Source organism: Eschrichtius robustus, chromosome 7, assembly GCF_028021215.1.
Source record: "Eschrichtius robustus isolate mEscRob2 chromosome 7, mEscRob2.pri, whole genome shotgun sequence".
NCBI classification, from domain to species: domain Eukaryota; kingdom Metazoa; phylum Chordata; class Mammalia; order Artiodactyla; family Eschrichtiidae; genus Eschrichtius; species Eschrichtius robustus.
The window spans coordinates 132,629,339-132,701,427 of NC_090830.1; positions in this window are offsets into that span (position 1 = coordinate 132,629,339).

The window sequence follows — 72,089 nt, forward strand, 5'->3', positions numbered from 1 at the left end:
AGTTAAAATAATAAAACAGGCTGATGAAAAGAAATGAAATAATGCCATTTGCAGCAAGATATATGGACCTAGAGATTATCATACTAAGTGAAGTAGGTCAGAAAGAGAAAGACAAATACTGTATGATATCACTTACATGTGGAATCTAAAATATGACACAAATGAACTTATCTACGAAACAGACTCACAGACATAGAGAACAAACTTGTGATTGCCAAGGGGGAGTGGAGTGGGAGTTTGGGGTTAGTAGATACAAACTACTATATATAGAATGGATAAACAACAAGGTCCTACTGTATAGCACAGGGAACTATATTCAATATCCTGTGATAAAACATAATGGAAAAGAATATGAAAAAGATGGATGTATATGTATAACTGAGTCACTTTGCTGTACAGCAGAAATTAACGTGACATTATAAATCAACTATACTTCAATAAAAAATAAAATAAAATAAAACAGGCTGAAATGGTATGAATGTACCACCAATGTGTGATTTTAGGTAGAGCTGATAAAAAAATAAAAACCACGCAAGTCACAAAGGGGATAATAAATTAGCACTACCAGTTAAGATAATAGAAGGTTTCAAGTAAAAGTAGATATAATGTCTAGAAAATCTCACCCAGTTTTGTCTTCCCAAGTTTTCCTCCAAGATTCCTTAGGCTACGACCCTCAGAACACAGATCAATATTCCCTGACTCTGTTTTATGCCTTAAGCTTTCTAAACTACAGCCATCAACGCACGCCCCTCCAAATTCTTTCTTCCAAAACAGCAAAAGTCATGTGGTTTCCCTCGCTTAGGGTCAGAAATTTTAAAATCTTCATTTCACAATAAAGGACATAGAAGCTGAGAGAAAGCAATTTTCCCAAGTTACCTCAAGTCACAAAACTGGTCAGTGCCAAAGCAGGTCATAACTCCAGGCCTATAGGGGGCTGCTGGACCCTACTTCCTCCCGTTCACTGAATGAATGAGGGATAACTGAATGAATTAGACCTTTCGGAAGGTACTAAATTGTATTAGTAAGGACCACACTAGCTGCTGTAACAAACAAACCACTAAATTTCCATTGGCTTGGCAGTGAAACAGAAGTTCACTTCTCGTTTATGTCAAGGGCAGTGTGGGTGGTCCCAGGTTGGTGGGGCTCTTTCTCCTCAGGGTTCTTAGGTGTTGTAATTCCACCATCCCCACAGGGCCTGGGACTCCTCTGCCTCCAGGCATGGGAAGGGGAGAGAGACTCCGGAAGAAGCCCAGCTGCTTCTAAAAAACTGTGGCCTGGAAGTGACCACAGTTCCACTCACATTTCACTGGCGTAAACCAACCCCGCGGCCATGCCTGAAGCAAGGAGGCTGAGAAATGTGGTTTCCAGCTGGGCTGTTGTCCAGCCACCTCTCTACCTCTGGAAGCAGCGGGGGTGAGGGTGGGGATGAACTTTTTGTCGGATCACTTCTGAATCTGTCACACCGAGTGCTGTAAAATTCAAGCGGGTAATGCATAAAGAAGCTTGAAAAACACTTGTGTGTTCAGGTGGTTAAGGCATCGGGGGAGCAGACCCATAATTGGGATGCAGATCTGCCTCTGATGGTTAATCTCACTTTACAGCTCCCCCAATGTCATGGGTTATCTGGAAGGTTATTTCATATACCCGCCTCAGTGTGGAAGCACATTTCCATAGACAGTAGATAAAGATCTCTTAACCTTGTATTTTCCCTCATATCGTCATAAATAGCTTATGCAATGCCATTTCAGTGAGCCTGACAGTTTCTACAATGAGATCTGGATGCAGCAGCATACCTTCTTGTTATATATAAGAAAGAGTGACAGCATTCATCGTTTACAGTGACATCAATGAAGTCTGCTTGCAGAGGTTCCCAATCCATCCATTCATAATACCTTTTATGACTTTAGGCTTTTAAACACGACACTCCGGTCTATTTTTCAAATGCACTACCATTATCAGCTCAGGGAGCCATTCTTCAATATTTCATTTTCCTAAGAATATCTGGAATATCTTAATTTTTATGAGGCTCCTCCATGGGGCAAGCTGTCAGGTATGACTTTATTGTGAAAAAGGGGTTGGGGGGACTGCTGCCGGATTATCCTCTCACCTGTGATGCCTGGGGGCGTGTTTCCCGTTTTCTTCCTTCCTGGCATGCTCCCCACATAAAGGCCCCATAAGAGATGTGGTTCCCGAGCGCAGCTGCCCACTCTGAATGGGGAAATTAGAATGGTGAGAAGAGAGCAGTTAGAACAGAGACTGGGGGGGACGTCCCTGGTGGTCCAGTGTTTAGGACTCCATGCTTCCACTGCAGCGGGCACAGGCTCCCTCCCTGGTCGGGGAACTAAGATCCCAAATGCAGCCAAGAAAAAAAAAGGAACACAGATCGGGTCTTACTGCCAGTTAGCCTCAACCTTGAGACGTAGTAGCTCTTCCAAGTCCATGAGTTTGACACCTGGAGAACGGGGCCTCCACCCAAGGCGAAGCAGAGTTCTCGTGTCAACAAGGGTTCAAGGCAATGAAAGTCCTCTCTGCTACCCAAGAGACCCAACTGTGATTAGAAGAGCCCTCTGGGTTCCCAAGGAGGAGACCATTTGGACACATCTGGCCTGGCTTCTTAATGTTGCATCGCTATCCTGGTGCCACCAAATCTCCCTTGGTCACCGGATCCTGACTTCTTTCTTGCAGGTAGATCTTCTACTAGGGTTGGCAAGATCCATTTTAGATTTCATCCTAGTGGATTGGGAACAATCTCTCTCCACCCGTGAATCCCTCAGACAGGCTGTGGGCGGTGGAGACCCTTCCTGATGTGACACAGGAAAACTAATGTCGGATATTGATTTAGGGAAGGAGGGGGATGAGCAGCCTGAGACCGCCCACAGCCAGCAATCCAGGGCATGTTACAAACATGCCAGTCACTCCAAGGAGGAGAACATTTGACCTAATTTAGCAACAAAAAATCCTCTCTCTCACACGCACTTCTCTAATTACAAATGAGATCCTGATAGGCTCAGCAAGGGTAAATAAAATTGATTCTCTCCACATAGTACTGGAGATGATAAATGTGTTCAAGAAAGGGCTTCAAAAGCCTGCTTGCTGATTAGGAAAGGCAAAATCATTGTGAGATAGTGACTAATAGATGGAAGGAATCACGGCAGAATGGGTCTCCTTGCAGAAATGTCACAGGTCTGATCTTTCTGAGATAATTACCATCAGATGTCTGTGAGTTTCACGTCTGCCCTTCAGTTGATGGGGGCATGGCAGGGCTCACACATCGACTCTGCTCGGGGTGGTTCTGGCTTTCTCTCTGTTTGAAGCCTGTCGTAGAGCTCCTCTGGTTTCTTAATAGCAGTGACTGTGCCCCATTCATTTATTCCCTGGTGCCCAGCAAGATTCTTTGCACAGAGGAGGCGTGCTGTGTGGGATGTTACATGTAATGAACAGGATAAAGTACCTAGTTTGACCCATTGTAAATTGCTGATATTTAGCTATTTTTAAAATTAGAAAATAGCAATTTCATATGGTTCCACCATCTATGTATTTGTTATTTATTACTGCATAATAAATTACCCCCAAATTTAGCAACTAACATTTATTACCTCATAGTTTCTGTGAGTCAGGGATCCAGGTGCCTCTCTCTTAAGGTCTCTGACAAGACTGCAGTTAAACTGTTGCCAGGGCTTCGGTTTCATCTGAAGACTTGACTGAGAGGGGATCCACGGCTCAGCTGCAACGTCAGCTCTCATGTAGCTCTTGGTAGGAGCTGATGGAGTGAAGGCCCAAATTCCTTGCTGGCTGTTGGCTGGAGGCCGCTGCCAGTTCCCCACCATGCTGACCTCTCCACAGGGCTGCCTCATGACATGGGACCTGGCTTCCCCCATAGTGAGCAGTGGCAGGGAGAGAGCCCAAGGTGGAAGCCACAGTCTCTTTGTAACCTAACCTTGGTTAAGTGACATTTCATCACCCTTGCCAAGTTCTGTTTGTTCGAAGCAAGCTTTCCAGCCCAGCCCACACTCAAGGGGAGGGTATTACACAAGGGTGTGAAAAGCAGGAGGTGGGGGGCTTAGGGGCTCCTCCATCTGAGGAGTTTCCTACTACAGTGTGTGACACCCCGCACAGAGTCTGGCACACAGATCTTGAGATGGTAGTTAAAGAAGATTAATAAAGGGAAAGAGGAAGAGCACTAAAATTGTTTCCATCTGCATGTTAATTCAATTGGAATACAATTTGTTTCTCTTTAGAAATGGTGTGGATAGAATAATCCGTAATAAATGCCCAGCAGCAACAGTCCCAGAGAATCCCTTTCCTATAGAATGCCTTTGGCCTGCTCTACCTCGTACTCTGGGATCTGTTGTTGTCAGCAGGTTCTGAGCATCTGGCCTCTGGGAACACAAACTTGTTGCTTGAGGAGTCTTTCAATGCCTGAGGCCAAAGCCTGAGACATGGGGGCTGCAAAGTGCAAATGAGGACAAGGATGGGGACTTCTAAAGAGATAAACGAGGGCTGAGTTGCCTGATCTTGTAACGGGGGAAGGCGGGTAGGCAGTACTACCTTTAATCAGAAGTTGCAGTTCAGGGACAGGCCTTTCTGCGAGAAGATGCTGGAGGGTGGAGGGAAGAAAGGGAAGGAGCTTGGCACCTCTGAAAGCACCTGCTTTGCCCTTGACCCTGGTTCATATCAAGGAAGAACCGTCTGGGGTGGAGCTGGTTGGAGTAAATGAGTTAGAAAAACCATTGTGGTTGATGGTTTGGCACCTTTTAAGCCACGATTTATTGAGTACTTACTATGTGCCAGGCTCTGTGCCAAGTTCTTTAGAGCAAGAACTCTCTTTTATGCTCTCAACAGTGATAGGAAGTGAGAGCTGCTGTTTCCCTTTTCCAGGTGAGGCTCAGAGTAACGAAGTACATGGCCCAAGGTCACCCAGAGTGAGACTGCAAACCCAAGTTCATCTGAGATGTTCCGGGAGGGCAGAACTTCCCACAGACTTTCTTTTTTTTCTTTTTCTTTTTCTTTTTTCTTGTTGGCTGCATTGGGTGTTTGTTGCTACGCGCGGACTTCCTCTAGTTGCAGCGAGCAGGGGCTACTCTTCGTTGTGGTGCGCGGGCTTCTCGTTGTGGTGGCTTCTCTTGTTGCAGAGCACGGGCTCTAGGTGTGCAGGCTTCAGTAGCTGTGGCAGACGGGCTTCAGTAGTTGTGGCACACGGGCTCAGTAGTTGCGGCTCATGGGCTCTAGAGCACAGGCTCAGTAGTTGTGCATGGGCTTAGTTGCTCCGCGGCATGTAGGATCTTCCCACACCAGGGATCGAACCCGTGTCCCCTGGATTGGCAGGCGGATTCTTAACTACTGCGCCACCAGGGAAGTCCCTTCCTGCAGACTTTCAGCAGTGGTGTCCCTGAAGAGATCATGGGGGTGTCCTGTGGGTGCCTGGACTGTCCCTCCTGGAAGCATTATCTTCTCTGGCCTCTTAAATTTGAGTTACCTTCTTGCTGATACCTTCAATCACAACTGACTGGATTCCTACTCAAGAGCATGCACCAGGTGGAGCCATGTAAACAGTGGGGGCGTGAGGTGCTCTGGGAAGCCATGGAAGATCAGCAAAGGAGAACTGGGCTGGAAACGACTTCTCTTACCAATTGGGTGACCCAGGTGGGCCCCTAACCTTCCTGAGATGATAGTTTCTCATTTTTCTAATGGCAACAATCATACCCATCCTAAGGTTGATACCAACAGGTTTCCTTGCCTGTGGTATCAGCCTCAGGATGATACCACAGGCAATGAACAGAACCCTTGTGGATGGAGGCAGCCTCCTGGAGTCTTGGGTTGGAAAGGACTTGGAGTCTGATTCCAGGCTCCACTGGAAGGAGTTCTGGCATTGATTAGTCATGTCTGTCACAGGTGAGGGAAGGTAGTAAGGTTATGTACACTTTGGCTTTTTTCAACACTGTTTGAAGGTTTCCTGTGAGGTTTAAATGTGATGATGCAGGTGAAAGTTCCTCATACATAGCTGGTACTCAATAAACATCTAATATTTTTCTTTTGATTCATTCTGATACAATTGATGATCAAGCTGGCATCTCAATTGGAAAGTGCTGACTGGCTTATAGTAGATGCTCAATAAGTACCCCTGGAGTGTTGACAGGATTAGAGGCCCACCCAGCTCTTCCTGAGTCCACAATGACCCCCATCATGGATCCCCGTACCCACACAGCTGGCAAAGGTAACAAATCCAGGAGCCCAGGGCTGCCCAAGCAAAGAGATGGAAATGGCATCAAAACGGCAGAAGTATTAAACTTGGTGTATTTACACCCATAAGTGCTTCGCTGTCATCAGGAGCAGCCTCTTCATGAGATATAAGTAATTTGTGCAGGCTGATCCCGGTTTTCTCATTAATATGCAAATGAGGCATGCCAGTTGTTAGGTTAGAAGAAAGCTGTCATGTTTATTGTGACAGATTTAATGGATGTGTTTGGATTGTGCATTCAATGTGTTTTCAAGAGCATGTCTTATCTTTGTTTAGGCAGTAAATCAAAAATGTAAACAACAATTCATTAGCATCCGTCAGAAGCTCAAAGCCACATTGTTTCATTTGACAATCTTCCCAGAGGTGGGAAAAAAATCCTATATCTGACTTATTCAAGATTAGTTAGAAATCGCACTGGCTTTGCCCCTTTTTGCTCAGCAATGTGGAAACAGTAATTGAAGAACGTCAGCTCAGCTCGGAGAGCTTTGAGGGTCGTGGGGACACAAGCGGGCACAGACAGCTCCATCCCAAACACCTAGGCACCTTGCGGTGACCTGGAAAAACTCGGGGCCTCAGTGCACTACGGAGACCAGGGTTCGGTTGGAAACAAAATCACTTAGAGGCACACTGCCTCATTCCACAGGACATCTGAAGCACCCTGCTAGAAGAAAACAATGGGACATAGACAGATATTTAAAAATGAAAAACAGAATTTGGGAATCACAGAAAATGCAGACAGAGGAATGGGAAAAGACTAAGGGGAGAAAATCATTCAGATCTGCAAGTTCCATTCTTCCATATAGTTTTAAAATTTGGCCTGCAGACTTAGCTCTGAGCTTCCTGGGGGCCAAAGCAAAAAGAGGGACATTTTATGGAACTTCCCTGGTGGTCCAGTGGGTAAGACTCTGCACTCCCAATGCAGGGGACCTGGGTTCGATCCCTGGTCAGGGAACTAGATCCCACATGCATGTTGCAACTAAGAGTCTGCATGCCGCAACTAAGAAGTCCACATGCTGCAACTAAAGAGCCCGTGCGCCGCGATGAAGATCCCATGTGCCACAACTAAGACCTAGTGCAGCCAAAATAAAAATAAATAAATATATATTAAAAAAAGAGGGACATTAAAAAAATTTTTTTAATGTATTTAACTTTGTTCTAATGTATTATTTATTTTGAAGAAGTAATATATACACATAGTACCAAGTTTTAGAAGTACAAAATGGAATATATTCAAAAGCAATTCTCCCTCTCGCCTCTGTTTTCAGCATACTAATCCCCCTTCAGACTACACCTTATGCCAGTTTCTTGTATTCTTTCAGAAAGAGCCTATGAGTTTATAAACATAAATGCATGCGTGTTCTTTTTTCTCTATCACACAACTTGTAGCATACTCTAATATTCTTTTATATGATTGTTAAATTTATTAATACATTTCAGACATCTATTCATGTCAATACATATAGAGTTGCTATATTTTTTAAATTGCAAAACATACTTTTGAAGGAATGTGCCAAAACTGAGCTAGTTCCTTATTGATTGGTTAGTCTCATTAGTATCAAATAACATTATTGACAATGTTGTATTGATATATTGTGCAGTCTTCACTAGTTGTACCCTGTATCTGGGTACAACTAGTGAAGCAACTGTATCTGGAAGCTAATATCTAGCAATGGTACTTGAGAGAAGTGGCTTTTTACATTTTTAATTAAACAATTTTTTAAAAACATCTTTACTGGAGTATAATTGCTTTACAATGGTGTGTTAGTTTCTGCTGTATAACAAAGTGAATCAGCTATACATATACATATATCCCCATATCTCCTCCCTCTTGTGTCTCCCTCCCACCCTCCCTATCCCACCCCTCTAGGTGGTCACAAAGCACCGAGCTGATCTCCCTGTGCTATGCGGCTGCTTCCCACTAGCTATCTATTTTACATTTGGTTGTGTATATATGTCCATGCTACTCTCTCACTTCGTCCCAGCTTCCCCTTCCCTTTCCCCGTGTCCTCAAGTCCATTCCTTATGTCTGCGTCTTTATTCCCGTCCTGCCCCTAGGTTCTTCAGAACCATTTTTTTTTTTTTATTTTAGATTCCATATATATGTGTTAGCATACGGTATTTGTTTTAAGAGGGACATTTTAAATTTTAAAATTCACTCTGTTTCAAAAAAGGGGGGAAAAAAAGGGAGGGCATACTACTTAGGAGAAATGCATCTTTCCATGAGACTCGTCTCTCTAGCTTCACAGCAGTGCTACCAAGCCGAGCAGCGCAGGGCCGGGCACAGTGGTGCGTTGCTTTAACATCCTCTGGCCTAAGCTGAGGATCTAACACCCAAGTACAACTCACCCTTCACCTAATTTCTTCTTTCTCTCCTGGCTTTACACCTGCCCTTCAACTTTATTTTCTTTCACAGGCAAGCTTCTGGGAAGAGCCGTGTGTCCTGCCTGTCCTGATTCTGTCCCTCACCTTCCTCTGAAGACCTCACTGACACCTCTGCCCCCAGCCTCCTGGGTGCTGGCACAGTGGACACCTTGTCTGTATTTGCGGGGCCTGGGTTTCCCCCTCCTCCCTCTGGCAAAGTTCTCTTTCTCTGACATCACGTTTCTGGTTTTCCTTCATTCTCTGAGGGCTGCTCTTGGTTGCCGGCCCCTCTTCTTGGCCCTCTTGCCTCTTTCCCCACCTGCAACTTGGCTGGGTCTCTCTCGCTTGTTCTCTCTTCTGGGTTTCTGCCCTGCATGCCCAGGTGTGCACTGGGACCCCTAAGCTGGCATCGCCCCCGCTCCAGCACCTCGGCTGGAGCCTGGAGGCATCTGGTCTCCTCACTCCCCGAGGTGCCCACACCTGTCTCGCACAAAGCTCCTCTGCAGTCCCACGGCCCTTGCTCACCTGGACTGGGGCACAGCCTTTCCTGCACCCCGACCAGAGCCCCCTCAGTTTCTTCTCTGCTCTAGAGGGAGACCTTTCCAAGATGCCCATCTGAGCGGGCCCCTTTACAATAGGGCAGTGGTCCCTTCAGCCTTCAGGAGGCTCTGGGGCCCCATCTTGCTCTGTGAGCTCTGCAGAGCCAGTCACCTTCTCATGAATCCCCGGCACTCCAGTTGCGACCCCCGGCTTACTCTGCACCTGGATGCAAACTGTCCCATCTCCCTGGTCACCTCCTGGACCTTGTACTGTCCTCACTGACCTTGAGCCTCTGTCTTGAGTCTCTCCTCCTCTGAGAAGCCTTCCTGGGCACCTCCCTGGGGCCCACTCCATCTGTCCCAGGATCGTAGCTTCATTGCCTCTTCTCCCCCAGAGAGGCCAGGACTTTCTCACATCTTTAACTGCCCATGCTCTAAACCAGCGGCCCGCTGCCCGTTTTTGTGCGAGCGGAGAAGTGTTTTTACGGATGAACATTAGCAATCAATACGACGATAAGGAACAATAACTTTGAACCTCAGTTAAGCAAAATGCTATCCTCCCAAAAAAGAATTCCTTTCTTCTCAGTAGTAGACTTGTGTTACAAAAATATGCCAAAAATTCATCAATAAAAAATGTGGAACTTTGTTTTTTCTCTTGTTATATATGTCCCTATATAATATCCTTGATTTTACCTCTTGGCCCATAAAGCCTAAAATATTGACTAGCTGGTCCTTCACAGAAAAACTGTGCTGCCCCCTGGTCTAAGAGACACTTGAAGAATGTGACACTGATGGTGTCTGTCACTTTGCATCTTAAAACCCTTAGCTGGTTCCGCATCTTCTAAGGACAAAATCCAGCACTTTGCTCCCTGCCCCAGCCTCATGGCTCCTGCTATCTTTCTCCCACCTTCTGCCTTCAGGAACATCTCCCAGGACATCAAAATACTGCACATTTCTCACACCCGAGCCTTCCCGAAAGCCGTCCCCTCCCCCTCCAACACAACCCCTCCTGGCTAACTTGCACTCATCTCAGCTCACACACCTGGTCTTCTGGGAGCTTCCTCTGAGTCCCTCGGGTTGGAGCTGGGTGCCTGCCCGTTAATCCATTGCCTCTGTCTCCATCACAGCACCCGGCTCTCTCTACGGTCCTGTTTACTTGACTTTCATCCCCACCTGCACCCCCATAGCCTGTGGGTTCTGTGCAGGAAGCAACTGAGCCTGTCCCATTCCTTGCTGCCCTGCACATAGACAAAAATGACCTGTTGAGTGAATGAATGAGTGAAGGCAGAGTTCCGAGGCTGAGGCTGACCCAGGCCAGTCAGAGGACTGGAGTGGCAGCCCATCTTTCAGGCAAACTGTAGGTCAAGTTGCCTGCGGTTCGCTGATCGGTGATCAGGCAGGAGGTCTGAAGGTCAGTTCTCCAGTAATGCTGGCAGGATGACTACCTTTGGAAACAACTTGAATTGTTTCTGGACTTGAAGTACCACCAGCACCTAAAGGGAGAGGACCCAAGTTCCAGCGAAAGCCCTTTGTACCTTCTGCAATTTGCCCAGGACATTTCTATCCATTGGGATGTCTCATTCTGGTCAAGGCTCTCTGGCAGGAGTCAGGGTGGACATGTTAAGCCCATCTTGCAGAAGGGGAAGCCGAGGCTTGGAGGGGTGCAGCAGCCTAGCTGGGCTGACTGGCTTGTTACAACTGAGGCCAGAAACCAGCTTCCTGGACTCCTGGTCTAGCACCCCTTCCATCCTCATGCCCTGCTAAATGCTGCTGGAGAAAAATCTCCCCACAGTTCCTAGAATTAGAAACAGCACTCAAGGTGGTTTCTGGCTCATACAGTTTGCTTTCCTCTTTGCTGCAGGTTCTCCCAAACTGAGCTCACGTGGCTCCCCTGACAGTGTGACAGAGGCCTCACCACTCACCCCAGCGGAAGCGGGGTCCACAGGTAGGGACCCCTTTAACGCTTGACCACCTTTCTCTCTAGTGCCTTAACTGGTCCTTGAAGAGCATTTTCCAAATCTGCCGTCTACTGAACACTAGACCCCAGCAACAGGCTACCAAGCGAAAACATCCTTAGTGCAACCAGTTTGGAAAATGTTGCACACCCCCCGCCCCTCCTAGACATAAACGCACGCATTAGCCTGTGAGAGGGACCCACACCTCAGCGGGACCGCCTGTAAACCACTGTCCTAGCCCCCCACCCCTCCCTGCCACCGTCTAAGGAAAAGTCTACTGATCTGCCCAACTCCCCTGCTCTGCTGTCAAGCAACCGTGAGGTGAGAACTGGAAAGAGCTGGAAAAAAGCTAGGCGGGCGAGGTTAGGAGGGGCTCAGAGACACTCATGAAGAGGAAAAGAGATCAGAGAGCCCACTGGGGACAGAATGTGGGGAAGCGAGTGTAGGGTGACAGAGAAAGAGGAGCAAGGAGAGCGAAAGAGACTTTGAGGGAGAGGCTGCAGCGGGAGAGGGCAAGAGGGAGGCTCTGCGGAGTATTTGCCACATGTGTCCCGTAGGTACCCCGCCCCTTCGACTTCCAGTAGAGAGTTAAACTCCTCCCTCCCTCTCTCCCTTCCTTCCTTCTGTCTTTCCCTCCTCCCTATGTCAGACCACTGTTGCCCTTTGAGTGTGACTGGTCCCAAAGTGGCCTGACCTTGGTCCTGAGCAGTTCTGCTACAGAGAAGCCTGGCTGGCTTTTGTATCCCGGCATTGTTTCCACTTGGTTGATAACTGAACACCCGCTGACACCTCACAGGACCAAGGGCCATGGTCGGGGAAGTGGTCCTCTGGAATCACCCTCCCGTCGTTCCAGCCACAGCTGCTGCTGCCCCGATCCTCGCTCAGCCAGCCCTTCCTTCCCCCTGGGGTCCCTCCACCTCTGTATCTTCCCTCCTCTCTCCTGGCTGCTTCTTATCAATCACGATGCCCACTTCCGTCCTGCTCACAGCACTGTCTACACTTACCACCTGCATATCCTCCTTCTCCATTTCCCCTCCAACTCCCTGCAGTCTGGCTTTTGCTGTCTTGCTTCATTCAAACAACCCCAGCACAGGCTGTGATTGCCCCTTAATTGCCGAGCCCAAGGCTCTCCCCAGCTCTTCTCTCCCGTGACTAACTGCCATCTCAAACCTGCCTTCCTTTTTTTTTTTAGTTTTATAAGGAACCTCCGTACTGTTCTCCATAGTGGCTGTATCAATTTACATTCCCACCAACAGTGCAAGAGGGTTCCCTTTTCTCCACACCCTCTCCAGCATTTACTGTTTGTAGATTTTTTGATGATGGCCATTCTGACCAGTGTGAGGTGATACCTCATTGTGGTTTTGATATACCCTGAGAAAATCGTAATTCAAAAAGAGTCACGTACCACAATGTTCACTGCAGCACTGTTTACAATAGCCAGGACATGGAAGCAACCTAAGTGTCCATTGACAGATGAATGGATAAAGAAGATGTGGCACATATATACAATGGAATATTACTCAGCCATAAAAAGAAATGAAATTGAGTTATTTGTAGTGAGGTGGATGGATCTAGAGTCTGTCCTACAGAGTGAAGTAAGTCAGAAAGAGAAAAACAAATACCATATGCTACACATATATATGGAATCTAAAAAAAAAAAAAAAGTGGTTCTCAAGAACCTAGGGGCAGGACAGGAATAAAGACGCAGACATAGAGAATGGACTTGAGGATGCGGGGATGGGGAAGGGCAAGCTGGGACGAAGTGAGAGAGTGGCATGGACTTATATACACTACCAAATGTAAAACAGATAGCTAGTGGGAAGCAGCTGCATAGCACAGGGAGATCAGCTTGGTGCTTTGTGACCACCTAGAGGGGTGGGGTAGGGAGGGTGGGAGGGAGATGAAAGAGGGAGGAGATATGGGGATGTATGTATACGTATAGCTGATTCACTTTGTTATAAAGCAACAACTAACACACCATTGTAAAGCAATTAGACTCCAATAAAGATGTTAAAAAACCCTGCCTTCTTCTAGGAGTCCCTCTTGCTGGCTGCAGTGACTCCTCCCTCCCAGGCTCCTGTCCCACAGCTGGCTCTTCGTGCCTCTGACCTAGACCCTCCTCCTGATGCCCTCCGTTTAGTCTCTTGGTGGGGGGGGGGACTCTTCCTCACAGATGAGCCCAATCTAGGATCCCGCCATGTCTTCTGAGATCAGCTGGTCTGCTGAGCCCTCCACCCCGGACTCCTCAGACTCAGCACCCTCCTATCTGAGTCCTCACCCCACCGGCAGCATCTAAGAGGCTTTGATGCAACCCACCCCTCCCTTGTCCTGTTCTCAGCCTTGAGCTCAGGGTCACCATCTCCAGAAGACTCCCTGAACTGCATGTCGGTGCCTGTGTTCCCCACTACCTGAGCACTGGTCCTACTCTCAGGGGCCCTGTGACTATCTCCCCTGGAGGCTGGGGCCGTGCTCTCATCTCGTCCCCGCAGCCTGGCACATGGTCCACACCCAGTGGCTTCCAGCCCCCTGCTCCCCCTTCTTCCTCTGAACAATCTTTCCTTCATGTCCAGCTGTCTGAGGTTTCTGGGTCTCAGCCTGACGGACAGAGGTGCAGGTGGGCAGAGGAAGTTGTCAGGTGGGCTCTGGAGAGCCGAGGCTGGGTGCGGGGGTAGGGCACAGGCTGGAAGACTGTGGACACTGTTTGCAAGGCTGCTGCACAACCTGAAACCCCAGGCAGTGGCTGAAGCTGAATGAGATGCCCCAAAGGTGGAGTGGTCCACAGCGCTGCCTTCTCCCTGACTGTACCTGAGTCGAACCCTGCCCTCTCCGAGGGAGTAGGGAGCCACAGCGGCTTGGGGCCTGGGCCTGGCGATGGGCTAAAGGAGAGGAAGGTTAAGAAACTTCACTTCCTACCCTCATCAAGATTTAAAACGAAGCTAAAAGGGTACATTAACCTTCCAGCACCACTCGAAATCTGGCTTCACATTTAGTGGGAATTAAAGTAATTGATGAACTTGTACTCGAGACGTAGGTTCCCGTAAATAAAAAGCTATGAGCTCTAAAAATAACACAGGTTTTTTTTGGGTTTTTTTGTTTTTTTTAATAAGGTAAAGATCAACAGGCAACACACCCCAGGAGGCTCCACGTCAAGCAATTAGGAAGCTGGAGAGGACGGGTAAATGAAAATGTTTATTCAAAAATCAATATATTTATCCTAAAAGGCGTCAGAGAACCACGTCAGTAAAATCTGGTCCTGCTGCAGTCCCCAGAGTCACTCTGGGGCAAAGTAGTTCCCAGGCAGTAAGCGGTTAAGATACGGATTTCATCTCCGAAGTTGAAGGATGACCCTTGGGTGAGCTTTTCATTGTGTCGACTAAAAAATGTTTTAAAAATCAATATAACAGTGTAAAAAGGATCTTCTAAAGATCGAGTTAGTCCCATCCATAGCCAAGTGGGCTGTGATGAGTGATGGAGGAGGAGGATGTGTAATCCTCCAAGGCTTGCAGCTAATGAGGCAGGAGTATTTGGGTGATTCTTGATGCACACAGAAAAACTGTTTCTAAAGAGTTCTAATTGCTTCTGCAGGAACAGATAATAAAGACCCAGACCTTCCCATCAGCTGAGACAGTAATTGCACACTTTCCCTGACCCCAAACGGGTCCAACTTATAAATTTTGCAGTAATACGGTAACTGTAATAACAAAGATTCATTCAACAAACATGCGTGGGGCTCGTGCTGTGAGTCAGGGGCTGGGCTCCCTGCCACCGGGATGGAGATAAAGCTCACGCGGCATACTCTTTGCCCTCAGGGAGCTCCACTCTGATGTAGTGGCTTTCAAACTCTTCAACTGTGACCCATCAGAAGAGTATATATTACATCGTGGTCCAGTGCACATTCATGTACTGTCCAGAAAAAAATTAATGAAACAATATTCATTTTTACTTTGCGTAAAAACATTTTCTATTCTAGCCTATTTTACTGAAAGAGAAAATGTGTTAGTTGCCACCTTTGAAATGGATCTCATGACCCACTACTAAAGCACAGTGACCAGAAGTTTGGAAACGCTGATCTAGTGGGGGGAAGAAGTGACAAGTGATCTGAGAGGAAGAAAGCACTACGTGCGGAGTAGAGAGGAAGGCAGACCCTCTGGCTAGGACTCAGGGAGGGCCTCACGGAGGAGGCGGCATTCCAGCTGGGCTCTGAATGATGGCGTGATGCCTGCAATTTAGACAGGCTGAGCTGGGAAGAGTGATTCTATTTGTAATAGTGTCTACATTATTATATTGTTGTTATTAATACAATAAACCCTTCTAACCCTTCTCAAGGGTCTTTCCCACCCACAGCTTTATTGGATCGCCCTGGCAAACTTGTGACTGAGTTAGAGGAGGTATTAGCTGCATTTTATCAATGGGGAAACTGAGGGTCAGAGAGGTAAAGGATTTTGCTCAAGGACACACAGCGCCTAGACTTTGGCAGAGCCAAGTCTGAGCTCCCGTGGAGCCCCCCGCAGCTGAGCTCTGCTTTACTTCCGGTGATGGGAGGCTGGGAGCTGCATTTGGGAGCAAGCACCGGGCTCTTCCCCTCTGCTCCTTTCTCTCCAGTTCTCCCTTCCATTTCCCAGTGCTCCTGCTGCTGCCTTTCTAGCCGATGCCCTGGGTACCTTGGAGGGCAAGAGGGGACTCTGACCCCCTCCAAGAGACCTTAGCTGGGTCTCCTGAGTCACAACCAGATGACCCCTCTTCTGGGGGTCTCAACTGGGAGAAAAGAACTTGGGGACCTCAAGCATCCCACCCAGACTCATGGATAACTGTCCCCACACCCACTCCTCCTAGACCCCTACCCGAAACTTCCCTTGCTCTCTGTGAATCTAATCTCCAGTCTGGAGGCCAAGGTTAAAGCCACGTCTTTCTGTTCTCCAAGTACAAGATCTGCTCTCTCCCAACCAGCAGGCTGAATCCCCAGCTTCATCTGTTTGACTTCCTTTCTCTCAAGGAACTTACAATTTAATCAGGAGTCCCTAATAGTACACGCATTCTAAATTGCAATCATTTATTGCATCTTGCCTGGGGCTTTTCTGTCTGTTAGAAATATCAGGGTTATTTCCTTCTTTTAAAAGTTTACGTTAAAAAAAAAAAACTTTACAAATAATGTTTGCTGTTTAATATTCTCCCCTGAAATATCAATCTGCAAAAATAGAAATCCTTTTTTATAATTCATCTTAAGGATAGAGTTCCAGTTTCCTATAATGTAATGAATGTACTGCAGATAATGGTCCAATAGTGCAAATGAAAGGCGCATATAATCAAAATGATAATGGAGCGTATTGTACTGCTTGTATAATAAAATCCATACCAATATGGAAATCATATCTCAAGGCAACATTCCTCTCTTTGATTTTTGTAATAATTGTACATGTAAGAGCAGGGCAGCGAGAAGTGGGGAGAACAAAGGCCTTTATTGCTTCATTAGGCAGCTGTCGTTCTGATGGTCCGGCCTGTCAACAGCCGTCCCTGGATTTCCTAGGGAAGCTTCTCCCCTTCCCTCAGAAATGATTTACCGTTCACGTCAGCTCCCTCCTCAGCCCTTTCTCTGTGAAGATTCACAATTAGGCTAAGTGAGCTGTGATGGCAATTTGATCAGCACACTCTGCTTCCTGGGCCGGCTCAGGGTTTGGGTTAGATGGGAGCCAAGCCCCCAGAAGCTTTGGTGGGACGAGAGAAGAGGCCTCGGTGGGGGCCTGATAGAGCCTCAGAGCTGGGTCCCTTTCTGCCCCACCCCCAAATTGTGGCACAAGTCGCCCCGCCTCAGTTTACCAAGCCTTTGGCGAGATGTTCTATGCGACAGGCACTGTGCAAAGGAAACCAAAAGGAAGGGACAGAGGCCCTGGCCACACAGCCTCACAGTCTAGACGGGTTAGTGCATGCCAAAGAGCTTGCACAGCGTGGTGTGCAATTAATGGGAAGATGTCCACTCTGGAGTCAGGCTGGGGTGGATCTTGGTTTATGCAACAACTTGAGTATGACTTTGGCCTTGGCCTTGAGTTCTCGCAGGTCCTCAGTGGCCATGTTCACTGCTCTTTCTACTATACTTGGGGCTTGGTCTGTGTGTGCCCTGTCTGGGTGGGGAGATGTAGGGCTGAGGGGTCTGGATGAAGGCCTGAATGGCAGCCTTCAGAGGCTGGGCACTGGCAGGGTCTCAGTGACCGGTGGGCCTCTCTCAGTGTCTGTTCTGGCACAACCTTGCTTCAGGCTCTCCTCACTGGTCCCTCTTCTTTGGCTCCTGACCTCAGCCTGCCCTGGACTGACCATCTGGGCTTCTGACCCTTTGTTCAGGCCTCCTCCCTTCCCAGGCTTTGGACATGGATGTGACCCTTCAGGTGGTAACCCTGCCCTACGGGACCTGTATGGGTTGGTTAACATCAGCTTCCTCCTGGCCTGTGTGGGGTGAAGTTAATAGCAGTCATTGCCAATTGCAGAGCACAATTTGGCATAATCCCAGTGGGTTCTTCAACAGACGTTTCAGGTGGGTGCTTTGTTATCCCTGTTTTATGAATGAAGCTGCCATAGACATCACGTGCAGGCTTTTGTGTGGACATAAACTTTCAACTCCTTTAGGTAAACATCAAGGAGCATGATTGCTGGATCACATGATAAGAGTATGTTTAGTTCCGTAAGAAACTGGCAAACTGTCTTCCATAGCGTCTGTACCATTTTGCATTCCCTCCAGCAATGAATGAGAGTTCTTGTTGCTCTATATCCTCATCAGCATTTGGTGTTGTCAGGATTACAGATTTGGCCATTCTAATAGGTGTGTAGTGGTATCTCGTCATTGTTTTAATTTGTGTTCCCTGATGACATGATGTGGAGCATCTCTTCACAAGCTTATTTGCCATCTGTTTATCTTCTTTGGTAAGGCATCTGTTAAGATTTTTGGCCTATTTTTATATTGGGTTGTTTGTTTTCTTGTTGTTTAGTTTTAAGAACTCTTCGCATATTTTGGATAACTGTCCTTTATCACATATGTCTTTTGCAAAAATTTTCTCCCAGTTCTTTGGCTTGTCTTTTTTTCTCTTGACAGTGTCTTTCACAGAGAAAAATTATTGAATTTTGATGACACTCCTTTTATCAATTCTTTCTTTCATAGATTGTGCCTTTGGAGTCATGTCTAAAAACTCATTGTCAAACCCAAGGTCATCTAGATTTTCTCCTATGTTATCTTCTAGGAGTTTTATAGTCTTGCATTTTACATTTAGATCTGTGATCCATTTTAAGTTAATTTTCTGTGAAGGGCATAAGATCTGTGTTCAGACTTTTGTTTTTTTTTTGGATGTCCGGTTGTTCCAACACTATTTGTTGAAAAGGCTATCTTTTCTTCCGTGTATTACCTCTGCTTCTTCATTAAAGATTAGTTGACTATATTTATGTGGTTCTATTTCTTTCTGTTTCTGTTTTGTTGGTCTATTTCCTATTCCTTCACCAATACCACACTGTCTTGATTATTGTAGCTTTATAGTAAGTCTTGAAGTCAATAGTGTCAGTCCTCTGACTTTGTTTTTATTCTTCAATACCGTGTTCATTATTCTGGGTATTACACTTCTCTATATAAACTTTAGAATCAGTTTGTCAATACCCACAAAATAACTTGCTGGGATTTTGATTGACATTGCATTGAATCTCTAGATCAAATTGGGAAGAACTGATGTCTTGACAATATTGGGTCTTCCTACCCATGAACATGGAATATCTCTCCATTTATTTAGTTCTTCTTCGATTTTGTTCATTGGAGTTTTATAATTTTCCTATATTTCGTTAGATGTATACCTAAGTATTTCATTTTTTAGGTGTTAAATAGTATTGTGTTTTTAATTTCAAAGTCCACTTGTTCATTGCCATTAAAAAGAAGAAGCAATCAACTTTTGTGTGTTGACCTTGTATTTGCAACCTAGCTATAATTGCTTATTAGTTCCAGAAGCTTTTGTTGCTGTTGTTGAGTTTTTTTGCATTTCCTACATAGATAATCATGTCATCTGCAAACATATATTTCTTGCTCCCCAATAAGTACACCTTTTATTTCCTTGTCTTATGGCATTAGCTAGGACTTCCAGTATGATGTTGAAAAGCAGTGATGAGAGGAGACATCCTTGCCTTGTTCTTAATCTTAGTGGAAAATCTTCAAATTTCTCACCATTAAGTATGATCTTAGCTGTGGGCTTTTGTAGATATTCTTTAACAAGTTGAGGAAGTTTCCTTCTATTCCTAGTTTACTGAGTTTTTATCATGAATGGGTGTTGGGTTTTGTCAAATGCTTTTTCTGCATCTGTTGATATGATCATGTGATTTTTCTTCTTTAGCCTATTGATATGATGGATTACATTAATTGACTTTTGGATGTTGAACCAGCCTTGCATACCTGGGATAAATACCACTTGGTCATGGTGTATAATTCTTTTCATATATTGTTTGATTCAATTTACTAATTTTTTTTTTTTTGAGGATCTTGGCATCCATGTTCATGAGAGATATTGATCTGTAGTTTTCTTTTCATGTAATGTCTTTGTCTCTTTTGGTATGAGGGTGATACTGGCCTCATAGAATGAGTTACAAAGTGTTCCTTCTGCTTATATCTTCTGAAAGAGATTGTAGAAAATTGGTATAATTTTTTTCCTTAAATGTTTGATAGATTTCACCAGTGAACACATGTGGGCCTGGTGCTTTCTGTTTTTTGTTTTTAATTTAAGAAAAATTATTTGTTTATTTATTTATTGGCTGTGTTGGGTCTTCGTTGCTGCGTGCGGGCTTTATCTAGTTGCGGTGAGTGGGGGCTACTCTTTGTTACAGTGCGTGGGCTTCTCATTGCAGTGGCTTCTCTTGTTGCGGAGCATGGGCTCTAGGCACGCGGGCTTCAGTAGTTTCAGCACGTGGGCTCAGTAGTTGTGGCATGCAGGCTCTAGAGCGCAGGCTCAGTAGTTGTGGCACACGGGCTTCGTTGCTCCGTGGCATGTGGGATCTTCCCGGACCAGGGCTCAAACCCGTGTCCCCTGCATTGGAAGGCGGATTCTTTTTTTTTTTTTAAACATCTTTATTGGAGTATAATTGCTTTACAATGGTGTGTTAGTTTCTGCTGAATAACAAAGTGAATCGGCTATACATATACATATATCCCCATATCTCCTCTCTCTTGCTCTCCCTCCCACCCTCCTTATCCCACCCCTCTAGGTGGACACAAAGCACCGAGATGATCTCCATGTATTATGCGGCTGCTTCCCACTAGCTATCTATTTTACATTTGGTAGTGTATATATGTCCATGCCACTCCCTCACTTCGTCCCAGCTTACCCTTCCCCCTCCCCATGTCCTCAAGTCCATCCTCCATGTCTGCATCTTTATTCCTGTCGGCAGGCGGATTCTTAAACAGTTCACCACTAGTGAAGTCCCTGATTTCTTGTTTTCAATTTCATTGACTCCTGCTCTGATTTTTATTATTTCTTTTCTTCTGCTTATTTTGGATTTAATTTGCTCTTCCTTTTCTAGTTTCCCAAGGTAGAAGCTTAGATAATTGATATCAGATCTTTCTTCTTGTCTAAGTATATACAGTTGATGCTATAAATTTCCCTCTATGCATTACTTTCACTATATCTCATAAATTTTGACTGGTTGTGTTTTCATTTCTATCTAGTCCAAAATACTTTTAATTTCTCTTGGGATTTCTTTGACCCATGTGTTATTTCTTTCTTGACCAATATGTTGTTTACTCTCCACATATGTTGAGATTTTTCCAGTTATATTTCTTTTTATTGATTTCTAGTTTAACTCAATTGTGGTCTGAGAGCAAATATTATATGATTTAAATTCATTTAAATTTGTTAAAGTGTTTCATGGTCCATAATGTGGTCTATCTTGATAAATGATCCATGTAAACTTGGGAAGAATGTGGATGAAGAAGTCAGTAGATGTCTGTTATATCCAGTTGACTGATGGTGTTCAACCATGTCCTTACTAATTTTCTGCCTGCTGGATCTGTTCATTTCTGATAGAGGGTTGTTGAAGTCTCCAGCTATAATGTGGATTCATCTGTTTCTTCTTGCAGTTCTATCAGTTCTTGCCTCATATATTTTGATGCTCTGTTGTTAGGAGCATACACATTAAAGACTGTTATGTCTTCTTGGAGAATTGACCCCTTTTCTTTATGTAATGACCTCTTTATCCCTGATAACTTTCATTGCTCTGTCTGAAATTACTATACCTACTCTAGTTTTCTTTTAAGTGGTATTAACATGGTATATCTTTCTCCATCCACTTACTTTCAATCTATATGTGTTTTTATAAAGTGGGTTCCTTATAGATGAAATGTAGTTGGGTCTTGTTTTTTGATTCACTCTGATAATCTCTGTCTTTTATTTGGTGCATTTAGACTATTGACATTCAAAGTGATTATTCATATAGCTGAATTAATATCTACCATATTCATTACTTTTTTTCTATTTTTTCCTTTGTTCTTTTTCCTATTTTTGTCTCTCACTCTCTTTTCTGCCTTTTGTGGTCAAGCATGTTACATGATTTCATTTTCCCTCCTTTCTTATCAGATCAATTACACTTTGGGGGGAGCTTTTTTTTTTTTTTTAATTTTTACACCACTTTGCAATATACATTTATTTACAGTTAATTCCAGTCTACTTTCATGTAACACTGCTTCATGGGTAGTGCAGGTACTTCATAATAACAAAATAATTCTAATTCAAATATATATTTAAATTACGATGAGAGCTGTCATCATTTCTACTCATGATGGGGATACAGTAGTTTCATACTCTGGTCCACATCATTTTTTAAAATTGAGGTATAACTGACATATTAGTTTCAGGTACAACATAATGATTTGATATTTGTATGCAGTTGACCCCTGAACAACATGGGTTTGAACTGCATGGGTCCACTTATACGGGGATTTTTTCCACAACATATACTATCATATAAATGTGTTTACAATCCACAGTTGGTTGAATCTGCAGACGTAGAACCTGTGGATACAGTGTGCTGACTGTAAGACTTTAGCATAAGTGGATTTTGGCATCCGTGGTGGGTCCTGGATCCAGTCCCCTGTGGACACTGAGAGATGACTGTTTACTGTGGAATGATCACCACAATAAATTGAGTAAATATCTGTCACTATAGATAGTTACAAAGGTTTTTTTTTTTTCTTGTGATGAGGACTTTTAAGATCTACTGCCCTAGCAACTTTCAAATATGCAGTACAGTATTATTAACTATAGTCATCATGCTGTACATGACATCCCCATGACTTATTTATCTTAAAACCGGAAATTTGTACCTTTTGACCCCCTTCACCCTTTCTCTCTGTAGATCCAAATTTCTAATGATCCAAGTATCATTCTCCTTCTCTCTAAAGATCTTCTTTTAACATTTCTTGCAAGGCTGGTCTACTGGCAACAGATTCCCTTAATTTTTGTTTGTCTGAGAAAGGCTTTATGTCTCCTTCACTTTTGAAGGATAATCTCACAGGGCACAGAATTCTAAGTTTGTGTGTTTTTTTCTCTCAACACTTTAAATATTTCATTCCACTCTCTTCTTGCTTGCATGGTTCTGAGGAGAAGGTGGATGTAATCCTTATCTTTGTTTCTCTATAGGGAAAGTTTTCTTTCCTTTGGTTTCTTTCAGGATTTTTTCTTTATCTTTAATTTTCTGTAGTTTGAAAATGATATGCCTAGGTGTCTTTTGGTATTTTTCCTACTTGGTGTTCTCCAAGCTTCCTGGATCTGTCGTTTGGGGTCTGATATTAATTTGGGTGAAATTCTCAGTCATTATTGCTTCACATATTGCCTCTGTCCCTTTCTGTGTTTTCTCCTTTTGGTGTTCCTGTGATTCATATGTTACATCTTTGGTAGTTGTCCCACAGTCTTTGGATATTCTGTTCTTTTTTTTTTTTTTTTTTTCCTTTCAATTTTTTTTCTCTTTGATTTTCAGTTTTGGAAGTTTCTGTTGTCATATCCTCAAGCTCAGGGATTCCTTCCTCAAGCTGTGTCCAATCTATTAATGAGCCCATCTGAGGCATTCTTCATTCCTGTTTTAGTGTTCTTGATCTCTAGTATTTCATTTTGGTTCTTTCTTAGGATTTCCATCTCTTTGTTTACTTTGCCCATCTGTTCCTGCATGCTCTCTACTTTATCCATTAGAGCCCTTAGTATATTAATCATAGTTGTTTTATTTAAAAAAGTTTTTTTTTTAATTTTTAAAATTTATTTTATTCAAGTATATGTGATTTACAATGTTGTGTTAATTTCAGTTGTACAGCAAAGTGATTCAGTTATATGCACCAATAGATCTACATTTTTTTCATTCTTTTCCATTATGGTTTATCACAGGATATTGAATATAGTTCCCTGTGCTATACAGTAGGACCTTGTTGTTTATAATCATAGTTGTTTTAAATTCCCAGTCTGATAATTCCAACATCCCTGCCATGTCTGGTTTTGATGCTTGCTTTGTCTCTTCAAACTGTGCTTTTTGCATTTTAGTATTCCTTATAATTTTTTAGTTGATATTCAGACATGATGTACTGGGTGAAAGAACTGCTGCAAATAGGCCTTTAGTAATGTGGTGGTGAGGTGGGGGGAGGGCTTTTTAGTGAGCTTGTGTTTGTGAACTTGACAAGTGTTTCTCAGCTTGCTTTTTCCTCCCCCCTAAGGTGGGACAGAATGGCTAGAGTGGATTGGAGTGGAGTATTTCCCTTCCTACAGGTCAGTTAGGTTCTGATAAACCCTTAACAGGTTAGATTCTGGTTAACTAGTTTCTCCCCAGGGCAGGCCTTGTTAAGAGGATAGAGTGCTCTTTTTTTTTAAAAAAAAATATTTATTTATTTATTTTTGGCTGCGTTGGGTCTTTGTTGCTGCATGCGGACTTTTCTCTAGTTGCGGTGAGCGGGGCCTACTCTTCAGACTTCTCATTGAGGTAGCTTCTCTTGTTGCGGAGCGTGGGCTCTATGTGTGCGGGCTTCAGTAGTTGTGGTGCGAGGGCTCAGTAGCTGTGGCTCGTGGGCTCTAGAACACAGGCTCAGTAGTTGTGGCTCATTGGCTCTAGAGTGCAGGCTCAGTAGTTGTGGCTCGTGGGCTCTAGAGCGCAGGCTCAGTAGTTGTGGCACACGGGCTTAGTTGCTCCACGGCATGTGGGATCTTCCCGGACCAGGGCTTGAACCTGTGTCCCCTGCATTGGCAGGTGGATTCTTAACCACTGTGCCACCAGGGAAGTCCCGGATAGAGTGCTCTTGAATATTTAATAAAAGTTCATTTCCCCCTCCCCACAGTGAAAGCGTGAGGGGAGTTTTCTGATATTTACTGGGAGAACCTGGTTAGAGCTCTTAGGGGCAAAATTCACAAAGACCAGGGGTCCCTCCTAGACCGGGTCTCCCTGGAATTTTAAACTCTTGGACTTGCCCTCACGGAGCCTCCAGCAGTTTGTTCAGGTTTTTCTAGGCTGGCACTGGTTCCTGTGGAGGTTTCTACTCCATTAAGTTGTGATTCTCTGTATCTGCCTGTCTGTCTTTTCAGTTCTGGGGGCAGCCGTTTGCCCTGTGACTTCACTTACTGATCAAAGAGTTGTTGATTCAGTTTGTTCAGCTTTTTGCTTGTTGTTAGGATGGAGTGGGGACTTCCAAGCTCCTTACCTGTGGAACTAGAAATCTTTTTAGATATTTAAAAAGTATAGCATTTGTGCCCTTTTATTGTGGTAAAATACACATAACTAAAATTTACCATTTAAAAAAGTCAGTTCAGTAGTACTAAGTATATTCACATTGTTGTGTAAACATGGCAAGACTGGGATCTGTCCCCAGGTAGCTGCCACTGCCACCTGGAGGAGAGTTGGCACCAGCAGCAGGAGCGGGGCATGCTCCTCACTGGGCCATCCCAGTGGTGGCTGGACAGCATGTCTGAGCTCCAGGTCTCTGGCCCCACCCCCGCCCCTCCACCAGCCATCCGGCCTGGGCCAGGGCCGTGTGGCACAGATGACCTCCCCACGACTCCTTTTCTGTCCTTGGCACCGAAGGCCCTTGCACTGCAGGGAACAGCTCAGAGGACTGGATTCTGCTCCAGGCCCCACCACTCCTGACTGTGGGACTGTCTGCCAGGCAGCAATCCACCGAGCCTTGGTTTCCTCTTCTGTAAAATGGGGCAGTGCTGTCTGCCCAGCTAGGCCCCTGGGGCTTCAGGGAGCACACACCAGCGGCACTATGTGAAAACGCTTTGTGCATTGTGAAGAGACACACATACTACTTATTAATCAAGAGTTTATGTTGTAAAACAGAACCGCTTTTTGTTTTTAAAATTTGGGTATTTATACAGAAGCACTCTCACAAGCACGATCGTTTTAGCGGCTCATTTATTTATCTTGCTGTGTAAGAAAAAATAAGACATGAGCCCCCGTGGAAGCCACCAGCACTCTCCTCACAGGTCTGAAAGTTGATTTCCTTTGTCATCCTTACATTTCCCAAGGGCTAGCTCAAGTCATCCAATATCAGGATGGCAGCTTCGAGTTAAAAGGTAATTCTTCTTCTTTATTGTATCGAGGACACAATTTTTTCTTTTTTAGTGATTTACTCTTCTTTGTAATTATAGATGTGGTGATTAGGATGTCTTGTATACCACATTACAGATATTTTTTATACGAATTATCCCCATCAGTGATTTAAAACTCTTCCTTTATAAGTTTTTATTCCTGTTTCTGAGACAGTGTTTAGGGACTACGGCTGGGCCCAGTGCCTCTATGGGGGCTATTAGAGTCACTGTGTACATATATAATTAAGGAATTTCAAAACACATTACCGCCTTTGGGGCCAATAGCCAGCGCAGTTACCATCTATCATGTCAGCTCTCAAGACGGCTCTGTGTGTATTTGGTAAAGTAAATTAACATACAACAACTTTGCTTAAAATAATGCTCAAATTTAAGATGTAGCAGGAAGCAGGAAAAACAAACAATCAAGGGATCCAGGGAGAGTCAAAATCTCATATTTAAATGAGGAGGAAATTCCCGCCTGGCGCCTTTCATCACCTGTAGATTATGCACGAAGCTGTCGAAATTCTCTTGGAGTCCCTCTTCACCTCCTTCTGTTTTCTGGCCAAACTTCTGTTGGATTTGCATCATCTCTGAGTAGACCTTGGGCTTGGAAGGGACCTTTGGAGCCTCATCTATGACACGTATTTTAGCCTTTGGAAATGTATTATTGTAGAGACAATGGAACAGCATTTCAGAGTTTGGAAAACAGGAGGGAAAACACCCATCAGTCTAGCAGCTGAAGACGAGCTGTCTCAGATACCAGCCCGATGGGAGGCCTGCCTCTGAATTTTATGTCCAAGCTGGGACTGCTGGCCTCAAAAGCCTGCTTCTGGTTTTGAAAGTTGGTGCTTTCCCAACATTATAGCATTAAAATTTTTTTTTGCTACCAATAAAATCATGTTCAGGACTAATATTAATGCTTTAAAACATACAATTGTTCTTTGGAGCCCAGTTAACAGAAGCAAATTCTTGAAAACAGATGTGTTTGTGGTCCGATGTTGATGTGGACGAGGCTTTAGCTATTCGTATGGGTGAGATGTTTCCTCATCTCCTAAGAAGGGAATGAAATGATGATTCTTCACACACGAAACCCAAAAATCAACCACTGTTATCCTGCCCAGCAATAACTACTGGCAATATTTTGGTGCCTGTCTTTTTAGACCTGCTTGATGTGCATTTTATTTTTTTATTAAAAAAAATTTTTTTTAATTAATTAATTTTTATTTTTGGCTGCGTTGGGTCTTCTTTGCCGCACACAGGCTTTCTCTAGTTGCTGAGAGCAGGGGCTACTCTTTGATGTGGTGCGCAGGCTTCTCATTGCCGTGGCTTCTCGTTGCAGAGCACGGGCTCTAGGAGCGCGGGCTTCAGTAATTGTGGCATGCGGGCTCAGTATTTGTGGCGCACGGGCTTAGTTGCTCCATGGCATGTGGGATCTTCCTGGACCAGGGCTTGAACCCGTGTCACCTGCGTTGGCAGGCGGATTCTTAACCACTGCGCCACCAGGGAAGTCCCTTGATGTGCATTTTATACATAAAGCTTAATCTTTTAAAAAGCAAACTGGACTTAATACTTTTCACCCTTTTTTCTCACTCCACTTTGACCACTTTCCTAAGTCAGCAAATATTTGAGCACATGATTTTTAACGGCTGCAAACGATTCCATCACTCAGCTGAGACCACTGTTTCTGTACTCTTTTCACTACTTATGAATTTAGGCTCTTCATTTCTTTTCTTTTTGCTATTAAGTATGATGCTTCAGTGAACATCCTCTTAACGTGCATCTTTGTGCATGTCTACTATAAAACCCTTAAGATAAATTCTCAGAAGTGGGGATACTGTGTCAAAGATTATGCACATGGACATTACCATTTATTCCTCTTAAAAATTGCATTTTCCTTGGTAAAAGAAGCAAATTGCTTTAAGACAAATCTGCTGCACTGGTAGTATTCATGTAGAATATCTTGGCAAAACGGGCTTAAGGTGAGTGCTGGCAACAGACCCTACTCCAGAGCAGAGACAGAAAATGACAAAGGGATCCAGGAGCCACAGCTCCCTGGGGAGGGGACTGCTAACTTCTCCCCAAACCGTAGGTAATCCTCAGTGGGGAGGGGGACAGCCAAGATTCTTTACCTTTTGAAGATGATTCACTCAAGACAGGGAAATGGAATTTGGAGTTTTGTAAAAGGAGTGGTTGCTGCACAGAACTGGTTGTAGTAGCACTGTGGTTGGAATCATGATCACAGAAGGTTCTAGATGCTTTATTCAGTCAGTCAGGTTACAGAGTCAGGTTTTCACTGGGTGGAATTCTGTGGGTTATCAGCACTACGAAGTGAGCAGTATGTTGGCTACAAAGCTGTTTCTTTTCAATTTATTAGAGAACAGCTGGGTCCCCAGGTGTAATTCATGAGCTGGTTTTGACAATATATTTCCTTATGGCTCTCACCTCAGTGGGAATTTGTGGTTCCTGCCTTCTCAGAATGCAGCCACCTGTGTCTTATGGTAACAGCTCCCTAATTTTTCTAAGAAGACCACTATTCCCCACTCTCAGTCTATGTGGTGTGGATTGGGTTGGTCCTACCCTTGGGATCCAGGAGATGACACATCACCTAGACCAGATAATCAGAATATGCTATCTCCCTGGATCACCATAACTGACCTAGGAACAGGCACCTGGCCAAGTTCACCAGCTCAGAATAAATCTCAGAACTTCTGCTTAAGCAACTGTTGAAAGGTGCTCCTTTTTTTCCCTTGAAATTATAGTTGGACTATGTTATAATTAAGATTTTTTTTTCACCAAAAGATACCAATAAGGGTATCTATCCAAAAGCAGCAGAATACACATTCTTCTGAAGTACACATGGAACAGTCTTAGAATAGACCATGTTTTGGGACACAAAACAAGTCTCAGTAAATTTAAGAAGACTGAAATCATATCAAGTATCTTTTCCTACCACAACGGCATGAAACTTGAAATCAGCTAAAAGAAGAAAGCTGTAAAAATCACAAATATGTGGAGATGAAACAACATGCTACTGAACAATGATTGGGTCAATAAAGAAATCAAAGGAGAAATAAAAAAATACCTGAAGACAAATGAAAATGAAAATAGGACATACCAGAATCTGTGGGACACAGCAAAAATGGTTCTAAGAGGAAGTTTATAGTGATACAGGCCTACCTCAAGAAACAAGAAAAATTTTAAATAAACAATCTAACCGTCCACCTAGGAACTAGAAAAAGAAGAACAAATGAAGTCCAAAGTCAGTAGATGGCAGGAAATATTAAAAAATCAGAGTGGAAATAAATGAACTAGAGACGACAACAATAATAGAAAAGATCAATGAAACTAAGCGCCAGTTCTTGAAAAGATAAGCTAAATTGACAAATCTTTAACTAGAACACTAAGAAAACAAGAGAAAAGTCTCAAAAAAATAAAATCAGAAATAAAAGAGGAGAAGTTACAAGAGATACCACAGAAATACAAAGGATTATAAGAGAATACCTATACACTAACAAATTGGACAACCTGGAAGAAATGGATACATTCTTAGAATCATACAACCTTCCAAGAATGAATCATGAAAAAATAGAAAATCTGAATAGACTGATCACCAGTAAAGAGACTGAAATAGTAATCAAAAACCTTTCCCAAAACAAATGTCCAGGACCAGATGGCTTAACTAGTGAATTCTACCAAACATTCAAAGAAGATTTAATACCTATCCTTCTGAAACTCTTCCAAAAAAATTAAAGGGGTGGGAATGCTTCCTAACTCATTTTACAAGGCCAATGTTACCCTGATACCAAAACCAGACAAGAAAAACACAAAAAAAGAAAATTAAAGGCCAATGTTCCTGATGAACACAGATGCAAAAATTCTCAACAAAATATTAGCAAACCAAATACAACAATACATTAAAAGGATCATACACCATGATCAAGTGGGATTTATTCCAGGGATGCAAGGATGGTTCAACATCCACAAATCAATTTGTGTGGCACACCACATTAACAAAACAAGGATAAAAATAATATTATAAAAAAAAATAATAATATTATAGCCTCAATAGATGTAGAAAAAGCATTTGACAAAATACACCATCCATTTATGATTAAAAAACTCTCACTAAAATGGCTGTAGAAGGAACATACTTCAATATAATATAGGTACTGGCACAAGGGTAAATAAATAGTCCAATGGAAGAGAATAGAGTCCAGAAATAGACCCATATGTATAAGGTTAGTTGATTTATATCAAAGGTTAGTGGCACTGCAGTGCACTAGGGAAAGAATAACCTTTTCAGCAAGTGGTACTGAATCAACTGGATATCCATATGGAAAAAAGGAAACCTGAATCCTATCTTATACCATATGTAAGAAACAACTCCAGGTGGATCATAGATCTACATGTGAAAAATCAATAAAGCTTCTAGAAGAATCTGTGGAGAATATCTTTTTGATCTTTGGCCTAGGCAAAGGTTTCTAAACCAGACACCAAAAGCACTCATTATAAAGGACAAGATTAATAAGTTGGACTATATTATAATTAAGATTTTTTTTCACCAAAAGACACCAAAAAGGGGGTGAGAAGCATGCCTCAGAGTGGGAGAATATATTTGCAATAATTATATTTGACTAAGGACTCATACCAGAATTACCAAAAAACAAAACGAAACAATAAAACCCCCCACCAACCAATAAGAAAATGACAAACAACCCAATAGAAAAATGGGCAAAAAACTTGAATAAATGTTTTACAGAAGAGCAATAAAGAGCCAAATGACCAATAAATATCTGAGAAGGTGCTCAACCTCATTAATCACAAGGGAAATGCATATTAAAGCCACATTTAAATACCCATTTGAATGGTTAACATTAAAATGACTCAAAAAAAAAAAAAAGACTCACACTACCACATTTTGGAGAGTATGTGAAACAATTGGAAATCTTATTTACTGCTGGTGGAAATGTAAATTGGGACATACACTTTGGAAAACATTTTGGCATTATCTACTAAATTTGAACATATACATACCCTGTGATCCAGTGCTTCAACTCCTAGGTATATGCTCAAAATAGTTAAATATATTTATTCATCAAAAGACATTTATGACAAAGTTCATAGCAGCACTATTTGTAATAGCCTCAAACTGGAAATAGCCCAGGTGTCCCTCAACAATAGAATAGACGATTAGATTGTGGCATATTCATACCATGGAACACTCTACAGTGATGAAAAAGAGCAAATTACAATTATATACAACAATATGGATGAATCTCCTGAGCACAATTTTGAGTGAAAGAATCCAGATGCAAAAGGGTACGTACTATTTGCTTCCATTTATATAAAGTTCAAAACTAAGCAAAACAAACTGGTGGTGACAGAAGTCAGAAGAGTGCTTATCTCCATGGCTGGGGTGACTGGCAGGGGCATAAGGAAGGCTGTGGGATGATCAGAATGTGCTCTGTGTTGATTTGGTTGGTGTGCTCGCTTGGTGAGCATTTATTGAGCTGTGTACATTTCACTCTGTGTATTATTCTTCATTAAAAAGCTTAATGAATGACCCCATGTATGACCATGGGAAAGGTGTGCCTGATTCAGTGTGAGGGCAGTGTGAGGAGGGTTGCTGTCAGGAGGGACCATGGGGAGAGCAGGGGAGCATGGCATAGATTTACCTGTACTGCCCAAGAGACACAGGATCTGAATTTTTGCCTTATTTCTGCCCTTGGCTGTAGGATCTTGGCCAGTTGTGATGGTTTTCTGGGCCTCTCTTGGACTGGATCATGGGTTCTCAACCATGGGCTTCATGGATGGGCTTTGTAGGTCTGTAGACTCCCTGAAACTGTAAGTCTGTGTATATGTGCATTTTTCTGGAGAGGACCACAGCTGTTTACCTAAAAAGGTTAAGAGTCACCGAAGTGATGATCTCCAAGGCATCTATGGCTTTGCCTCCCATGGTTTTCTGGGGCACAGGCAATCTGGCAGACGGCACATTTTATACTGGGTGGCAGCAGATTTAAGTCATTGGAATTAAAGCAGCTGGTGGCAGATAGAGAGTGGGTGGGTAGGGGGCCTTGGAAGGAAAGCTGAGACCACTCTTTTATCCAAGTCATGGGGTTAGGTCATATCAGAGAATGTGCACGGAGAGGTGGGTGAGGGCTTTCTGTGCCAGAGATGAGGCAGTCCGTCTTCTTGCGCAAGACTGTTATGACTATGATTTCTTTTTTCCTGACAGCATCTACAAAACCCTTTGCAGTAAGAATTCCTAGTTTCTGTAATGTATCGTTTCGGGGGCACCGAGGGGTTGTCACAATGAATCACGTCATTCGTGAGCACCAGGGACAATAGGAACTGTAAGACTCCATTCCCAAAAGGTCGTCTTTTCTCTTGGAAAACATGTCACACTTGCTCTTAACAGCAGGAAGAATTAGAAGCAAGTTGCTGGGACCAGAACTTAGCCGGAGGATCTGCGGAACACTTTCCCTTTGCTTGAGACATGAAGCGACATGATTATTATTATTTTTTTTTGGTGAGGGAGGTATCTTGTTGTAAGTGATGGATAAACACATTTTATTAATATTGATTTATGGTACCATTTTAGAACCTTTAGAAGGCTTCACATTTGCATGTTTAATGTGGTAATGTCTGAATGAGAACAGGTCCACAGGGGGCTGGGGAGAGGTCCAGCCCACTTTGTGCAGTGAATGGGAGAGGTGGCCCACACTGCCCATGGAGGCTGCAGCCATGGTGACCCTCCTCTGTTGGGGAACTTCAGACCCTTCTCTGTCTCAGCACTGCAAAGCGTTTTCCATTGCTTTTTCAAATAAATTTATTATTTATTTATTTATTTTTGGCGGCGTTGGGTCTTCGTTGCTGCATGTGGGCTTTCTCTAGTTGCGGTGAGTGGCGGCTACTCTTCGTTGCGGTGCGTGGGCTTCTCGTTGTAGTGGCTTCTCTTGTTATGGAGCACGGGCTCTAGGTGCGTGGGCTTCAGTAGTTGTGGCTCGTGGGCTCTAGAGTGCAGGGCCAGTAGCTCTGGCGCATGGGCTCAGTTGCTCCGCGGCATGTGGGATCTTCCCGGACCAGGGATAGAACCTATGTCCCCTGCATTGGCAGGCGGATTCTTAACCGCTGCGCCACCAGGGAAGTCCCCCCGTTGGGTTTTATAAGGAGGAAAAAGTTTCCAAGTGTTTGAACCCACAGCTCACTAAGCCCTCTTAATAACTGTGTGAACTTGAGCACATCACTCAAATTCTCTGAATCTCGACTTCCTCGTCTATAAAATGATACAGATGCTTGGCAGCTCAGAGCTGTCATGATAACACATGTGCTTGGCCACCAAGAGCACTCAGCAAGTGGAGGCTGTTATCATCATCCTAAAAAGCAGAATGAAACCAGGGCTTCAATAGCAAGGGCTGTGCGGGTCCAGGAAGGAGGGAGTCATTCTACAGGGGAGTTGGCGAAGACTTCAGGGACAAGACTTTTGATATGAACTTTGAAGGATAAATAGGGTTTTGAAGGAAGAGACAGAGAGAGGGCATTCAGGCAGAAGGAAAAGTCTTGAGAAGAGATGTGGAAATGCGAGGATACACTGGATATTTTGGGGAAAAGGAGCTGTCTTGTGTGGCCAGAGATGACATTATGTGGGACAACGCAACAAGAGGTGAGAAAGTTAAGGTCAACTCACAGGAGACCTCAGTTTGTCGGGCTAGGCAGGCATTTCCAGCGAGGCCCCAAATACTCTAGTTTATCACCATGACGGTCCTGTCTTGTTAATGCTCCAGCAGTATCTGGAGATGAGGAAGGTGGAACCGGGGGCCCCTCTGAGAGGCCATGGTATCACCCCTCTGCTCCACTGGTCAATTTTATCCTAATGCTAAAGCAAAGGCTAAATTAGACTGAAGGTAAATATACACAGAGAAAGCTACAAAATTAAAAATATAAGGGAGGGATTGAGCTGTTAATCATACTGCAGCATTTCTAAGAGGGAAGTTTATAGCTATACAAGCCTACCTCAAGAAACAAGAAAAATCTCAAATAAACAATCTAACCTTACACTTAAAGGAACTAGAGAAAGAAGAACAAACAAAACCCAAAGTTAGCAGAAGGAAAGAAATCATAAAGGTCAGAGCAGAAATAAATGAAATAGAAACAAAGAAAACAATAGCAAAGATCAATAAAACTAAAAGCTGGTTCTTTGAGAAGATAAACAAAATTGATAAACCATTAGCCAGACTCATCAAGAAAAAGAGGAAGAGGACTCAAATCAATAAAATTAGAAATGAAAAAGGAGAAGTTACAACAGACACCGCAGAAATACAAAGCATCTTAAGAGGCTACTACAAGCAACTCTATGCCAATAAAATGGACAACCTGGAAGAAATGGACAAATTCTTAGAAAGGTATAAACTTCCAAGACTGAACCAGGAAGAAACAGAAAATATGAACAGACCAATCACAAGTAATGAAATTGAAAATGTGATTAAAAATCTTCCAACAAACAAAAGTGCAGGACCAGATGGCTTCACAGGTGAATTCTATCAAGCATTCAGAGAAGAGCTAACACCCATCCTTCACAAACTCTTCCAAAAAATTGTGGAGGAAGGAACACTCCCAAACTCATTCTATGAGGCCACCATCACCCTGATACCAAAACCAGACAAAGATACTACAAAAAAAGAAAATTACAGACCAATATCACTGATGAATATAGATGCAAAAATCCTCAACAAAATACTAGCAAACAGAATCCAACAACACAGTAAAAGGATCATACACCATGATCAAGTGGGATTTATCCCAGGGATGAAAGGATTCTTCAGTATATGCAAATCAATCAATGTGATATACCATATTAACAAATTGAAGAATAAAAACCATATGATTATCTCAGTAGATGCAGAAAAAGCTTTTGACAAAATTCAACACCCATTTATGATAAAAACTCTCCAGAAAGTGGGCATAGAGAGAACCTACCTCAACATAATAAAGGCCATATACGACAAACCCACAGCAAACATCATTCTCAATGGTGAAGAACTGAAACCATTTCCTCTAAGACCAGGAACAAGACAAGGATGTCCACTCTCATCATTATTATTCAACATAGTTTTGGAAGTCCTAGCCACGGCAATCAGAGAAGAAAAAGAAATAAAAGCAATACAAATTGGAAAAAAAGAAGTAAAACTGTCACTGTTTGCAGATGACATGATACTATACATAGAGAATCCTAAAGATGCCACCAGAAAACTACTAGAGCTAATCAATGAATTTGGTAAAGTTGCAGGATACAAAATTAGCACACAGAAATCTCTTGCATTCCTATATAATAATGATGAAAAATCTGAAAGCGAAATTAAGGAAACACTCCCATTTACCACTGCAACAAAAAGAATAACCTAGGAGTAAACCTACCGAGGGAGACAAAAGACCTGTATGCAGAAAACTATAAGACACTGATGAAAGAAATGAAAGATGATACCAACAGATGGAGAGATATACCATGTTCTTGGATTGGAAGAATCAATATTGTGAAAATGACTACACTACCCAAAGCAATCTACAGATTCAATGCAATCCTTATCAAATTACCAGTGGCATTTTTTACAGAACTAGAACAAAAAATCTTAAAATTTGTATGGAGACACAAAAGACCCCGAATAGCCAAAGCAGTCTTGAGGGAAAAAAACGGAGCTGGAGGAATCAGACTCCCTGACTTCAGACTATACTACAAAGCTACAGTAATCAAGACAATATGGTACTGGCACAAAAACAGAAATATAGATCAATGGAACAGCATAGAAAGCCCAGAGATAAACCCACACACCTACGGTCAACTAATCTATGACAAAGGAGGCAAGGATATACAATGGAGAAAAGACAGTCTCTTCAATAAGTGGTGCTGGGAAAACTGGACAGCTACATGTAAAAGAATGAAATTAGAACACCCCCTAACACCATACACAAAAATAAACTCAAAATGGATTACAGACCTAAATGTAAGACCGGGTACTATAAAACTCTTAGAGGAAAACGTAGGAAGAACACTCTTTGACATAAATCACAGCAAGATAGTTTTTGATCCACCTCCTAGAGTAATGCAAATAAAAACAAAAATAAAGAAATGGGACCTAATGAAACTTCAAAGCTTTTGCACAGCAAAGGAAACCATAAACAAGAGGAAAAGACAACCCTCAGGATGAGAGAAAATATTTGCAAACGAATCAATGGACAAAGGATTAATCTCCAAAATATATAAACAGCTCATGCAGCTCAGTATTAAAAAAACAAACAACCCAATCCAAAAATAGGCAGAAGACATAAACAGACATTTCTCCAAAGAAGACATACAGATGGCCAAGAAGCACATGAAAAGCTGCTCAACATCACTAATTATTAGAGAAATGCAAATCAAAACTACAATGAGGTATCACCTCACACCAGTTAGAATGGGCATCATCAGAAAATCTACAAACAACAAATGCTGGAGAGGGTGTGGAGAAAAGGGAACCCTCTTGCACTGTTGGTGGGAATGTAAATTAATACAGCCACTATGGAGAACAGTACGGAGGTTCCTTAAAAAACTAAAAATAGAATTACCATATGACCCAGCAATCCCTCTACTGGGCATATACCCAGAGAAAACCATTATTCAAAAAGACACATGCACCCCAATGTTCACTGCAGCACTATTTACAATAGCCAGGTCATGGAAGCAACCTAAATGCCCATCGACAGACGAATGGATAAAGAAGTTGTGGTACATATATACAATGGAATATTACTCAGCCATAAAAAGGAATGAAATTGGGTCATTTGTTGAGACGTGGATGCATCTAGAGACTGTCATACGAGTGAAGTAAGTCAGAAAGAGAGAAACAAATATCGTATATTAACGCATATATGTGGAACCTAGAAAAAATGGTACAGATGAACCAGTTTGCAGGGCAGACATTGAGACACAGATGTAGAGAACAAACGTATGGACACCAAGTGGGTAAAGCGGCAGGGGGGTGGGGGGTGGTGGTGTGATGAATTGGGTGATTGGGATTGATATGTATACACTGATGTGTATAGAATTGATGACTAATAAGAACCTGCTGTATAAAAAAATAAATAAAATAAAATTCAAAAAAAAAATGAGCTGTTAATCATATTGCAGCATTTCATAAAGAATAGGCTGAGTTTTCCAATGAAACGATGACTCCAGCATATAAATTAATCTTTTGTATAGGAAGAAATGAAAGTCATTAAATGTCATTGTCTTATTTTAAAAGCAGCAATATCCTGCCTGATTGCAAGTGCTTAGAGGAGGATGATTAAACAGAAACCTTATCTTCACTGTTCCAAGGAGAAAATTGGAGAAAAGTTATCCAATTATGGATGATAAAGCAGAGAAAAAAAATTGAGAAGAGGCAAACATGGGTCGGCAGGTTATAAAGAACATGTTTCCCCCCGTGATCTACTCACGGTCAACACCCAGAAACGTGCACAGCCACGAAAATTATTGCATTGCTTTAACCTGCTGTCGGACGCCAATAGTATTTGTAAGTTCTTTCTTTAACCCATTTCCAGGTTCCTATTATTGGTAAATGATTGCTATTTTGTTATCTATCCCTATAGAGGAAACTAAGGATTTTCAAATTTGCCATGGGAATGTGGGCACATTATTTATTATTCCTGAAACTCAGTCTCCTTATCTGTAGGCTGGATCTGCTGGGCATTATTGGTGAGGTTAAATGAGAGCAGGTAAACCAGGGTTTCTCACCATTACACTATCGACATTCAGGGTCGGATAATTCTCTTTGGTGGAGACAAGGGCTGCCCTGTGCATTGCAGAATGTCTAGCAGCATCCCTGGCCTTTGCCCACTAGCACTGCCCCCGCTCCTGACCCTGCAGTTGTGACATGCAAAAATTTCTTTAGACATTGCCAAATATTCCCTGGAGGACAAAGTCGCCCCTGGTTGTGAACCACTTATGTAGGTAGAGCATCTGGCTTTGTACTTTGCAGAGTCCACACTCAGTTAAAATAGCAGCTATTACTGCTACTCAGTCAAGACTGGCTTACTGTTGTTATTGCTATCACAATCTTCTAACAGTTGCTTTCAAGCCTAATGTTGTTGCTAAATATACCCAATGCGTAATGACTTAGAAATTATCCCCAGATTTCTTTCCTTTTTATTTTTTGCCAAATCAAAGTATTAAAGTTCTAACTTGGAACTCATGGGTCTGGTAAAATAAGATCGTCTTCCTCCAAAGGAATAAATATTTTCCCTCAGTTTTAAATTAAAATTTTAGATTCTCTATTTTCCTGGTAAATAAAGTGATGGGGCAGGTATCATCTTTGAACTGAATATCACTTGAACCACACCTGGTAGAATAAAGAATTATTGAACAATGATCATGTAGAAGGTACCTTGTGGTATGCAACTACTCTCTAAGAATATGTTTTATGAGATACAATAATATGAATGCACATTTCAAACAGTTATCAGCTTGATTACATGGATATGAAAATGGGACCAAGGCCACATAGAAACATTCAGCAAAGATAGGGACAGAGCCACTTTTCCCAAACGTTTACATCTGTCTAGCTAATGGGGATTCTATTTCTTGGAGGAAGAAGAAATTTAATCACAATTAGCACTCTATTTGGATAATTTCCATTCCCTTTAGACAGGTATTTTATCACCAAAGGAGAAATTCTGGGAGGAGGAAAGAGGGTTTTCTTTTGGGTCAACTAAGAGAAAGTATCTATATTAGTTTTCTAGGGCTGCTGCAATCAATACCACAAACTGGGTGGCTTAAAACAACAGAAATGTATTCTTTCACAGTTGTGGAGGCCGGAAGTCCGAAATCACAGTGTTGGCCGGGTTGCACTGCCTCCAAAGAGGAAGCATCCTTCTTTTCCTCTTCCAGCTTCTGGTGGCCCCAGGCTTTCCTGGGCTTGTGGCCGCATCACTCCAATCTCTGCCTCTGTCTACACATGGCTTTCATCCCTGTGTCTCTGTGTCTTCTTTTCTTTTCTTTAAAAAATCTTTATTTATTTTTGGTTGCGTCGGGTCTTAGTTGCGGCACGTGGGATCTTTTGTTGCTGTGCGCGGGCTCAGTAGTTTGGGGGGCGGGCTCGGTATTTGGGGCACACGGGCTCTCTAGTTGTGGTGCATGGGCTCAGTAGTTGCAGTGCACAGGCTTAGTAGCCCTGCAGCAGGTGAGATCTTAGTTCCCTGACTAGGGATTGAACCCATGTCCCCTGCATTGGAAGGCGGATTCTTAACCACTGGACCACCAGGGAAGTCCCTCTGTGTCTTCTTTTCTGTCTCTTCTAAGGATACTCATCCAGGATGATCTCATCTTGAGAGCCTTACATTAATTATACCTGCAAAGACCCTTATTCCAAGTATGGTCACATTTCAAGTTCTGGTGGACATACTTTTGGGGGGCACAATTCAACCCACTAAAGTATAATTTTCCCATGTGGAGCTTTTGAAAGTTAACCTGGATGGCTGATCACCATTAAAACTTCATTAAATCCAACTCTTGCCAAGTGGGGGTCTTTCCTCCCTCTTGCAGCCTTCAGATTTCTTCTCAAAACCAAGGGGCAATGGGCAAAATGATCAGAGAAGAATATTTAAGCATCCTAGGTCCTGCTTTTGGTTCACCTCTTCATGGAGCTGCAGGTGTGAGCAAGGACCTCTTCGCTGTTAGTTACAGCTCTACTAGAAATGTCAACAGGAGGGACTCCCAAGGCCTTGCTATGCCACTGTAAGCTGGAGAGAGAAAACACTCTTCTTGAAATTCAAGCACTTCTAAATTTGCTGATGGTGGTCAATGAACACATCAAGATGGAAACTTTGAGAATAAATAGTTAACCTTGAAACTGGGAACATAAACAGAACTTGTAGTTTGTTTTTCCTTCTTTGAATATCAGTTGACGTTTTTATCTGTGGCTGTGGAGGACTCTCTGTAAGCATTTCTCTCTTTGTGGGTGGTTCTTTATTGGAAATTCTCTACTACATGAAGAGCTCAGGATTTTTATGTGTAGAAATGGAGGAATTTGAGCTGCCTGAGTTTTGAGTTCCTGTTCAGCTAAGATATTTTTTGACATTGTACCAATTAAATTAAAATGGAACTCCTCCCCTTTAGTCAAAAGCTTTCAATTTCTCTTCAGTTCTAAATTGGCTATCACTGTTTCACCTACACCCCTTCTCCCTTCGATCCATCCACCCATTCATCCATCCACCTGCCCACCCATCCATCCATCCGTCCATCCAGCCATCCACCCACCCACTCATCCATCCACCCACCCACCCATCCACTCATCCACCCATTCATCCATCTACCCACCCACCCATCAATACATCCAACTGTCCATACAGCCATGTTTTCTCCTACCATCCCTCCCCACTTCCCTTCCTCCTTCCTACCCTGCTTCTCTCCCTCCTTTCAATCAACTCTCCATTTATCCATCCATCTGTCCATCCCTCCTCTATCCATCCCTCCCTCTCTTCCTCCATCCAACCATGCATTCATCCGTGTTTCCTCCCTCCCTCCTTTCCTCTCTCCAACTGTCTATCCATTCATATTTCCTTCCTCTCATTCATCCACCCCTCTAGTATACAGATTTAATTCACAAACTGTGTGTCAGGCACAGTGCGAGTAGGCTTTGGGGATACAGTGGTGGACAAGGCAGTTGAGCAGGGGTGGCCCAGGTTTATGTGACCTGAAGCTTATCCAATTTGGGGGGCCCTCTTCAAAAGAATACAAACTCACAAATACAAGATTGCTAGAGCGGTCCCACTGCCTCAGAAGGTGCCCATGCAAGTGAGGAGCCCTCAAGTTTAAAATTTGTTGGCTTCTTGGCAAATCCTCCCTTGCAGATGTGGTCCCTGCTTTCTTGGAGCTCAGATTCTGGTGTCACCCTATGAGGGATGGGCTCCTCTGTCAAGCAGGGATTTAGGTAAACCTGGCTGGAATCCCTAAGACCATGCCTGCGAGAATCTGGAGTCTCCCACACCCCGTTTCCTTCATCATGTCCCCGTCCGAATCTCCACATTGCATTTCAGTTCTTTCCCCATCACCTGTACACAAGTTTAACCTCTTTCATTGGTTTCCATATAAGATTCATTTACACCAAGCTTTTCGCGAGCATGGCGGCTTTCGAGGTGACTAAGATGCCACATTGCGCTTTGTACAGCCTCTGCCGTCTCACTGCCTGACCACCAGTGTCCTGCCTCTTCTTTCCCTGCTCCATCAGCTCTCACCCTCATGGGGCAGCTCCAGCCCTTCAGGCTCCTGGAAACTTTGCTTCTGTTCCAGTGGGTTTGCAGCCTTCAGATTTCTTTTGAAAGCCTTCAGCCTTTTCCCAACAAAGGTGGGCGTCTCCCTGAGAGAAATTCACATGCTAGCTGCCAGAGAATATTTTCTCTGCCTCGTTAAACTGGATGAGTATCAAGATCATTCTATTAGGGGGGAGACGAGGCTAGGAAAGGAGAGCTCTGGTTGGGGCTCACCTCAGCTTTCCCATCCATAAGAATGGGAGCAACTCAGGTGAAGCTGTGGGAACAAGAACTCTGGTATGTGAGGCCCTTCGTGGGGTCTAAGGGGAGCAGCCTCGATAGCAACCAAAGGGCTTCTTGTTTCAGATGCTTCTCATGCCTTGGAGTCCAGGGAATGACTGCTCCTCACGTCCACTCCTGCATGGCCCGAGGCTCTGTAATTCCCCAGATGCCTGCAGATTTCCAGCCACCATGCTCAGAAGGGTCTCATTCATCTGCACTCCATTGCTGGTGTTCTGTTTTGGTTTGTTTTTGCTATTGTGCTGGAATCTTCCAACACTGCTGGGGCAGGACTTCGTTCTTTGTTTAAAGCTCACCATCATCCACAGGGCTGCAGAGAATTTTCTGTGCAGCATTTTATCCATAACAGTAGAATAACCACAGAAACTTAGCTCCTAAGCAGCTCTTTTCATCATCAAAGCATTTTGAAAATATTAACTAATTAATATACAAGACAGAATGGTTAATAAGTATATTTTGAGCAAAGCAGCCACAGTGCTTCAGGGCAGGAGACCTCGGCGAGTTTGCAGGTGCTCCGGGTGGGTCTGGTCCAATGGCTACTTGACAAGCTTTGGGAATCAGGAGGGAGGATGCCCTGCCCACCACTGGGCACGTTCAGTGATTCTCTCCACTGTACCCCAGATGGGACCCCTACATCTGTCTGCCCAGACTGCCAGAGCATACTTTTTTCACCTCCTGCAGCGAAAGTTTGGAGGTTCTAAATGGTCCCAAAGACCAGCTCCAGATTGCCCCCTAACCATGCAACTCCCAGCCTGAAACTCACAAATGGTGCAGCTTAACCTGACCAGGCCCCCAGGAGGGCTCAGCTGAGAGCAGACCTGTTTCTTTTCACCTCAATTTACTTGGCATCCAGTCCCGTTATTTCTGACATGCCATTTGGATCAAGCTCAAATATCTTCCAGTTGCCTGGAAAAGACAGATGCGTGGCTTTAGAGGCTACACATGAGGGTCACTCTGAGCATCTCTGTAACCAGGCAGGAGACAGATGGCTGATGGTCCCACAGCTAGGACGTGGCGGGAGGGGCTCGAGCCTCCCTGTGATGACCCAGTCTAGGGCTCCTCCTTTCTTTTTTTTTTTTTTTGGCCGCGTCGCGCAGCTTGCAGGAACCTAGTTCCCTGACCAGGGATTGAACCTGTGCCCTTGGCCGTGAAAGCACGGAGTCCTAACCACTGGACAGACAGGGAAATCCCGAGGGCTCCTCCTTTCATAACGAACTAATGATTCTTAGAATGATACCCTGTCCCCATTCCATCTGGATTATAAAAATGCACATAACTTGATTACACAATAAATCAAAACCCGCCCAAATGCAGCATCCTAAAACTCTCCAAATTTACTGTGGATGATAATTTCCAAGAGTTTGCTGTGCTACCGTACCCAAGTCAGGAAATTAAAGGAACCATTAAACTATTTAGAAACATTCAATGTCAGAATTTTTATAATCTAACTTTGTAGTAACCCCTCAAAACGTTACAACCTGCATTTTTAAGAAAAGTATTTTCTCTACAAGAATCTTAGCTGTACAAAAATCCATACAGTTTTTGTACTGAAGCTATTTATTGATGTTGAGCCGCACATCTGCCTCTCCAGATGTGGCTTTCACTTGTCCGCCTGGCACACACTCCACTGCAGTGAAACAAAATTCTGAACATGGGTCCCTCTGTCTGGACTGTCCTTATGCAGGGTCCCATCCTGCCCTCAGCACCCAGCTGAGGGTCCACGTCCTTGAGAAAGGCTTCCCTGAACTCGCAGACATCATTGCTCCCTCCGCTGCGCCCGCCCCCCTACATTCTGCTCCACACCTGTCCTGGCACTGCTCATGCCCCCTTGAGCGGGGTGATTCACACTCACTCCAGTGGTTCTTTCTGGACCTAGAGCCTCCTGAGGGCTGAGCCCCAGTCTCCTTCTTGGTCACCTCAGCTCCAGCGCCTCACACAGGGACCCAGGAAGGATGCGTCCTGGTGGGGGCTGTGGGTCACATTGTCCCTGCCCAGCTTCTGCCTCTCCTCATCCTCACCCACTCAGCTGGTCACTCAGGTGCCTGGGGCCATTTTGTCTCACGGGTTCAGAGGGTGAGGTTTCCATGACAACCCCTTTACAAGTGGATATTTCAGGTCATGGCTGCACAAAGGATGGAGCAAGCCCGAAACACTGACATGTATGTTTCCTGCATCTGTAACATCACACAGTTTTGTTGCCATAACATCTGAAAGTGTTATCGGCTGGTACTCCAGCTAAAGCAACTTCAGCTGTCTTCTGGCCTCTGAGTGCAGTTTTAGAGGGCCTATTTATAGCATTTCTTATATCTCCCTTTCTAGAAAACTGAAACTTGGTCCTTTAAGTATCTTTTAGTTTTTACATTTTCTAAAAAAGGAATCAGAGAAGTGAAAATAGGATGAGACCCCCCTGCCTTAGTGATATGAATAAAGGGAATAGAATTCTACCTTCTATATAACGTTTCTGGGTTTTCCCAGTGAGTACCTATCACCACGAGGAGCTGTGAGGAAGCAGGGCTCCCTGCTGTTGCTGAAGGAAGACTCAGTTTCCCTTTTACCTCATATCAACCCTGCCCCCTGCCCCACCCCACCAGCTTCACAACTACTTGCCCATGGCATGTTCTCACTCTTTCATCTTTGCCAATTTGATTGTCAAAAAAATGATACCGTATAGCTTTAAAAGGGTATCTATGTAAAACAAGCACTTTCTTAAATTGTGGTTGCGTGATCAGCTCTGAAAATTTCCTTTTCAAGCTAGTGCGTGATGTTCCTACTTCTCCTTGACTGCGGATTATTGGGCTAGCAATTTCTGCCTATTGGTTTTCTTCAAAAGAGGAAAATTCATGGCTATACTTACACATTTAGATGGCAGTTTTCAAAAGGAAATAAATTATGCAAACCTCCTAAAAGTCCTCTGATCTTATAGTCAACCTGGTTTCTTACCCATTACTCACCTCCCATCTCTCTTTGGCCCCTTCTCCGGCGGCCTGAGCCCCCCTTCCCTCTTTGAACACGTAGGCTCCTTTCTGTCTTAGGGGCTCTTTCTGCCCCCTCCGTTCTCAGAACAGGGGTTGCCATTGAGCAGAACTTTTTGCTAAGGGATGAGTGGATTTCACAGACTCCAGAGAAGCACATGGGACACAGACAAGTAAATCTGCTCAGCTGTCCAAGAACTGGGCTCAACCACTGACCCCAGCTCTTCGTAGTAAAGTTCTCGGGTAAACTGCTCAACATCAAGGAGCATCCGCGTCTCCCATCTGAAAAGTGGGATCAGAGTACCAGGTCTGATGTGAAGCGTGATGGAATCAATGGCAAAATGCCATGCCAAGGGGAGGCATTAATTACTCTCAGATAACCGAGTCCTAAGCCAAGAGCCATAGTTAAGGTCTTTGGGGAAAGTGATGATTAGCAGATTATATTTCATTTTAGATTTTTTTTAAAAAGTGCCATTTGGGATCAGTAACCGAATGAAAATTTCCAGTCCTTGATCTTTGCTGTCTAGTGAAGTTGGGCTGGTTGAGGACAAGAAGTGCTTGCTATGTGGTCCGAGGGTGGCCGCGGGCACTGTACCCAGGGGAGGGGCAGGGGGAGTGGCACTGTGTGGCCTGGTCAGCCTGGAGCAGCTTGGCTCCATCCAGCCTCCACTGAGTGTCACGTACTTTGTGCCGGGCACAGTGCTGGGAACAGGTAAGCCTGACCCTGGGCCTGGCTGGGCTTCTGGGGGAGACACAGAAGCAGGGCTGGCATGTAGCCAGTCCACCTCCACCTGGCATATCTGCCAGCATCTGTCCCATGTGTCCAGGTGGGGGCCATATGTGTTGTTAAAGATGTTGAATATCACCCTGCATGTAGGTAATGCCCATGTTCTATTAGTGTCAGGTACCCAGTGGAAAAGGGAGGCGTGCTAGACCCAGGGGACAGCAGGTGTGGACGGGGCAGGGTGGGAGGGGCCTCCTAAGGACATCGTAATGAAAGGGATGAAAATACATACGCCACTGTCTGTCAGTCAACCAGAAGACGGGAAGCATACTAATAAAAATGCAAAGTACTGTCCCTTCATCCATAAACCTCTGCCTGTTCATCCGTTCATCTGTCCGTCCTGCAAACATGGGCTGAGTGTCTACTATGTGCCAAGCACCACATCGAAAGTTGACACCAAAAAGACAAAGACTCTGTCCTCATCCTCCAGACCTCACAGCACAGTGGACGGAGACAGTTACTCACGTGAACTTGATGAAAGTGACGTCAGAGCTTAAAGTCAGTGGAGGCTGTGCCTGTTGGCGAGGGTGTTAAGTGGGGACCAGAGAAGGATTTGAAGTGGGGACCAGAGAAGGATTTGGGGGAGTCCAGGAGAAGGGCCTGGAAAGATGAGGATGGGCAGGATTCAGGTGGGTGGGCGATGACGACGGGAGGAAGGAGGACAGTCCGGGAGGAAGGCAGGCGTGAGCGAAGGCAGGAAGGTGGGACCCCATGTGCATGTTTGGAGACTGGAGGGGAGTTGGGTTTTCCTGGAGAACAAGGTACAAGGGGCTCTCTAAAGGAGGAGTGGGAGATAATGGCTAACACCCAAGTGGGGCATACTGTGTGCTAAGCCCTTTGTATCCATTACTACACAAAAGTCTTGCTCTAGCCCTATGAGGGGAGCCATTCACCCGCCTTTTCCCCACATGACAATGAGAACACTGAGGCACCTGCCCAAGGGCAAACAGCTGGTGAAACCCCAGTGACTGAGATTTAAACTCAGGTGCTATGGACTGAATTGTCCCTCCCAAATTCATATGTTGAAGCCCTAACACCCCACATGTTGGTGTTTGGAGATGGGGCCTTTGGGAGGTAATTAGGGTTAGACGGGTTCATGAGGGTGGGGCCCCCATGATGGAATTAGTGGCTTTAGAGGAAGAGGAAGAGCAAGAGGTTGCTGTCGCTCCAGCATATGAGGACACAGTGAGAAGGCAGCCAGGAAGAAAGCTCTTGCCAGCTGCCTAATTGGCTACAGCTTGATCTTGGACTTTCCAGCCTCCAGAACTGGGAGAAATAAATGTGTGTTGTTTAAGCCCTCCAGTCTGCGGTCTTTTGTTACAGCAGCCTGAGCTGACTAATACACCAGGTTTGTCTGGGCCTGATGACTCCTCTCAACCAATCTGGGGCCACCCCAGGTGCAGCCCCTCAACAAGTGTTCCCCATGCTCCTTCACCAATGCCTACCATAGAAAGAGCTGTTCATCCTCTTCCTTGGGATGCACTTGGCTTCGGAGTTTCTCTGAGTTCTTGGACCCCACTCCCCCAGATAAAGCTGAGTGTTTCCTCATGGCAAAGCTAGGAAGCCAACCCCAGGCTGCAAAGCTCAGCTCCACCCCTGGGCTACTTTTCCCCCAGAGAACACACCACTCTTTAAAAGAATCCTTTCTCCTTGTTACCTTCACGCCAAGGTTATCTACTCAAGTATGTACTGAGTAAATGAGGTTGTTTGGCTTATGGATACAAATAGATACTGCTTTTTTGACTTGCAAAATGAATTTCACCGTGACTGGCTCAAACTTAAGTATGCTAATGCTCAATGAACCAGTTGTCTATTTATTTCTGTTTATGCTTGCAGACCCATTAGCAACTTTTTCTTGTTTTCTTTTAGAATATTAAACGATTCCAACATATTCTAAAAATTAGTTGATTAGCTTGTTAGGGCACATTTTAACTACTAACTCTGTCGAACCAAACGAGAAAATGAAGGTAATTTTGTTTGCAAGGAATGTATGATTCGGAGCTGACTGTTGAAAGATGTGCCACGTCAACGTAATGAGGGAGTGTAATATCTTAGTTTGCATCAATATGGAAATAACTGCATGCTTTGACAGACCTGATGCTGAAGGCAGCACCCGCCTGCTCATTACGCATTCCGGCTCTGATTATGAAAAATAATGTGTTTTCTTTTAAAGAGGAATCCACATTATCAATCAAACCACACCAATTATTTCAGAAAGGGATCACAGTGAAACAGACATGGGGGCTTTTCAGCTAGGACAGAGCCTGATAGGCAGGCTGATCTTAAAATGTGTGATATTTTTATTCCATGACAGTTGTTAGTATTAATTAGGAACACTAATGAAGTATTTTGTGCCGTGGCACCCAGACAACCTGCTTTCCCTGCTATCATCTGGATCTTTATTATTTGGTTTTAATGAGCCCTGTCTTAAATAGTATCAATGCGCTTCTAGTGATAGCTCTCTCATCCAGCCTGATTTTCCAATGCTCTTCAAACAGGGTTGGCATATCAGGGAAATAAGGAAAGGAAAGGAGAGGGAAAAAGAAAGACAACAGGAAAACCCTAGCCTGTGATGAGCAAAACGAAAACAGAGGTATGCAAGTGAGATGCTCATTGCAACGGGATATGTTTCCTTGTGTGTGTGTGTGGCATGTGGGTTTGATGATTACCCACTTATTATTTTTATTCTAACCTTGCAGATAGGTTAGAGGGAAAAGTCCAGGGGCCAGAACTGTGGCTCATGAGCCATGCTTAGGAAGTGGTCACTATTGTTTGCACTGATCCCCACTGGACTGCCAGCTGCGTGGGGAGGGGACAGGTCTCGCTCGTGTCTGGAGGTATTCTTGTCAGGTTATTCCCGAGACCTGATACAAAGTTGGCACTCAGGAACTGCTTGCTAACTGAATGACTGAAAGGAAGGAGCTTTCTCCTAGTTTGAAACCTCCATCTAGATATACTTGGAGAGACAGAAGCACACGATTTTCTTGAACAAAACACAATGAAAAACCTAGAAGAGGCCTGGGGGACACTGATTTAACATGCAGGAATCAAACAGACCTGGACACACTTAAGGTGTGACATCAGGCACGTTGGGTCACATTTCCCATCCTCAGTTTCCTATGGAACAAGTGGGGGTGTGAATCAGGGATAAAACAGGGGAGGTGCTGGCAGAGGACGCATTCCATCCTCAGCAGGCCATCGCTCAGTAAACGCTTGCTGAATGAATGAAGTGGGAAAGAACAGTACCCCTCTTGGTGCTCTTGCCCTTGAATTCCCAGCGTGGGGGCACGTCAACCAGACAGATCCTGATGGCTGTGTTGTTCCAGCGGTGGAACTGCCGGGTGGTCTGGGTGTGGGTGTGGGTTTGCATGGACCTGCGCGTGCATTCCGTCAGCACTCCAGGACAGTACAGGGAAAGCCCAGAGAGACACGTGCACTCACTGAGCCCTCCCCCTCCGTGGGCGCTGAACCCTGGCTGGGCTCCCATCACTGCTGCTTTCCCGAGTCAGACCCGTCCCGGCGTGCTGCCACTACAGAGGCGCGTGAGAAGGCTGCTGAATAGCGGGTCCCTGCAGTTTTGGGTGCTACAGAGACCGGGGAGTCTCTGGCAGTGGGTGCTGAGGGGGGACATCTCCTGGACCGAGAGACTCAGCATTGGTGTTCTGGGAATTCCTGAGACCAGTTCCTGGAGAAGGCCTTCCTTTTTTTTTTTTTTTTAAATAAAGCAGAGGGTTTTTTTTTTTTTTTTTGCTGCGTTGGGTCTTTGTTGCTGCTCTAGTTGTGGCGAGCTGGGGCTACTCCTCCTTGCGGTGCACGGGCTTCTCACTGCGGTGGCTTCTCTTGTTGTGGAGCACGGGCTCTAGGCGCATGGGCTTCAGTAGTTCTGGCGCGCGGGCTCAGTAGTTGTGAGTCGCAGTCTCTAGAGCTCAGGCTCAGTAGTTGTGGCGCACGGGCTTAGTTGCTCCGCGGCATGTGCAATCTTCCCGGCCCAGGGCTCGAACCCACGTCCCCTGCACTGGCAGGTGGATTCTTAACCACTGCGCCACCAGGGAAGCCCAGAAGGCCTTCCTTTTGCAGAGCAACATCCCCCTCCCATCCTGCTCCAGAAAGTACCACAGTGCTTTCAATTAACCAAACTGGTCTTTGCCTCCTGCCTGACCCCCCTCGGCCCCATCTTGCGCCAGAATCTGCCTGTAGTCAGCTGTGGGATCACAAAGGTGGTATTAGATCAGGCCAACAAGCAGCTAAGCTGCACTTCTAAATTGCGAGGATTTCTTTTAAGAAAGAGGTGGATTGGCATGGTCATTTCCTCCCCCAAAATCCAAAAGGGCGACGCTCGAGGGCCTGACCCTGGATGAGTCAGAGGTGGTTTTAGGCTTGGTGGTGCGGTGGGATGGGGAGAAGGCGGACTTCAGAGCCGGCCAGACCTGGGTGTGAGTCCCCTGACTCCACTCAGCAGCTCTGTGACTTGGGGACAAGCACTTAACCTCTGTGTGTGCCTCAGTTTCCTCATCCTCTAAAGGTTGGGAGAACTGACCAGGAGCAGACAGGTAAGGCATACGGCTCAGGCCCCCAGTAACCCATAAAGCACTGCTACGTGTCAGGTGCTTAAGTGCTTTGTATAGATTACCACGTTTAATTCTCACAGCAATCCTGTGGCTGTGATTCTACCCATTTTGCGCATGAGGAAGCTAAAGGTGAGGTGTTCTTTCTCTTTTCCCTTGGGAATTATGATCTGGTGGGAGGCACTGACGTACACCAGTTCCTGTAAATAGGAGCGGGCTGGTAAGCCCATCAGAGGGCTACAAAAGGTACTGGGAGAATGGGGGTTAGGATTCACCTAGCTTAGGGGTGGTGGGAAGGCTTCTTGGCGGTGGTGGGTTTTCACAGGGGGCCGTGAGAGACCAAAAGAACGTTGCTGGGTGGAGAAGGAAGAGGGTAGTTCGGACGGAGTGGAAGCAGTGGCAGAGGGCAGGCGTGTGGGGGTGTGTGAGAGGAGCAGCGGTCCTGCTGGGCCGTCGCTGGGTGCTAGCTGTGTGTGTGTGCGTGGGTGTTTGCACGGGTGTGTGTGTGCATATGCATGTGAGTGTGTGTGTGTGCACTGGTGGGGGGCGGAGGAGGAGGAAAGCTCGGCCAAGCCCTTTGAGATTTATTCTGCAGAAAGCGGTCCTATCTCGCAGGTGCAGACTGTGAACCTAAACCACCTTTTAACTCTCTGTTATCGAATCTGTCCATCTTTTTAATAAGATGTTTTTAATGGCAGTGAAAGCCTGCCCTTTCCGATCAAGGTGGACCACTAGACTTGACATTTAATGGAAAACAGAGACCAGGTCTGCAAGAGAAGGTGAGCAAGACAAGCACACGTTATTACAGAGATGATCCTGTAACGGGGGTGGACAGGTCTGGCTTCTGCTTCAGGGACTTTGTCCGTGCCTGGCTAAGTCTATCTATAGATGCAGCTGAATTGCTGCACACCAGCAATGGCTGGCAGGCAGCAGGACAATGCGGGGAGATTCTGGCTTCTCCGACAGTCCGCTGACACATCACTCCCATCGGGAAGTTTAAGGGACATCTGGGGAAATAGCTGTAACAGAAGTCAAACGTGCTAAGTACCCCAAAAGGGGCATGTGAAGTGCTGGTGGGGGCATGGGCATTTTCCTCCGGGGTCTAAGGGAACGGCTCTATGGGGCAGGTGGTCCTGCAGCATCGGGGTGGTCATTCTATTAGCAGAAGCAGCCTGAGCAAGATTCACTGGCCAAGTGGAGTGACCGTCAGCCAGTAGAGAGAGTGGGCAGTGATGAGATTGGAGAGGAGGAAGAGAGGTTGGTAAAGACTGGAGACCTGGCGGGGGCGGGGGCGTTCCCGAGGAGGTGCTCATCTAGGGGAAGGGACCTGCAGTTCTGATCCAGGAGGAAAAGGATTGATCACAGCCATTCCCAGGCTCAAGGATTTCTCAGCAGCCTCTGAGGACCCCCGGAAAGGGGGAGCGACAAACGGGCGGCCAGGGTGCTCAGGCTGTAAGCAACAGAAACTGACTCTAGACCTAAGCAAGAGGGAATTTATTGTAAAAGTGATCAGACTCAATGGGAAGACCGGAGACCTGGCTCAGAAGTAGGCAGAAACCAAGGAAGCTTGCTGGGGCTGGGTGGGAGGATGGAATCGGAACAGTGGGAATAGCCTTGTGGCAGGAACGCTGCGATCTCCATCATTCCTGGCTAACTTGTCTCCCTGCTCAAGATTTTTGCTCAGCAAAGGCTCAGTCTCAGAGCCTCGCATGAGCTACAGGTCTGCCCCTTGGCTTGGGGAAGGAGAGCCCTGTCTCCAATCCCACAAGTGAAGTGCGTTCCCTTGAGGAGACTGGAACGTTATCACAGAGGGGAAGAGATGGGTGGCCTTGAGCTGCTCCAGAGTCCAGCATAGCTGGACACTTGGTTGGAGAGGCTGTGGCCCATACCTGGTTCCCAGAGTACTGCAGCAAGGACAGGCTGTCCTTTGCCCTGGTGACCCCGAGTACCATGTGCCCCACACGGGCTGGTGGCCTGGCGCTCTGGGCCAGACGGTTCCAGTGCCCTCACACTGCAGAGTGTGCACATCCTAGCTGCAGCAGACCCACGTCAAACAGGAGACAACTGTTCCCAAGCCTTTGCAGGAGCAAAGGCAGGACAACGTTTCAGCAGCTTAAAAAAACTTTTCTAGCGTAAGCTATTACTCTACCAGGAATACTGAAATAAAAGCTGGGAAGATGTGACACGTTCTGATAGACTGAGCCATGCAAAAATGACAAGCCATGTGACAAGACGGTATTTTGGGGTTGGGGATAGAGTTAGAAATAATTACAGTATAACCGAGCACAGCTTTCCCACCCCTCTCGCTGTGCTGCTGGGCTCTTGTATGTGTAGACTGAAGAGAAAGGGGAATCATTTGACTCTAATTTCAAGCCTTGTTCCTCTGATGGTTCCTTGTGGAATGATGTTAAATAATGATAATTATTACAGAGCCTTGTGCTTTGAGCTACTCTTGTCAGTGGCAGCTGTGGCCTGTGGGGTTTGCCATTTCTCTCCGAGATTGGTTTGTAAGGCCGGTCTACAGATGTTTGCAGATTATTTCCTCTTAACCTTCATCACTATAATTTGGGTAGGTGTCACCAGATGAACATGGATTTCTTGAGCTTGGCACAATAGGTCCAACAGTTTGGACTTTTCATAGTCATGGAGAACTAGGAGAGCAGAGATTAGCACACAACCAAGCCCCCAGTGATGGTCCATGAAAATGTTATTCATTCCTCCTATTGATCCCTTCAACTCTGTTCCATTCAAACATATGATGACCCTTAGTGAAGCTCAGCTCTGCACCCGGTGCCCAGCCTGGGGCTGAGGACGTAAGGTGAACGGGATGTGCTTCTCCCTCCAGAAGTTCATAGAAAATAAAGCCATTGGTTATAATAGTGTGGAAGGCATTCTAATAAAGACATGCACATGGGGCTTAGGAGTTAGAGAATGGACTCCCAAGCCAGCTTGGAGTGGACAGGAATCTAAGAGACGATGATGCTTGAGCTGGGAACTCAAGGGTATATAGGAGTTGGCCAGAACAGAAGTCTGTTCCAGGTAGGGGGCTTCATGAGTCATGACGTGGAGGCATGCAAGCAAATTGCAAGTTTAGGGAGAAATAAGGATGACAGGGTGGCTGGAACAAGGCAAGACCCTATTTTTAATTTTAAAGCTATTATGTTTTTCTGATTGTTGTAATAATAAATATATAAAGATAACTATGGTTAAATTTTTGGTGTTCCTGTATATTCTCCTTCTTCGCATCTTCCCTCTTCTCCCCCTCCTCCTTCTTCTATGGCTGTGTTTCCTTCTAGTCATTTCTCTCTCTATCTCTCTTGCTCCAGAATTGGGATAAAATTGAACATATAGTTTTATACTCTTTTATCACTTACTGATTATGTTATGGACATTTCCCTTGTCATTAAATATTTAATATCTCATCATAGGGATGTACCATCATTTTTGAAACCATTTCTCTATTGTGGAACATTTAGTTTGTTTTCAGTTTTTGCCTTATAAACAACACTGTAATGAACACGAAAATAAGAACTTTTGTCCATGTTTCTGGTGATTTCTTCAGGATAAATTCCTAGAAGTCTAGAAGTGGAATTAAAGGGTATGACTATTTCTAAGGTTCTTGATCCACATCATTAATTGCTTTCTTTAAAAAAAAACTCACACCAACTTCCAGGTAAAGATGGCAGATTGAACATACTAATTTTGCCCCCTCTCCCCAACTACAGAAAGGGGATTTTTTAAAAAAAGGCATAAACTTGCAAGAACATGAAAGGAGAACAGCAGCATAATCTGGGAATCTGGGAAACAGATGGACGAGTGGTAACTGCTTTAGCAGATTTGAGAAGACTGACTCCCCAGCCGGCGGTGGAAAAAACAGAAAACCAACTCAATGTAAGTAGCCAAATCCTCAAAACACGCAGGAGTAGGTGGCACAAGTGATTCTCTGGGAAGGTGAAAGTTGTTCCAGAGCAGTTGGATCCCTAGATCTCCCCCCTACTCTGTTGGCTGGGTGTGGAATGAATCCCCTCCACCCCTCTACCTTGCAGAAGCTTGGACATTATTCTCTGCAGAAGGTAAAGCTGAGCAACTCTGTGCTGGGCCATCAGACCCAACGTGGGCTAGGATGGGAGTGCTGATGGGCTAAGTGAACCTACACGCGGTGGCTGCAGGGACCCCCAGATCTCACCTCCCCCAACTCCTGGAACACTGACAGCCAGGCTAGGACCTCCAGGATGGAGACTGAAGGAATTTTCTCTAGGGAGTTTGTCCAGCACAAGGGGAAAGACTGTAAAGACGCTAATGCACAGATATTTTAGATGAACTTATAGGGAAGTTCATGTTTGACGTTCCCTAGTTACACACTCAGAGTTTCTAAACAGATGTTTTAGTTCCTCCTGTTTAATCATGCGAAGGTGACCAAGGATTACCAGACATCTAAAGAAAGAGGCCAAAGCAAACTATCAGAAACATTGACCCCTACCTCACACCACACACAAAAATCAGTTTCAGATGAATCATAGATCTAAATATGAAAGGTACAATGATAAAGCTTCCAGAAGAAAACAGGAGAATATTGTCATGACCTTGAGGTAGGCAAAAGTTTCTTAAAAAGGATACAAAAAAAGCTCTAATTATAAAATAAAAAATAAATTAATTGGAGTTCACTAAAATTTAGAATTTCTGCATTTCAGAAGACACCAGTTAGAGAATGAAAAGGTAAGTCACAGAGTGGGACTAGATATTTGCAATTCATGCATTAGACAAAGGGCTTCTATCCAGTTTACACAAAGAGCTCCTACAAATCAATAATTAAAAACCAATTAAAAAATTGCTTGGAGATTAAATGCCTTCTGGAAATAACGACTGGAAAATAAAGTTGAGGAATCTCAGAAAAATAGAGCAAAAAACCAATGGATGAAAAATTAAAAAGAAGATGAGTGGACCAGTTCAGAAAGTAGGAAGAGAGAAAATAGAAAGGAGAAAATAATAAGCGAACTAATTCAAGAAAAATTTCCCACAAAAAAGGACACAGGTTTCAGATCGAAAGAACTCATGTATTTACCATGAATCAAAATAGAGCCAAATCATGAAATTTCAAGGAATTGAGGACCAACAAGCTATGAGCTGTCACAGAGAAAAGAAATAAAATAAACCCATTATAAGAAAACAAGTCACATTCACAGGGACAGGTGTCAGACTGGCTTTGGACTTCTCAGCCTGGAAGCAATCTGGAATCTAAAAGATAACAAGCAATGCCTTCAAAATATGGCAAGAAAATGATTTCCAACCCCAAATTCTACTCAGCCTAACTATCAATCAAATCTGAGAGTACAGTAAACTTATTTTCAGACTTGCAAAGTCTTAAAAACTTTACATCCCATATGCCCCTTTCTCAGGAAGCTGCTGCAGTTTATATTTTACCAAAATAACAAAGTTAACATAAAGGAAGATTGGGAGACAAAAAACTGGAGAAGTACCAAGGAGAGAGGCAAAGGAGCACCCCAAATGATGGAGAAGGGCCCCAGCTGAGAACGAAACATGGAGGGCAACAGAGCAAAGCAGTGTAAGTTGAGACAAGGGTGCAAGGTTGTCACCACCAAGATGACTTCTGCTCTTTCACTATCTTTTTATTTTCTGCACTAAAAATATTTTTTAAATTGTGACAATATACACAACATAAAATTTGCCATTTTAACCATTTTAAGTGTACAATTTCAGAGGCACTGATTACATTCACAAAGTGGTGCAACCCTCAATACTATCTATTTCCAAAATTTGCCATCACTCCAAACAGAAAATTTGTACCCATTAAGCAATAACCCCCTATTCTCTCCTCCCCCTGTCCCTGGTAACCTCCATTCTACTTTATATGAAACTGACTATTCTAGGTACCTCATATAAGTGGATTCATGCAACATTTGTCCTTCTGTGTCTGGCTTACTTCATTTAGCATATTGTTAGTAGAAGTTTCACCACATCATGGCATATGGACTTCAATCCTTTTCTCTGTTGAATAATATTTCATTGTACGGATATCCTATATTTGTTGATTCTCATCCTTGTAAACCTGATGATGCCCAATGGACCTTTCCTGTGTTTGGCATCTTGGACCATCCCTGCTGCCTGCATCAGCTCAGGATACTCATTGCATTTCACAGAGGTGTCATGTTTTGACCTCTCCTTGATGGCTAGGGGTAAGTCATGGTGACCTCAGGGGCAGAAAACAGCCCACCCCCCCAGACCTACTCCTGCTGGATCCCCAGTATGTGCCCACACCCACACCCTGCCTAATACCCCGACTGGGGTGAGACCAACTTCCACGAATTACTCATGGCCTCTTTCACTGACATCACAAAAGGGACTCAATAATTCTCGGAATCTGGAGCCAGACCAGATTCTGGGTTCAGGGAATCTGAACCCAGAGACTTGTTCATCTTATCATCTCTTGGGAGCCTTCCCATAACAGTGAGAATATTGCCCTTCCAGTACACAGTGAGGTCTATGCCTGCTACTCAGTTTTCATATTAATTGCCATTAGATTCATTTATATCTAAGTAGTTGTTGATAAAGCAATAAAAATATTTGACTGAGAAAAAAGAAAGGTTAAACTAGCCTACGTCTAGTCTAAGAAAAGTATCCATTTCACTACACAGTATACATTTTTACTGTTTGCTAATTTGATGTGAGACATAAAGGTATTACAGTTTTATTTTTCTTTGTTCTGATTATTGGTAAGACTGGCCAATTTTTCTTATGTTTATTAGTCGTTTATATTTATCTTATGTTCTTCAGCCCATGCATTAAAATTTTTTCACATTGAAAGCAATGCTGAGTGTGTAGGGGCAACTTTTCATAACAATTCCTACTTCCTTATGTACTTTTGCCCACCCGTTAGCATACTTGTAGAGGAAACAGTGGCTGTAAAATGGGGCTATGTAAAATCCCTGGACCCAGTGATTGCCATCAAAAGTACAATGCTGGTTATCCGGAAAGTCAAAGTTGCCACAGAAATTAATAAGCAAAATGTGGAATCGCTACAAAACCAGGAGGAGTGTTTGTTTTTCCCTCTAATCACATCCATAGCAAGCACGGGGTTCATGAAAGCCCAGTCCCCAACGCTCTGTGTGCAGAGACAGGAATGCTTCTGGGATCTCAGGTAGGAGTCTCCGGGGGACACTTTAGCCTGTTGGCCTGCAGCTCTGGGCCCTGTGATTTTTGTCAATATCCTGCTGAAAAAATGCTCAAGATCGCATCCACTGGTGTGTTGAGAAAAGTGACAGGTGACCAGTTTATAGCCTCACTTGATTATCTGCCAAGGGGTCAGCATCTCTACTTGTGCCTTTTCCCCCTAACTGAATTTCTTAATTATTGTCATGTGTGTTTAAAGCAAGGAGATAATATAGACACATGCCAACGTTTGTGCCACGTGGCTTTTAACAACCTTGAATGTAACTTAGGTGTCCTGCGGGGAAAGGTTAAGCCAGGTCCCATTCACTTGAAGGAATATTATACATTTGTTAAAATTAGGCTTACTGGGAGTCTGTAATAGGACAGAAAAATGCTTATAGAATGTTGGTAAATAAAAAGAAATCAGGACACACTGCTGCATTACTGTATTATCACAATCACATAAAAGAAATAATCCAGCCCAGAAAAAAAATCCTGGAAGGAAATGCTATGAAATGTTAGACACTGGTTGTTCCTGGAAGTGAAACTATAGGTAAGTACCCACACTCCGATTCTTCCCACGTCCACAATTTTCTTTAATGTGAAAATTACTACTTTTATGATGACAATCATTTGTTAGAAATAAGAAACGGGTGTAGGCTATCCTGTGTTTAGTAAAACCACCAGGAGTGCTGACAGTTTTCTCCCAAGAGCTGCCTCAACTCCCTGGGCTTAGTTGTGCAGACATATTTGAGAGCACTGCAACTTACTTCTATGTTTGTTTTAAAAACAAGAGCAGGTGAATGTGCCGGACATGTGGATTCTGTCACTCTGCCAGGTTGTGTGTGAATTAGCACAGTCTTTCTAGAGGACAATCTGGAAACACTCAAGAAAAGCCTTGTGATTCTGCATATCTGTTGATGGAACAATTCTACAAATAGGGATTTCTTCTAAGGAAATAATCCTGGATGTTTTTAAAAGTAGAGTGGTAAGGTTGTCCATCATAGCAAAGCTTAAAGTAATGAACAATTGGAAACAACAAAAGGAGGCTGGTTAAATAAATTATGCTACATTCACGTAATGGCATCTTATGCTTTTGCAGGATATTGAATAAAATGGAAATTATTCAAAATATATTATTATATGAAATAGGCTGATTATAGAGTGGTATATCACAGTGTGATCCATTTTGTACTGAAATACACGTGTGCTAATTAAAAGTAATGGAAAAATATATACAAAATTGGTAACTATTGCTCTGTTTCTGGATGGCAGAAATAGGGGTGATTATTTACATTTTGGTTGATAGGTTCCTTCATTCATCCAGCAAATGCATCTTACCTGTCTTACTCCATGGAGCAGCTTTTGTCAGCGGGGGTGTATCCTGGGTGAGGCATGTGCTGCGTGACGTCTGTTGTGCTGGCCTGTGAGCTGCTCAGCGCACGGGGCCCCAGCCATGCTGAGAATCCTTCAGAGTCCAAGGCGAATGGCGTAAGCCTTCGGGAAGCAAGCAACACAATAGATCGGTCAGTGCCAAGGGGGCTTTTAAGTGGATCACTGCTTACTCTAAAGGGATTGCAGGGAAAGAAGGAAGTCCTTTTTTCTGGCCTTCCTGAAAACACTGTGCCCTGAGGAATCTTTCAAATCACATTTTTCCCCCCACTGGTCTATCCATCCATCAACCCACCCACCCAACCACCCATTCATCTACCTACCCATCCCTCCATCTATCTATCCACCCACAAATCTGACCATTCATTTACCTACTTATCCACCCATCTACCCATCTATCCATCCACCCACCCACCCATCCATCAACCCATCTACCTGCCCATCTATCTACTCATCCACCTAAACATCTATTCACTCATCCACTCACCCATCCATCATCCATCTATCCACCCACATGAACACTTATCCACCCATCCAGCTGTTTACTCACCCACCTATCCATCTATTCACCCATCCATGCATCCATTCTTGTATCCATGCATGCATCCACCCAACTGTCCTTTTTGTTTCTTCATTCACTTCAAAAACACTGACTGGGATTTACAACTTGCCAGACCCCATACTCGGTTGGTGCCACACTTGATAAAGGACACATGCTCCACCCTCAGGGAGTTCACAGTGGAGGTTGTCTCCATCACTCACACAAAGAAGGATTGTTGGCATCCTTGGTGTGGCCTAGTAACCAAGTGGCAACCTTGGGGCCCCCACCCAGGCTTGGTTGGGAGGGTGTGTGGGGATATGGGAAGCAAACTTCCTGGGGGTGGAAGCATTTGGGAGTTTCCTCTGATACTAGGAAGGGTTTTGTGCCGGGACCTGGACTCCATTCCCTCAGACTTCCTGGGGAGTGGCAGGCCCTTAGGGTGGACAGGGGTATGGGTGTGCCTGTGGGGGTCATACAGAGCCCTTTGTGCCCAAGCTCTCCTTTCCGGGCCCATGAACTGCACCATGGAGGCCAACATGGTCTGGAGACCAGATGGCTCTTCCAGGAATGTTCTGATAATGCGAGACCTCTAGGGCCTTGGTGACTCTAGGAAGGGGATCAGAACTCCCCAAATGACTGAAATTGAATCGCCAGCTAACTCAGTCCATGGGGCTCTGACAAGATTCAATTTAACTCAGAAAGAGAAAGATGATGACATTTACTGAGTTTTTGTTGCTATGGACTAAAATTCTACCATCTATGCCTTTCTTGATCTCAGGGAGTGATTCAAATAGAGACCTGGGTCAAAATCCGTTGATGTTTAAAATTTTAGTAGATCTGCAAGCTTTCTTTCCAAAGAGGTAGCAGTTCACACTCTCACCAACTTCTCTGTACCCTCGTCAGCACTGGATATTACCAACACTTTTAAATTTTCACTCTATGATGGGTTAAGAACATTATGCTAACATGCATTTCCCTGACTACTGATGAGGTTGAGCATATTTTCATGTTTATTGTTTACTTGCACCTTTTCTTCTGTGACTTGGCTTGTTATAATTGCAGGTGCTTTGCCCATAGACTCTCCCTATTTTTGGTACGTCCCTGGGAAACCTTTCTCAGTCATTACATATGGAATTAGGTGTTCGGTCCTTTGGTAACTGCACTTAGCTTGGACCTCGACCATAGCATTTATTTTGTTTGGTTTTGTATGTGGGAAGTTGATGAATCTGTTTACTTCCTGCTTCCTTTCTCAAAGGATTGGAGGCTGCATCATATGTAGTGTTTGTCTATTTGTGTCTTCTGCCAGACTGAACTCCTTGATGGCAGAGATTGTGACCCATTTAGCTTCGTGATTATCCCTTCCACTATTTAGCTGAGAACTCTGAATGACGTCTCAAAGCATTTTGCTACACATTATTTATAGATCATAATTTTAAAAAAGAAGTACCTTTACTGTGGAGAAATCTGGCAGGTAGTGCCTTACCTAAGTGGTCAGTGCCAACATCACCCATGGAGGGCTGAGCTAACATGGGTACTTGGGACCCGTTGTCACGTGTCATGGTTCTGCCCAATGTGCGTGGCCCGAATTTAATGACTAACCCAACAAACTCCAATTGAGGGCCACACTTCAAAACAACTGGCTGTTCCCTTCAAAGCTGTCAGTGTCAGGGAGGCAGACAGGCTGCAGATTTGGTCCAGGTTAGCCATGGACACCAGGGCCATGAGAGTTAATGCACCACGCGTCCAGAGAGTGGATCCTGAGTCAGAAAAATGCTGCTTCACAAGACATTCTTGGAACAATTGAGAATTTGGGTATGGACTCTATGACAGTAGCATTGTGTCAAGGTTACATTTCCCAAATTTGATAGTTAGACTGTGATTACACGAGAGATTGCCTTTGTTCTTATGAATCTATGCTGAAATATTTAAAGGTTGCAGGTCATGGTTCTGCACCTTATTCTCAATTAGTTCAGCAAAAAAAAAAAATTCATTATGTATGAGGGAGGAGGGGGGAAAGGGAGGGATGGAGGAAGAGAGAGCACACAAATGTGGCTAAATATTAATAATCGATGAACACAGTTGTATAGGTAAATGTATATGAGCACTTATCACTGTACTATTGCAATTGTTTTTAAAAAATAGCTTTGGCATTTTCTAAAATAAAAGGTTATTTCTTATGTTGGGCCAGGATATCAACACCCTCACAAGCTGTATTGAAATCAAGCGTCTTTTCTGGGGGGGTCCAGGGCTGGGGGACAGGCTCTAGCACCTGCCAGAGTACATTGTCTGTAACATGAATGCAGGTTCACAGCAACGTCTCTGCATCAACTTTCATAAACTTCAGAGGGTAAGAGGGTTTAGAATGCTTTCTAATACTTCTTTCATCTCATCTCTTACTCTATCAACCCAGCATTGATTTATCCAAAACCAAACTCAAACACAAGGCTGTTGCTTAAAAAGAAGCAGACCCTTGGCCATTTTCCAGGGAGTCTGATCAGCTCAGCTGGTCACTCCAGAAGACGCTGCCCCAAACGTTAGACTTGAGTCATGCACTGGTTCTGATTTCAGTTACTCTCAGTAGACGTCTATTCTGAGCAAGTTAACTGAATAATCCCTCTCCCTTCCATCCTGAGTTTTGCAGATATGAGCCATAGAAAAGCTTTTGGTTGCCAGATGTGGAATGGAATTAAGATTCATGAAAGAAGTGTGATTTACGGTGGCACCAGAGCAGTGGGTGACTGACAGGTGACTGGTGTAAGATGAGGAGCAGTGAGTCCAGGATCCACGTGCATCTCACCTTGGTGTAAACTGGATTCTCACTGGGAACACATGCACATTCACAGCAACCTTTTCTTGGGTTCGTAGGGCTGTTTCTAGAATTGAGAGACTGTGCCTACACCTTGAACAAGTTAAAGGAAATTGCTGAGGAGAGCAGAGTTACACTTAAGAGGTCTTCTCCTTACAGCCAGGATGGCTGGGAATATTAGGGGGAGAGAGGAACAAACTGATGGCACATGGGTCAGGGGGTCAGGGCTGCTCAGGCAGTGCCGAGGAGGAAGCGTTTGTGAGGCTGCGTTAGAATGAGGCAGAGAAGGAGCTGGGGGGTGATGGTGAGGGCAACGGAGGGCGTAGGAAGGAGCATTTCCTGGGAGCAAAACTAGCCAGCCTGGGGCCCACGGTGGTGCTACCCCAGGACGCCTGCACTGGCTCAGCTCGGTGGGCGTTCCAGCTCCCTCGGGAGCAAAGGATGAACCTGGAGGAAGGGCTGGAAAATAAGAACCTGGATCCATGGTCCTGGGAATGGAATGATTTAGTCTGGAGAAGAGGTGAGTGTGGGGTTTGGTCGGATAGGCCAATATGTGAGCCAGGCCCATTTAGATGCAGAGAATAAGGGTAACCATTTCAGAGTCCCTGCCATCAGGGGACAGAGGGACACAGGTGAAGCTTCTCCCTCATCGAGGGTAGTGGCTCCAGGTACATGGATTTCACAGTCTAGCCTGATCAAGAACACAAAATTCTGGGCACTGACCTTGAGTTGCCAACTCTTCCTTTCTTTGAGTCAGGAAGACATTTAAAAATCCCAATTCACCTTCTCCACTTACCATCATCTTAGAAAACTGGGGACTTTCCACCATCATGAAAGTAGGAAGGACCAGCCCCCAGAACGGAGGACAGTTCTTTATGGAATATGTTTAGTTTGGTAGGAACGCATGTCTTCTTTACTTTTCTCATTTTGTTCAAACCATCGCAAACTTCATGGAGCGGAGCCCGTGGCTTCAATGGGGCAAATTAACCCCAGGGCCCAGCGACGCTCACCTGTTAGCCGTGTGGCCGCCCTCCAGAGGGCCCTGGCCTTCTAATTAACCGGGACAGGGATGCCTCTGTGGCTCCCTAACAAAGGGACTGAGGTGATTGGAGGCAGGCGACTCCTGGACTTAATGCGGCGATTTGATTTGTGACCTTTACTTCCCATTTTAAGCGGAAGAATGAACAACTATAATTGTGTACTGTGTTATTTTTTCTGTATTTAACCTTCGACATTACCTCCAGGCGAATACCTGCTCTTCCTTGGGCTGCTGGAAAGGGCTTCCTTGTTTATTCATTTAATTCTCAGCCCTCCCCCCGCCCCACCCCAAGCTGACATTTTCAGCTGAAATGGAAGAAGGGAGAAAATGGTAGGTAAATCTTTAAGCTTCTCTGTGTCTTGATTCTGAGCTGAAGACTTTCTCTCCCGTTTCAGAGGACCTGAGCTATTTGACTGGATATTTCAAAATTCTGGCCCCATGTCCTTTAGGCGGACGTTAGGGGTGCACTGTGGTGACTCCCTCTCACATGGTGCAGCACACCCGCTCCACCCCCTCACACGGTGCAGCAACAAGCAGTGTGGGGAACTGGCCCAGATCAAGGCAAGATGGGTGAGGGGTGAAACTTTCCCCTTGTCGGTGAACGAGGACTCAATTCTGGCCAATGAGACTAGAGTTTTTTCCTGGCAGCTTCTGCGAAAGTTCTTCCCTACTTGTGAGGGAGCCAGCATTTCTTTTTCCCTCTGAAGGTGAACAAAGAATGCTCTGAATGCCACAGTCAGCTGTCCCAGAACCCCTGGAGGATAAAGTTGATGATGAAGATGGGAGACCCCGGATTTGGGTGATACTGTTGGCTGCCCCGTCAACGCTGCCTGGCATCCCATCTACCTCGAGTTTGGTGTCCTGTGAGCCTGTGACTTCTAGTTTGTGCAGGGGTTTTGTTTCTTGCAACCAAAAGCCTCCGAATGGATGCCACGCCCTACTTTTTCCCCCTTGTTTAACCTGAGTAGGTGCTCTCCTGCTTCTCATGAATTCCTCCACCATCCCTTCTGCATTCTCTGGGGACTTGTGTGTGTGCTCAGAACTGTTAGAGAAAACTGATGAATGAATTGTCCCTTCTCCTTCCTGTGTCTCCCAATTTCCTCCTTTCCCCTATTTGGCTGGTCTGAGCTCCATATCCTCCGAGACCCAGTTCAAATGTCATCTTCCCGACTCCCAGGAAGATGCCTCCATTGTGCATTGATTAAGGGGGGACCAGCCAGGCAGCTTCTAAGGGATCAGCATTATTAGGAATGGTTTCAGTGTGTGAAAAAGATCTGATACCAGTGGCTTAACGGAGACAGGTATCTATTTCTCACTTATGTGGAAGTCTGAGCAGGAACGTGGTTCTGCTCCATGAAGTCGTCAGGGTACAAGCTCCTTCTCTCCTGTGGCTCCACAATCCCTCACGTGTTGCCCTTGCCTGCATGGTCCAAGACGGCTGACCACCAAGTCCTCACTTTGACTAGCAGGAGCGGGCAAAGGGAAAGAGGAGAGCTTGTCCCTTCCCTTTAAGATACACCCTTACTTTGGCTCACATCCTATTGGTTAGAACTGAATTAAATAACCTTAGCTAGCTGCACAGGAGTCTGGGAAATGTAGTCTTCATATTCTCAGTGTTTGTGAGTCCAGCTAAAAGTTTGATTACAGTGAAAGGAGGAGGGATTAGGCATAGGGGCAACTTGCAGTTTCTTCAGAACATCACTGGCATCAATCACAGATCGGTGCTGGGTAATGCATGTTTCCACATGACTCCTTACCCAACAGGTGAAATGTAACCTGGTTCCATTCCCACTAAAGGAGAAAGAAGCTAGTGTAATGGAAAACTCCTTGCTAGTGTCAACCCACTGAGCAATTGTGCAGCGGGCTCAAGCAAGGCACAGAGCAAGCTCAGGCCACACCCTCTAGGTTAAATATGACCCCATTCCCCCAATGATATTTGCCTGGTTTGGTAAATCTCAGAACGTACAGAACGTACATGACAGCAGTATAAGAAATGTCCTCTCCGACACAGCCATGCTGAGCCAAGGTGGCATGTGCAGAGTTTCTGCACACGGTCTGCCAAGCTCAAGAATCAGGTGCAGCCACTTCACGCTAGGAACTCTTGTCTGAATTGCCGGGAAGAAGACCACTGCATGCGGTACCCTAGGAAAAAAGTGCCAGGCATGTGTGCTGTCTATTGATTAATTTTAAAAGACAAAAGTGAATACAAACAACTTGAGTTGAGTGTCCTGTGAGGAGCCTCAGCACATGTCCCGAGCTGAGGGGTTAGCTCAGCCGTTTCACGAGGAACTCTGGTCTGAAGGGCCGGGGGCAAGGCCTCTGCATGGGGCCTGCTATGAGCAAGTGAAACAGACTAAGCACAAAGGGAAAAATAGTGGATGGACTAGGCCTGAAGTGAGATTGCCAGATTTATGTCCTTTCCAGATGAAATGTGGAACCTTTAGCAACAGGAGTAATGGAAGATTTCCCTATATCTGCCCTCAAGATTTTCCTTGATTGATCTGTGGGTATGGAACCCTTCAAAACTGAATAGTGTGAAGAGAGAGGACCTTCAAGATGGTGGAGGACTAAGACATGGAGATCACCTTCCACCTCACAAATACATCAAAAATACATCTACCTGTGGAACAACTCCTACAGAACACCTACTGAATGCTGGCAGAAGACCTCAGACTTCCCAAAATCTGTGGGGCTGACAGGGTTTTGGTGCTCCGGCTGGCTGTCAGGCCTGAGCCTCTGAGGTGGGAGAGGCGAGTTCAGGACATTGGACCACCAGAGACCTCCCGGCCCCATGTAATATCAATTGGCGAGAGCTCTCCCAGAGATCTCCATCTCAATGCTAAGACCCAGTTCCACTCGATGACCAGCAAGCTCCAGTGCTGGACACCTTATGCCAAACAACTAGCAAGACAGGAACACAAACCCACCCATTAGCAGAGAGGCTGCCTAAAATCGTAAGTTTACAGACACCCCAAAACACACCACTGGACGCGGTCCTGCCCACCAAAAAGACAAGGCCCAGCCTCATCCACCAGAACACAGGCACCAGGCCCCTCCACCAGGAAGCCTACATAACCCACTGAACCAACCTTACCCACTGGGGGCAGACACCAAAAACAATGGGAACTACGAACCTGCAGCCTGCAAAAAGGAGACCCCAAACACAGTAAGTTAAGCAAAATGAGAAGACAGAGAAATATGCAGCAGATGAAGGAGCAAGATAAAAACCCATCAGACCAAAATGAAGAGGAAATAGGCAGTTTACCTGAAAAAGAATTCAGAGTAATGATAGTAAAGATGATCCAAAATCCTGGAAGTAGAACAGAGAGAATACAAGAAACGTTTAACAAGGACCTAGAAGAACTAAAGAGCAAACAAACAATGGTGAACAACAGAATAAATGAAATTTAAAATTCTCTAGAAGGAATCAATAGCAGAATAACTGAGGCAGAAGAACAGATAAGTGACCTGGAAGATAAAATAATGGAAATAACTACTGCAGAGCAGAATAAAGAAAAAGTAATGAAGAGAATTGAGGACAGTCTCAGAGACCTCTCGGACTACATTAAACACACCAATATTCAAATTATGGAGTCCCAGGAGAAGAAGAGAAAAAGAAAGGGACTGAGAAAATATTTGAAGAGATTATAGTTCAAAACTTCCCTAATATGGGAAAGGATATAGTCAATCAAGTCCAGGAAGCACAGAGAATCCCCTATAGGATAAATCCAAGGAGAAACACGCCAAGACACATATTAATCAAACTATCAAAAATTAAATACAAAGAAAAAATATTGAAAGCAGCAAGGGAAAAGCAACAAATAACATACAAGGGAATCCCCATAAGGTTAACAGCTGATCTTTCAGCAGAAACTCTGCAAGCCAGAAGGGAGTGGCAGGACATATTTAAAGTGATGAAAGGGAAAAACCTACAACCAAGATTACTCTACCCAGCAAGGATCTCATTAGATTCGACAGAGAAATCAAAAGCTTTACAGACAAACAAAAGCTAAGAGAATTCAGCACCACCAAACCAGCTTTACAACAAATGCTAAAGGAACTTCTCCAGGCAGGAGATACAAGAGAAGGAAAAGACGTACAATAACAAACTCAAAACAATTAAGAAAATGGTAATAGGAACATACATATCAATAATTACCTTAAATGTAAATGAATTAAATGCTCCAACCAAAAGACACAGACTGGCTGAATGGATACAAAAACGAGACCCGTATATATGCTGTCTAGAAGAGACCACTTCAGAACTAGGGACACATACAGACTGAAAGTGAGGGGATGGAAAAAGGTAGTCCAGGCAAATGGAAATCAAAAGAGAGCTGGAGTAGCAATTCTCATATCAGACAAAATAGACTTTAAAATAAAGACTATTACAAGAGACAAAGAAGGACACTACATAATGATCCAGGGATCAGTCTAAGAAGAAGATATAACAATTGTAAATATTTATGCACCCAACATAGGAGCACCTCAATGCATAAGGCAAATGCTAACAGCCATAAAAGGGGAAATTGACAGTAACACAATAATAGTAGGGAACTTTAGCACCCCAATTTCACCAATGGACAGATCAACCAAAATGAAAATAAATAAGGAAACACAAGCTTTAAACGACACATTAAACAAGATGGATTTAATTGATATTTACAGGACATTCCATCCAAAAACCACAGAATACACTTACTTCTCAAGTGTTCATGGAACAGTCTCCAGGATAGATCATATCTTAGGTCACAAATCAAGCCTTGGTAAATTTAAGATAATTTAAATAGTATCAAGTATCTGTTCCAAACACAACACTATGAGACTAGATATCAATTACAGGGAAAAAACTGTAAAAAATACAAGCACATGGAGGTTAAACAATATGCTATTAAATAACCAAGAGATCACAGAAGAAATCAAAGAGGAAATCAAAACATACCTAGAAACAAATGACAATGAAAACACGACGACCCAAAACCTATGGGATGCAGCAAAAGCAGTTCTAAGAGGGGAATTTATAGCAATACAATCTTACCTCAAGAAACAAGAAACATCTCAAATAAACAACCTAACCTTACAGCTAAAGCAATTAGAGAAAGAAGAACAAAAAAATCCCAAAGTTAGCAGAAGAAAAGAAATCATAAAGATCAGATCAGAAATAAATGAAAAAGAAATGAAGGAAACAATAGCAAAGATCAATAAAACTAAAAGCTGGTTCTTTGAGAAGATAAACAAAATTGATAAACCATTAGCCAGACTCATTAAGAAAAAAAGGGAGAAGATTCAAATCAACAGAATTAGAAATGAAAAAGGAGAAGTAACAACTGATACTGCAGAAGTACAAAGGATCATGAGAGATTACTACAAGCAACTCTATGCTAATAAAATGGACAACCTGGGAGAAATGGACAAATTCTTAGAAAAGCACAACCTTCTGAGACTGAGCCAGGAAGAAATAGAAAATATAAACAGACCAATCACAAGCACTGAAATTGAAACTGTGATTAAAAATCTTCCAACAAACAAAAGTCCAGGACCAGATGGCTTCAAGGGCGAATTCTATCAAACATTTAGAGAAGAGGTAACACTTATCCTTCTCAAACTCTTCCAAAATATACCAGAGGGAGGAACACTCCCAAACTCATTCTACGAGGCCACCATCACCCTGATACCAAAACCAGACAAAGATGTCACAAAGAAAGAAAACTACAGGCCAACATCACTGATGAACACAGATGCAAAAATCCTCAACAAAATACTAGCAAACAGAATCCAACAGCACATTAAAAGGATCATACATCATGATCAAGTGGGGTTTATCCCAGGAATGCAAGGATTCTTCAATATAGGCAAATCAATCAATGTGATACACCATATTAACAAACTGAAGGATAAAAACCATATGATCATCTCAATAGATGCAGAAAAGGCTTTTGACAAAATTCAATGCCCATTTATGGTAAAATCCTCCAGAAAGTGTGTATAGAGGGAACTTACCTCAACATAATAAAGGCCATATATGACAAACCCACAGCCAACATCGTTCTCAATGGTGAAAAACTGAAACCATTTCCTCTAAGATCAGGAACAAGACAAGGTTGTCCACTCTCACCACTATTATTCAACATAGTTTTGGAAGTTTTAGCCACAGCAATCAGAGAAGAAAAAAGAAATAAAAGGAACCCAAATTGGAAAAGGAGAAGTAAAACTGTCACTGTTTGCAGATGACATGATACTATACGTAGAGAATCCTAAAGATGCTACCAGAAAACTACTAGAGCTAATCAATGAATTTGGTAAAGTAGCAGGATACAAAATTAATGCATTTGCATTCCTATACACTAATGATGAAAAATATGAAAAAGAAATTAAGGAAACACTCCCATTTACCACTGCAACAAAAACAATAAATTACCTAGGAATAAACCTACCTAAGGAGACAAAAGACCTGTATGCAGAAAACTGTAAGACACTGATGAAAGAAACTAAAGGTGATACACACAGACGGAGAGACATACCATGTTCTTGGATTGGAAGAATCAACATTGTGAAAATGACTATACTACCCAAAGCAATCTACAGATTCAGTGCAATCCCTATCAAACTACCATTGGCATTTTTCACAGAACTAGAACTAAAAATTTCACGATTTGTATGGAAACACAGAAGACTCCGAATAGATAAAGCAATCTTGAGAAAGAAAAATGGAGCTGGAGGAATCAGGCTTCCTGACTTCAGACTATACTACAAAGTTACAGTAATCAAGACAGTATGGTACTGGCACAAAAACAGAAATATGGATCAATGGAACAGGATAGGAAGCCCAGAGATAAACCCATGCACATATGGTCACCTTATCTTTGATAAAGGAGGCAAGAATATACAATGGAGAAAAGACAGCCTCTTCAATAAGTGGTGCTGGGAAAACTGGACAGCTACATGGAAAAGAATGAAATTAGAACACTCCCTAACACCATACACAAAAATAAACTCCAAATGGATTAAAGACCTAAATGTAAGGCCAGACACTATAAAACTCTCAGAGGAAAACATAAGCAGAACACTCTATGACATAAATCACAGCAAGATCCTTTTGGACCCACCTGCTAGAGAAATGGAAATAAAACCAAAAATAAACAAATGGGACCTAATGAAACTTAAAAGCTTTTGTGCAGCAAAGGAAACCATAAACAAGACGAAAAGACAACCCTCAGAATGGGAGAAAATATTCGCAAACGAAGCAACTGACAAAGGATTAATTTCCAAAATTTACAAGCAGCTCATGCAGGTCAATATCAAAAAAACAAAGAACCCAATCCAAAAATGGGCAGAAGACCTAAATAGACATTTCTCCAAAGATATACAGATTGCCAACAAACACGTGAAAGGATGCTTAACATCACTAATCATTAGAGAAATGCAAATCAAAAGTTCAATGAGGTATCACCTCACACCGGTCACAATGGCCATCATCAAAAAATCTACAAACAATAAATGTTGGAGAGGGTGTGGAGAAAAGGGAACCCTCTTGCACTGTTGGTGGGAATGTAAATTGATACAGCCACTATGGAGAACAGTATGGAGGTTCCTTATAAAACTAAAAATAGAACTATCATATGACCCAGCAATCCCACTACTGGGCATGTAACCTGAGAAAACCATAACTCAAAAAGAGTCATGTACCACAATGTTCATTGCAGCTCTATTTACAATAGCCAGGACACGGAAGCAACCTAAGTGTCCACTGACAGTTGAATGGATAAAGAAGATGTGGCACATATATACCATGGAATATTATTCAGCCATAAAAAGAAATGAAACGGAGTTATTTGCAGTGAGATGGATAGACCTAGAGTCTGTCATACAGAGTGAAGTAAGTCAGAAAGAGAAAAACAAATACTGTATGCTAACACATATATATGGAATCTTAAAAAAAAATGGTCCTGAAGAACCTAGGGGCAGGACAGGAATAAAGACGCAGACACAGAGAATGGACTTGAGGACGTGGGGAGGGGGAAGGGTAAGCTGGGACGAAGTGAGAGAGTGGCATTGACACATATACACAACCAAATGTAAAACAGATAGCTAGTGGAAAGCATCCATATAGCACAGAGAGATCAGCTTGGTGCTTTGTGACCACCTAGAGGGGTGGGATAAGGAGGGTGGGAGGGAGACGTAAGAGGGAAGAGATATGGGGATATATGTATATGTATAGCTGATTCACTTTGTTATACAGCAGAAACTAACACACCATTGTAAAGCAATTATACTCCAATAAAGATGTTAAAAAAAGAAAAGAACAAAAAGAGAAATGCCCTCCCCGCTGGCAGCAAAGCCTGGATGAGAACTTTCAAATGCATTTGAGGCCAGCCTTTGTTGCCATCTCCTTAGCACACGTGAGGGACTGATGCCTTCCAGCCTGGGGGTCTCAAAACTTGGCTGAAGGAAAGGCTGTGCCAAATAAGCTGTAACATTATGTTGATTACATGCAATAAATTGCTTATTTCAATCATAAAAAAGCTACGCTAGTCTTCTTAATAGGAAAAGAATTTCTTCTGCCCTTCCGTTACACAAATATTTTAAATGTGTTGCTTTGAAGGAGGGCAAGTAATTATCCTGCTCCCAGGTAAGCCACACGTTTACTGGATTCGGATAGACTCTGGATTTTCAATATTTGTTAGTAAGTCTCCCCCACACCTCCACTCCCCACTCCCCCATGGACTAAGATTCTTGAGGACAAGAATGTGCCTAAAATCTCAATATCCGCAGATATTGGTAAAGCCTTGAGAAAGCAGAACAATGGTCCAGGCTGATCAGTATTAGGATCTGGATGAAGGTTTCTGTGGCCAAATCAGTTGGAGCATCGCTGCCTACGACATTCAGCTTTTGGAAATTCATAGCCCACATTTGAATACCAGAGGCCCTGAGAAGGATTGCTGTAAATAACTCAGTTTAACTTTGTTCAGTCCAGTGTGTCTCAGACTTACATAACCACCCTTTTTTTGGGTTATAGTTTGGTTTCTTTAAAAAATTATTACTGTGATGTATTTTGAGCATGCAGAAACTCTAGAGACTAGAGTAAGTACCCTGGTGCCTATCATCCTCTATGTTCAGTGTTAACATTTTGTCAAATTGTTTCAGATTAAAAAAAGAAGTCAAACACTTATCGAGTTGATAAGGAGCCTATACAACGGGGAATGCTGGCCTACTGTACTTGGTGGGCTCCCCATGAGACTTGGCCCCTGTATTCATGCTCCACACCAATACTAATAAGCCCTCCCGAAGCATTTAAAAATAAATTAAAAAGAAGGTGGAGTCTGGGAATCCTGGCCTGGGGACAATGGCTCCCATCAAGAGAGCATTGAGAAGAGAAGTGACCAGGGGCTTGGAGGTGGCAGGGGAGCCAGAATGGGAAGCACAGATGTGGCCAGAGCAGTAGAAGGGGAAGCTCAAGGTTCATGGCCCCAGGAGCTGGGGAGGGAGGTGTGAGTGGGCAGCTGGCGGCCAGCAGCGCTCAGCATGGTAGAGCAGTTGAAGAAAGAGAAGCTGTCCACAAGGTCACTTGGTTTAATTACCCACAT